The 72,089-nt window shown below is 38.4% G+C and overlaps 1 protein-coding gene across 1 annotated transcript; it reads left to right on the forward strand.

Annotated features, from left to right (window-relative positions):
- The first annotated feature begins 6,487 nt into the window (after positions 1-6,487).
- LOC139709549 (glycerophosphodiester phosphodiesterase domain-containing protein 5-like) lies at positions 6,488-42,186 on the forward strand. Its single transcript, XM_071621506.1, has 12 exons — positions 6,488-6,492; positions 7,743-7,836; positions 8,972-9,130; positions 28,719-28,812; positions 31,000-31,145; positions 33,518-33,600; positions 35,108-35,258; positions 36,134-36,355; positions 36,983-37,143; positions 38,368-38,515; positions 39,660-39,742; positions 41,919-42,186. The coding sequence occupies exons 1-12, from the start codon at positions 6,488-6,490 to the stop codon at positions 42,184-42,186; spliced, it is 1,614 nt and encodes a 537-aa protein (XP_071477607.1).
- Positions 42,187-72,089: the final 29,903 nt, after the last annotated feature.

The following is a 72,089-nucleotide window of genomic DNA, read 5'->3' on the forward strand; positions in this document are numbered from 1 at the left end:
TTTGGGGTTATGAACCTCTCTCTGTAAGTAGCATACTTGCCAACATTTTGAAGTACTAAAGTGGCAGATTTGCAAGGGAATGAAGCGACCGAGCCCGAGCGTTTGGGGGGGGGGGGGGGGGGGGGGGGGGGAGGGAGGGTGTGGGAAGGTGAGGGAGGGTGTTCCCCCCCCCCCCCCCATGGTGTGGAGTTTTTTGGTTTATCGACTTCAAAATATGTGATTTGGAGAGTCAATGCACAAGGAAGGGGAATTGTAACTTTCATTTTATCTTATGGCAGGTTTGCCACAAAATCGGTATAATAGAATAACAAAACCGATAGCCAGCTAAAATCTCTGAAAAGCGGTAGTCTACCACCCATGTTGGAAGAGTTGTCAAGTAGGAAGTAGCAACCTCATCAATTTTGCTATTCCAAAAGGCATTTTCGACATGTTAACCCTTTCTTTGTGAGGGACTTTGGACAGTATGTACAACACTGTTGGGTTTTCTGTGCCAATCAGCACTTGTAGCACGCACAGGGTTAAACTGAGCTGGGACACCTTTGCCGATTGTGATGATAGTGCGAACACCGCACTGCTCACGCTCCGGAGGATGAAACCGCGAGGGGAGGCCGATTGCAGCAGCTCTTGTAGAATACACCGATCATCTAATTAACCGGTGCATCGGTAATCAAGTTAGCCAATTAGGAGCAGGTGTCTACGCTGTTCTTACTTCAATCCTGGGCTTTTCGGGGCTTGTGTTATGTTTAGAAGGGTTAAAGGGGGCCCAAAATGGCATGTGTGGTCTAATGTGTGTATAACATTTTGTGCAGACTGAAGACCTAAATAACATATTTTTGTAGTTTAATCAAAATCATCTTGTAAATCAACATAATGTCTCCCTTTGAGATAGTATGTTGATGAAAAACAAAAATACCAACTACCCAAAATCCCATATCACAGTGATTTTTTAAAGGTCCTGTTAACCTTTGGGAGCAGTGATTTTAAGAAATCTTCAAGATATCACATATGATGCATATGTGTAGGTCTGTTGTATCACAAAACATTTTACCATATAATTTTTTTTTTTGGCAATAAAGCCTAAAATAAAGGAGATATCAGTATTTTTCTCATTAAACCGTAACTGTTGACTGTTTAGTCTGGAAACATAATTATTATAACTATTGTTCACATTTTGTATACTAAACAGTACTTAACATTGATTATATGGATTCAAATTTTTACAGTTGTTGTTTCTATCCCTAGCTCACATAGTAAAACTATTTCAAAGCACTAATAATGGGTTTTTGTTTCTTCTGCAAATGGTAAATTAATGCCTTTTTTATATATTTATCCTCCTATCCTGCACTTATTGAAAGTAAATGTTTATATGGAGAAACAACAGGTAAGATATTCCTGGTTATGGTGGTATTGCAGCAGTGGCAGTAAATTGGAAATGTGTGTGTGTGTAGTTAAAACAGCATTCCTATGATGTTTGTTTACACTACAGAATATCATCATGTTTTCATGAAATTTGATAACATTGTTTGCTTGCAGGTATCACAATTTCTATGACACATTTAATCAATATTATTGAAGTACATGTACACAACTTTCGTGCTCTTCTTTTCCCTTCAAAACAGTTATGCCCCCGGTCATGTGGGTTAGGGATAATTTCTCATATTTATATTCAACCTTGAAATGGGTTGGAACCGTTCTTCTTGTCTATTCATTTTTCTTTTTTTACAGCGTGAAACAAAAATAGTATTGATTCAATCACATGATACTTACAATATAGAGCAGGTGTTTTAGTGTTTTGGGTCGAGAATCATTATAACCATCTTTATTAGATGTGAATCTCACTCACAAGAAACAGACATGATCATCGTGAATGTGTTAATATTAGAACTCTCTACATAGTAGTTTTATTAAGTAGATTGATTTCTAGATACTGTAAAACATGATATATTCGCGGCATGAATCTTTCGCGAATCGGAGCCGACAGCCTTTTTTGCGGCATGAAAGTTTTACGAACAGCCACTGGCATTCAGTGCCTATATAGTGTAGACAAGAACTTTCGCGTGCATTTGAATTTCGCGAATCTTGGCGCTCGCGAAATTTGCGAAATTAAAATGCACGCAAACATTCCTCGTTTTACAGTATTAAAGCTGTCCATGTAGCTTCTTTCTCTCTCCCCTCTAAGAATTACTTCCAGTGCAAATATTATCTCTGTGAACATACATGTATGATAGATCTTCCAACCCCACACCCAGTATATTGTGTTCGGCCAATCAAATGAGGTTTGCCGATCCTACTGCGATATTTTGAGGAGAAAAATCAAAATGAGGGAAGTGTCATCATAATTTCTTACCAATCCTGTGGGAATGCAATCTCCATAGCGAGAGAGATATGGGGGGTGGGGGGGGCAGGGAGGAGGGGAACTGAGATTCCACGCTGAGGATACCTGGAAAGGAGAGAATATGACGTGCGGACAATGACTGTAAACATGCATTGCTCTAGCTGCCGGAGAGACGGTGGAATCCAATTAGCCTCAGATCTCGGCAGATTTGGAAATCGCCCTCCGTTAGGACATCTCAATTTTCCATAATTGTCGACATGTCTTGAGAAATGATCGCCTCTTGGAATGAGGGCCTGCAGAGAATTCAGGAGTGTAGGGCTACTGTGGGGTGTGGGGATGCTAGTCTCATTACTCCAGGCTGTGATCTTTCTATTATTGAATATCAACTTTACACCTTCTGACATTGCTTTGTGTTGTATTTTTTGTTCCTCTCATGTTTGGTTTGGTTCTGATAGTCAATTGGCTGTTGAAATTCTTTAAAGTCAAAATGCCCATGTGCTTTTAACAGTTTTATTCTTTGTCTCACACATGTATGCTGACCCAAGATTTGATTGTAGTCACAACTGTTAATACAAAATGTAGTGCAATTTTGCCAGAGACCGATCAGCACTGAGCCCAAGTGAGTAGCAACGAGGAGATGGTGTACATTATAGCATGGGTTCCTTTACGTAGCCAGTTTTCAAAGGGTCACTGTCAAGTGGAAAGACATAGCACAGCAGCTGCAGTAGCGGTACTCAAACTTACAAGCTCGTGCATTGACAATGTTTGATACCTGACAGCTCATAATGCAAGTGGCATACTTAAGATAGCTCTGTGTGAGATGTGACATGGGAAACTCAATGCAAGCTCCCTCCTAAAAGCTGTCCACGCTTTTGCAGGAGACGCGTGGTTCTTGAACCAGATTTGCAAATGTAGCACAAGAAAGGAAAGCATGGTGCTTGAGAGATTTCCCTCACAAAACTTGGAATGAAGACATGCAGTGAATCACTCCTTGATCATATTCATTACATGTACCTAGACAAAACATTTCTGTCTTATGCCCTTTTCACACTAACATACAGTGTGTAGTCACTCAGAGGATCACCCTCAAGATTCACCAGAATCAAACTGGAAAACACCCCGAAAGAATTTCTGTCATACCAGCGAATGATCTCCAAGTGGAATTTATCCCTTCTGCTCTTCTGCAGTGGAGGCCCACGTTATGACACACGTGTGAAATGTTTGGCAAGATGTTGTTGACGTATACTGGCCTGTCGCTCTTCACACGAGAGTTTAACTGCGGTGCCTTTTACACTACAGCTTCACCCGGAAGTTTCTGGGAACATCCAGGAGCCTAATCTTACCAGGGACAGTTTGAGGGCAAAAATTCAGAAAAGTCACTCAGCATTTTACTCTAGATTCTTATCCAGTATTCTTTTTCATACTTCAAGATATCCCAGGTTCGCATGTGAGCACCTAGGTGAAATTTGTTCAGTGTGAAAGGGGAATTAATGCAGATCAGCGGACAGATATTTTTCGGGACAGGGAATGCCACCTGCCCACCATTTCTATTTTTCCTCCAGCTTCAAATCTCTCTCTCCCCCTGGCTGTCAACCATAACATTGCAAACTGGTATTATGCAATAACGAGTGACAGATGACTTCCCCCAGGGGATGCGTGAATCATAGCTTAATGGGTCTGGCAAGACTTGCTGCCTTCTGTCGTGTTATTTCTCCTTCCATTTTTGTCTTGCCTTTGCGGAGAGAGCCTGTCGTGTCATCACGTCTTAGATTTATTGAATTCATCATCGTGGTGAAGTCTTGCATAATTGAAGTGTGCTCGAGGTAGCCGTCGACAGCGATGAGGGCTGAAATTGCAAGAAGTTGCACACAAGTAGACAAAATGAGCTTGTTCTGAAAACTTTGTCATCGTCTGAAAATATTATCATTGTCTGAAAATATTGTCATCGTCTGAAAATATTGCCATTGTCTGAACACATTTTCATCAAGAAAGCTCCAGCAGCCTTCTTACAATGTTTATTCTGCCACTTTACAATGGGGGGACCTTGGACATTCCCAGGCATGGGTATGTTCTATTGAGAAACAGGGTGTTGTTTTTTCAAAGCATTAAAAGTTCATATAAATGTCCCTTTTACAACCCTAAGAATTAGATTCCTTTCATGAGCCGATACATATTGTAGAGGTTGCTTATTCAGACTTTTCTGCAGAATGATAAACCTGGAAACTTCTTTATGAGGGAGGGGGATAAATACTAAAGATTTCCAGTGAATTCATTCTGATAATATTTCTCCATGTTTCTTAATACTATCTACTCAATTTCTGTCAAAATTACTTTGATGGTGGTGGCCGTGGGGGAAAGTTGTACATGTTTACTCATCAGTTCATTATGTAGCTGTTTGTAGGACATTTCAAATGTACATGTTTATGCTAAAAGCCTCGTTGCAAATTATAGATGATTTACATTTTAGAGTACAGATCTTTAAAGTTCATGCATTCAATCTTTTCATCCCTCGCAAAAACAAGCAAACAAGAGAAAGAGAAAACAACATCAAAATTATTCATGATATTCTGACGTAGTGCTGAGTAAGATATAGAGGAGAAGTGACCACTGATTTCTGCAGGATGGCAGCTCTGCAACATCACCTGCCTGAGTGTTGCTAGGGATCATCCTCCCAAAAGAAGGCATCCATTTATTCATCTGGTCCCATCCATCACTGGCACTTTTGTTTCTTTTGTTTCTGTCTTTTTCTTTGAATACACACTTCCATGGGCTCTTTTCTTCCCCAAGCTTTTGTAAACAGGTTCATGATTCATGTGCTCCATTGAGAAAGAAGATTTTGTATTTCTTTTTTGTGGGGGGGGGGGGGGAGGGAGAGAATAGAGATGAGGAAGGGCTTTTTGATGAGATCCTTCATTTTTGTTTGTTTTCTGCATTTTCAAAAACATAGGGCCCCTCTAGGCCGCCTGCACACTTATGATTATTTAACATGCTCAGCTGGTGCCTTGTGAATCATCCTGACAGAGCGTTCAATCACGTGCGTGTTTGGCAAGCCGTAGGGAGGAGCAATATTCCAAATCACGTATCGCTGTTTTTTTGTCTGTGCTATCATTTTTCAGAGAAAGAAAGACTTAGTGTTTTCGAATTATTTTGCAGAAGAAATGTCTATTGTCCTCAAAGTAAAAAGCTACATACAATGCCGTGCTTGAGTTGACTAAAAGATTATGTCACACAACCAAAATATAAAGGGACCTGTTGTGCCAAGGAGGTACTATACTGTAGGCGAGTATCTCCTTGACTGTACGTTGCCTATCCTGGCAAGAAAATGGAGAACTGACTGTTGAAACTAGAGGTCCTAATGCTTTCTTCATAATAGGGGCCTACATTGTAAGTTGATGTTTTGCTGTAGCAGTCCCATAAGATACATTGTATCTTGCTGAGAATGCCGAAGTATTGAACGTGATCGATATGTAGAGTATTTCCTGTCCCTGGTCCATTAAAGGGAACGCACGCCCAAAGAGCAATGTGGATTGAGTGAAAGCAGTAACATTAGTAGAACACATCAGTGAAAGTTTGAGGAGAATCGGGCAATCCATGGATAGTTATGAATTTTTAAAGTTTTGGTGTTGGAACTGCTGGGTAAGGAGACTACTAGTGGTTATGACGTATGAGTGGACTACAATATAAAGAAAATATAAAGGGAATTCAATAAAAATTCATTTTTCATTCATGAACATTAAACATTCCATCAACTTGATACTGACATATGTTAGGGGTGGCACTTATTCCCCCTGCTTTCTGAAAGCGGTTAGTCAAGTACTTTTGCATTTTGCTGGAAAAGTGAATTTTTGTGGAATTCCTTTTATATTTTCTTTATATTGTTGTCCACTCATAGGTCATAACCTCCAGTAGTCTCCTCATCCAGCGGTTCCAACACCAAAACTTTTGCATCGATTGTCCGATTTTCCTCAAACTTTTACTGATGTGTTCTACTAATGTTAATGCTTTTACTTAATCCACATTGCTCTTTGGGTTTGCGTTCCCTTTAATAAGTGGTAAAACATGGTTCATTAACCCATTTAAGACGAGTCCTGAGTATACTCAGGCATTATGTCTGTGAGTTTTGCGTGTTATTGCAAAATCAGCCTGTCCTCAATGGGGTAAGATGTTGAGCTCGTGTCATTTGCAAGTTTAATAGCCGGACATGTAGGTTTCTAGTACAGAAGTCTTCAAATAAATTGATAGAAATCATACTTCCTGTGGAAAGCTATCTGTTGAGGCAAATGGCACATTATTGCTTTCACATCAAGTATGTGTGTGTTGTGTACATGTGTTTTGTTTCCACAGTGATTTATGTTTGTGCAGTTAGTACCTACTGCCTTTGTAGTACATGTAGTTATCAGTTGTGCCTTGATTAATTTGACATCACAAGCATTAATTTACTGGAGACTCAGAAACACACAACATATTGTGTGTTGCCATACTGTTTTGACAGAGAGAAGTGTGAACAAATGAATGATCTGGTGTCAAAAATCAATCCCTACATAAAGACACAATGCCCACTACACTATGGCAGACACAAAGGTGTTCACAATTTGTTCTGGTTTGATCGGCTGGTTTGATGGATAAATTTCTCCTTTCCATTTTATATCTGTTTGTCATGAGACAATGTCTATCAAATGATGTAGTCTGGTGAATTTTGTAGAGTTTTAGCCATTAAGTGGTCTTCTTGTGTTCCTGCACTCTGAGTGTCAGATATATAGATACATCTTTGTATTTTTCATACAATTCAGAAACTGCAGAGGTTGGTGTGTTTTTTTTTTTTTTGTTTGTTGTTGTTTTTTTAATGGGGTGAGCGGTATTAAAACTGTGTTTGAAACAATGACATGAATATCAGTTTGATGCTGATTATAAATATGAATTCAGGCAATGAATGCATAAGGCCCCAAGTGGCACTATTCATAAAGGAATCTGTTCTGTTATTTGTTACCCTCGTGACCTATGACCCATGATGCTTTGCAGATGCTGACAATTCCTCTGATGATATTTCTTTGTTTATTATTTGTTGTTGTTTTTTCTAAGTGATGATTAAACTGGTACTGCAAAAGTGGATGTTTTAGCACGACTAATTTTTCACGCTTGGCAGGGTAAAAAGAGTTTTGTGTGTTTTTAACTCCGTGGAATCAAGACATCAACTACTGGAACATATGGCAAGTCAGAATATTTGTGTGCTTTTATTATCACGCTAGCTTTTGGTTGCGCGAAATGCACGAACATTTCAACATCGCAAAAATGTCCACTTTTACAGTACTCCAAGGAAAGCTCACTGATGTTCAAACTCCTTTACCATACAAGTTTAATACAATTTTGTTCTTTTGTCTTCCCATTTCCCATTTTCTCCAAACTACAGGCATTTTTGGGAGGATTTTAGCTTCTGGTTTGACTGGTTCACTCTGCTATTTGCATGGTGCATCGTAGCACTTCTCTACACAGCACTGTTACTGGTATGTTTTATCATATAAGATAACACGAATATAGTTGACAAATGAAAGACCAAGTCCAATATTTATGTGATTTTTATCAATTCAACTCAATTCGCTTCAATTATAGGTCACTTCTACCCAATAGAATAGTAAAACATTATACAAAGTATACATTTCCAAAATTATATTCTTTTTAATGATTTGTAAGAAATTCGTTTAATACATGGTGACTCATTATTAACTGTATAAAACAAAATACGTTATATATGTACAAATATATATAAAATGGAATTACAAGAGAAACAATGGTCTGGAATCGTGAGAGACTGTAAGTGTCCATTATATACTTTTAAAACTTATTTGTGATTGACAGGCTTGTTATCAGATAACTTCATAAGTAGAGTTTCAGACATTCTCATGGTCTTTGATATCCATTATTTTTATGATGTGCTTTGAATGCCATCATACTAATCATGTAACAGGGGCATTCATGATTGCAGGAAGAATGATGTGTTTGAACAGAATGTTTTGTTTTGTCATGGCCACATTCAAATAATTAAGATTTTTTTTCTTATGTTTTGGTTCCATTAAGTTTGCACAAATCTTCACTCTATTTCTTTTGTTCCATTTTTAAAGACTCGGAGTTACTGATTTCTGTACACAGCAATTTTTATAATATAAATGCAAAAGTGTTTTCTTATTATATTTCATCAGTGCCTTTTATCCTAAGTTCATGGGACCACTGAATAGAATTTCTGTATTTTAACAAATGTAGTTTCATTCTTTTGAGAATCTTGAAAGGAATTGTAATGAGTCATTATGGACATTTGAGAGTTTTCTTTATGCACAGTCAGTCAATTATTGCATAATATTGAATGGCAGTTAAACATTATAGACATTTGAAAGCTTTCTTAATGCACAATCAGTCAATTATTGCATAATATTGAATGGCAATTAAACATCATTATAGATATTTGAAAGCTTTCTTTATGCACAATCAGTCAATTATTGCATAATATTGAATGACAGTTAAGCATATCAGCTGTAATATTGTACCATTCATTATTTCCTTTTTAAATCCCCTACCCCATCCCCACTCCCCCTGCCCCCACCCCAAACACCAACATTGTTCTCTCTTTTCTTTTCTGATGTCCAGCTCATGGCCATTGGTCACTGTTTCACTGGTCAGCAGCTGTACTTGCACTGGTTCCACAAGGCCCTGCAGGTGCTCATCCTGGCGGGATGCGTCGTCACGGCAGCCCTGATGGGCAAGATGTGGAGCTCGGAGTTCCACCTCCTCGCAATCTCCCTCCAGGTAAAGACTCCAGTGGTAGTATTAAACCACTGAGGATGTCCTGATTTTGCTACAACATGCATTTCCCATATACACCTGCCCGAGTATTCTTGGGAATCGTCCTCAATGGGTTAAGGCAAGGCTCAACATTGACATCTTTCTCTCTGGTGGCCCCGTTCAACCACTTAATTTCAATGAATTTGAAATGTTTGGAGGACCCCAAAAGGGTGTAGTGGTGCTAAATAAAGAGGAAACATAGCAATCTAGTTTGAATCTTAGTTGCCCAATCAGGCCACCAAATGATGCGCTTGTGAAAAGTTTGGTGGCGCGATACCACATTTTAGTGGCCCTGGTCTACCAAGGCACTGCTAATGTCAAGCCCTGGTATAGGCATGGTGTTCTTACAGAAGATATAGTCTAGACCACAAATGGTCTTGGTTCAAAATGGCGCTTTACTTTTTCGTGGGATACTTTTCTTGTAAAGAACTTAGTTACAGGCTATTCCATGCACCTGTACATACTTAATACATTCCTATACTTCTAACACACTTTGCAATCTGCATACTTCTAACACACTTTGCAATCTGCATGTATTTGAAAATGGTACCCACGTCTTGTGAGTGTAAAAGGGCCTGTTTTTAATGGAGGAGACGACGCGGTGACTCATGTGACTCAAAAGACTTTATTTTCTAACTTGTTGCCCTTGTCAACATCTGCAGGAAAATCATTTAATCTTTTATTTTTCCTTCAAAACATGCATAATATGCATTGCTCTCTCAGGAAGACCACTTTATCTTCCTGTGGAAATGCCTCTAACAGAGTAGGGTGTTCTTTTGTGGCCACAGTACCGACATATCATGTGAACATGAGGGAAGTGGACACAATGGTGGAATTTCCTGTCAGTGTATGTAGCCCAGCCACAAGATAGGATTACTCAGAAAATGTGGTTTAAGCCTATGAGATAACAGCTGACAAGCAGGGCAAGACATTCTGTTTAGTGAGAGATTTTTTTGTGTGTGTTTGTTTTGTTTTGGTGTTTGTTTGTCTTTTTTATAATGAGGGCCATTAAAACTGACTGTGAAAATCACCTCACTAGAAAAATCACAAATTCAAGGTGAAGATCACTAAGTCAAGAGTGCCAAAGCCACCCAAAACTTTGTCAGAAATATCATGCACTGGAGTGCAATTTTCATTACTTTGTACAGGTCTGATGTCATGCTATAAAGATTTATTGAATCCGTGATGCAGAAAACTAAAGTTTTAAATAGGCATGTCAAGGCTATACAACATTACATGAATTTTAGAGCGTAGCTAGCTTATGAGTGCTCTCCAATGTTTTGACATGAAATCAATTCTTGGTTTGCGTTTATTTGTTGTTTTCATAGCTCCATCAGCGTATGTGGTCAACTCCAAGCGAAACAATGTATTAGAGGGGGCCCAAACAATCATAAACTGACGTGGGCAGGGAATATTAGCTCGTGTGCTTTTGATTAGAAAATACAGCTGTATGCCTCTTCTGCTAGTCGTACAATAAGATTGTTCACAATTATCACATATTCATACAATGTACTTATCCCCTCCCCCCACTCCTACCATATGACAATGAAATATAAATGACAGCTAATCAGATCATTATTTGACTTCCATTGTACTTGAGACTTTGAGCAGCCTCCAATATCGGTTTCGGTGCACTCCATCACTCTACACTACACTACATACTCTAGGCCCAATTACACACAAGAGTTGTCGGGTTTTGGGGTTTTTTTAAATCATGATGTGAACAGTCAATTTTATTCACCGCCATTCACACTTGGCCAAAAAAACTCACTCAGCTGTAAGCGAATGCTCTACATTGTATGACCAGAACGTAACCTAGGCACTTTCAACCCTACCTTGGTGGGGCGAGTGGCATCACAGGATTGAAACTCTTGGTTTTTGTTGTTGTTGTTATTGTTGGGTTTTTTCCCCATGGGACAGTCACAAACACTGCATGAGGCAAATCATTGAAAGGCTGTAAAAAAAATAGAGATTAAGATGAACTGATTTATGCAGATCACTATAGTGATATTTTTGTGTGTCCATACGTGAAAGTTATCAGATTTCACATTGTGTTGCAAGAATCAGGTTTGAAAACCATTAATTTTGGATGTGTGTGAACGGGCCTTCGTTCTCCTTCTTTGCCATCCAAGAAAATCAGTCTTTAAAATTGTGAGAGGTCCTGAAGACTATGCTTGTTTAAGACCTCATCTCACATAGAATACAGTAGTGAAAAACTATGGAGGTGCTCGGCTAATTTCCAGTGAAAGGTTGATTTTCAGACTATTAACAGCAGCAATGCAGTTTGAATGAAGAGACTTAAAGGATGATACAGTGTGGTATGAATATGAAGTCGTTGTAAATTGATCGAGAATTAAGTACTTCAGTACAAGTGATTTCAACTTCAACTGCATACCCATACATCTACAATGTAGATAAATGAGTGAATGAATAGAGGCATTTTGTATCAGTTTCTCTTTGTACTGTCATTTCCAAAATGTTCTCACAATCTTTAAATTACTGCATGCTTCCATATATATATGTGAACCAGAGTTTATGCTTATCTTGGAAGTCTTAAAATAGTGATGATATTATCCACCAGGAGTTATCCCCAACAAGAAAGTTTTTGGCTTCCTCTCCCTTCATTACGAATCAGCCGAGAAAGGGCCGTTGTCCCAACCATGGGCTTACGTTTTTCCATAAAGTAGGTCCAAGAGTATACATGCCATTGATTTTCATTTCACGGCAGACTGAAAATAGCACCGTCTTCAATTGCATGCTGCCCATATCCTAAGGAATAAGAATGCCCACTTTTAGAGCCTACCTACTGAGACAAACTAATAATTTGGTTCTCATAGCCCCGCAAGGACTGTTCGTGCTCCATTCAGCCGAACCAATTTCAATTATTATCTCTCCCCTCCCCCCCCCCCCCCCTCGTTTGATCGAAAGCACACTGCCCTTTATTGGAGAAGAGAATGCTGCAAAGACAAAGTCTATCAAAGTGAAGGGTTGGAATCCTGATGTGACATACTTTCAGCTGAACAAGAGCGACCACAAATCATCACAATGATATCGTCATGAATCAGACACAATGCTGTTTGCCCACATTTCTTCCCTGAACCAACTAGCTCACATGATCCCATTTCACATCTGTTTGTCACATTGTCAAATTGTGCTGGATCCTAGATATGACTACATTGTATAAAATGGTAGTTTTCAGATTTATCGGTGAGGTATGAATCAAAGTTCAGCATTCTGGAATAGATATGAGCTCACTTCCCTGTCTCAGTGGCATGATAAAGTGTGTTTCAGTGTGCTTTTACGTACTCCTGGCAGCAAATTTAAATCTGTGACTATTCACAACTGAGTAGATAGGACAACAGGAAGAAGTCAGGTTTAATTCTAATCAGGGAATAATTTTCCTGGTATGGTACCGCAATTTGCTATATATGCATTTTTTATATGACTACAATACAAAATGTTTTGTGTGTAGCAGGTTTTTTTTTTTTTACCTAGGACTGTACAGAACTTTGTTCAATGTATTTTCCCATTGATCAAACTGCTAATCAAATTTGATAAGTAAAATCATTCCCTGCCAGTGCTAGAAAATAACTTGAATACAAGACTGGCTAGGGTGTGGTATGTCTTTCAGTGGTAATGCTCTCAGTGTACTGCCTACCTTTGAAGCACTTTATTTCCCAATTGTAAAAAGTAGATACTTTCTATTAAGGGTGTGTAGGATAATTAACACAACATTGCAGCATAAGATGAAAACTATCTCATCGAAAAGCATTAATTGCCATTTACACATCGTTAACCCGTTGAGGACGGTTTGATTTTGCTACAACACGTATTTCCCATAGACACCTGCTCGAGTATACTCGGGACTCGTCCTCAACGGGTTAATACAATTGATTGGCATGTTCAACATGAAGTATGTCATCAGACGTTGGAAGGATGTAGAGATAAATTCATTGCCCAGTTTCATTTCTCAGCACCTTAAGGTACATACTTAAAACTGTGTCAAGTCAGTAATAACATCAGTTGCCTTTTACATATAGACAAAACTTCACTGGAGTATTTGTTTTGCAGAGAGAATTCGAACTCCAAGCCAAAGGCCTTTTGTTTCATTTTCTTCCTTTTTTTTTTTGCCATGGTGTGATTTGAAACTACCTTTCTCCTGCACCGCAAACTCCCCACAGGATTTTAAACATCCATGCGAGTAACAAATCTGTTTACGATTGAGCAGACAGCCCAACATCACAGTCTGACTTAAATAGTTTTTAGGACGGCCCGATTTCAAGATGCGCGAGCAGATTGGATTTGCCCGAGATCGGGGACTTTTCCCAAAGAGCGCCGATCAATCTTGAGCCGAAATCCCTCTCACTTTATCACTTCCTCGCAGACTCACGTACATTACCCTCTTAGCAGAAGAGAGTCCAGCATAAAAGCATCACACAGATCTTTCACCATTTGTGTGAAAAATTTGTTTCCTGACTCTTGGTTTCCAAGCAAAAGAGATTGATAATTACTTAATTATTGTAATGTACATGATATATATTTTGCCTTGTGTTTCATCTTGAGAGATGAATCATTTTTTGAGGATGAGTGATGATGTGTCCCATATTCTAGAGTTCATGCTAGATTTTAGTGGCTCCAAGTCAGAATATTATGATGTTTTAGGATTTTAAAAAAAATAAGATCTGCTGTATCAGGGAAATCCCACAAATGAAGAGAAATTAATATTTTCTGCACTACCTTCTGCTTTATAGACTGAATAATCAAGAGTTTGAATCAAAACTGTAATGCAGTAGCAAAGCTGACTGCTGGAAAGAGACTAGCAGACCCCCCCCCCCCCCCCCCCCCATCGACTGTTCCGCTAGGGATTGTGGGTACTGAGTGAACAAACACACAGGTGCAAACATTGGACAGATGCCTGTATGTCGAGGTATCATGTACTCTGGTGTTTTCTGCCAACAAATGGTTGCTGGAATTGCTACATACACGTATTGTAGTATCACATGGCATTGCAATTTGTGGTATAATGTGTGACCAGGATCACATGGTTTGTGTGGCATGTGATTGTCACTCACTTTCTTCTATAGAATGTAAACTTTGGCTGCGGAGTTTTCCAAGAACCCTATTGTAATGCAGATTCTGTGCAAGCAATGAAGTGAAACATCATTCTTTGTCACTATTGACTGCACTATTATAGTAGATTCAAATCAACCAATCAGAATTGTCATCAAACCCCCCCCCTCGCATTTTTCTAATTCTTTTTTTTTTTCAAATATATCACAATCCTATTTTTCAGTGGTAATTTGTTGACTGCAACCTCCATCCACCTTTAATTCATCATTGCTGAGCTATGATACCTCCACTGTAGATCGAGGCGAAGGATATACAGTGGACTCCCGTTATAACGAAGTCCTCGGGACCGGCAGTTTTCTTTCGTTATATTGAAATTTCGTTATAACCGAACGAATAAACAATAAAAATATATTAAGTGGACAACGTTACAGCCCGAATTTTTACTTCGTTATAACCGGAATTTCGTTATAACCGTGTCCGTTATAACGGGAGTGCACTGTAACTTGATCATTTTATTTCATTTAGAATAAAGGAAATTTGATAAAGATTCATGGGTATGTAGACCTGTGTGGTACTCTTATGATACCATCACTTTGTCTCATCTTTGTGATATTAATTGATTATAATCGTGTGATTGTCATCTTTATCACTGTTTTAAAACATGCAATACTTTTAATACATGAATACAACTTCCTTATTCTGTTTCTGGTTGAAATGAAAACTCACAATTAGATTTGTTTGTATAATTTGGTTTTTACATCATTCAAGTCAAAACAAAGATTCCCCCCCCCCCCATTTGAGGGTAGTGGGCTTGTTGTGCATGACCCCCCCCCCCCCCCCCCCCTTTGACTTGATTCCAACTAATGTTTCACTACAAGGCAGGCATACAATATGTTTTTGCTCCCAGTGCTAATACAAAATTATATGCAAATATTTTCTCCGCTTTGATATTCTGTCAGGCTGGAAGCCTCATCTAGCCACTGTAGAACATTGAAGATTACAGGTTTTTCACTTGCTGTGTGAAAGTCATTGTTTCACATTGAGCACCACATATTAGAATGCTGTGGCACGTCTTTCTCGAGAATTGCCGCTTTTGTGGGGGGGGGGGGGGGGGGGGGGGGGGGGATGGGGCAAAAATGAGTGCTCCCCTCCCTGCCCCCCTCCCCCTCCCCCCACACCCGCAATGATTCATATGTAAAGACTAGTCCCACTGAGTCACTCGCACAGAGACAAATACTTTGTGGGCAGAACATTGCAAGGATCTGGGGGGTCCCAGAAGTACTTAGGTTGCTTACTAGAGATTACTGTAAAAGTGGATATTTTCATGGAGTGGAAATTTTCGGGCATTTCGCACAGCTAGAAGCTAACGCCAAAAAATAGAAGCACATTAATACTTTTACATGCCATATGTACCAGTAAACATGCGATGTTCATCTTACCCAGCCTGGCATGAAAAAAAAAAAATTACTAACATGAAAATATCCTCTTTTGGTGCAATTCATCAAGTCCTGTTGAGGGAATTTTGCCCTTGAAATTATTTAGTTGGCGGTGTGGAATTTACTGCACATTTAATATTATTTCAAAAAGATTTAAAAAACTGGTTAAATTCATTAAATTTGCACAAGATCAGAATGATATTTTCTTTTTAATTGTATTTTTAATTTAGAGAAGAATGGGAAGTGCATGATTTTCTTTTTAATTACACAGTGTATACATGCTGTCCATGTAGGCTACGTTGCTGATTTTAAGTGTCAGCTATCAATTCAACCATGAAAGACTTTTCCATACTCTTTGATGGTACAGGTCTGTATATGGACAGATTAGGGCTCAAATTAAATAAAATATATTTTGGACTTCTCCTGTAGAAATAGTAACAATGAAGAGTAAAAGTCAAAATTCAAAAAGAGATACAAAGTACCAAACCTCCTAAATGTGCTTTCTTGGACCTGATGAATAGAATGATAACTATACAGTAGATGAGGAATAATTAACAGTGTGTATATTTTGTCTCACACTTCCTGTATGTGCTATGTTTAATATACAGGTGCAAACTCAATTGCATGTGCACCTTTTTTCATGATTTTTTTGTCCGCATTGCTGTAAATAAATGTGTGGACAGTCACCAAAATTAAAAACATCATGTGCATGAGGGTATCGTTAATATTCAATCCCTCGAGCATGAAAATGTCTGCTTTTTGCAGTGCAAGATTTAACATGTCAAATTTTTCAGGCTAAGATTGGAATAGACATTTGCATGATACATCAAGCCCTAATGTGCTTTGACTGTTGATTTGCACATCCGCTGGTTTGCCCATTGGCATAGATTTCTTGAAATAGCTGTTAAAGAATAGGGATTAAGTAATCCCCTTAATCCCTATTGAATCATCATAGCCTTCGCGGAAGGACTGTTTTATTGTTACACATGAGGCCCCATCTCTAGAAGTTTTATTCATCACATACAATAAGCGCACAACTGGAAACTCCACGGCAAGTCCCCAAACATGCATTATGTGACTGGCTTAGAGTCATATTGTGTTTGACATGTGGAGTCACATTTGATTTCAGTGTTATTAGCAACAGGGGGCCCCAGTTTAAATTGACTATAAATGTGTGTTACAGTCATATTCTTGGAGAGAATTACATTGTAATAGAGCCATTGCTTGCAGGAATTAGGTCTACCACCCAGAAAATTAATTTGTGTAGATAGGAGCAGAAGAGTCTGTACATCATATAGAGGAACAGGACAGTGAAAGGTTTTTTTTTTTTTCAAATTCTGATGAAAACTGATTAAAGTTTTGACTTCTTTTTATTAAAAGCAAGTTGTGATCAATCAAAAACAACTTGGCAGTTCTATGATGTCTTACACACACAAGCTCAACCCCTCCCCCACATTTGCTCTGTACTGTAAAATGAAAATGTTTCATTGTCCCGTCTACAGCTGTAGTTAATTTTAATAGATTCATACATGTGTCCTTAGTATAATCACTCTAACTTTTTTCCTGTACTACATGTACCTCTGAATGCAAAGAATATTTTCTGTTATCAATGTGGAAGAAAAAATGAAAGAGATTTTTATGGAACTTTTATGCACAAGTCAAATGGAAAGTGAGCTCATCATCACACTCTGCTATACAAAGTTGCCAATTTGATGTGCATGATTGATCACAACTTCAAAAAATCATAACTTCAATTCACACAAAATTATTTCAGGGTAGACTTTCACTTTAACTCAATGGGATCACTATACAATACTGTATATCAGAGACTGAATGTGTACCAACTGCTTATGAAGTTTTACATGTAGCTTGGCAAATTCAACAGCTAGATGCTTGGGCACTGGAAAGCATTTGATAGACCGATTCGGGTTCGTTGAGGGCAGCAGACAATTTGTGGCACTGGGCGCAGCCATTAGCTCAAATTGCGGTGTCTCAGCTTACCCCCCCCCCCCTCCTCTCTCCCACCCCACGGGCAACATGTTTATCGCACACTTGTAAGAAAGGTTCGCGCACTAAGCAAGCATTCGCGCACTCAGTACGAGACGCCCATTGGCTAAAGCAACCATGCATCAGTTTTTCATTCCATGCGCGTGCTAATGTAGGGAGAGGGGTGGGGGAGTGGGAGGGGGGGTCGGCTGAGACACCGCAGTAATGGCGCTGCCCATGCCAAAAATACACATAACGCGTCACAGAATCGGTCTATACTCATAAACATATACTGGAAGAATTCTAAAGAAGGTTCTTGAAGGTTCTAGAGGAATAGAAGAGAATATTATCACTTTGTCGCGGCAAGCCAGGAGACCATTCTTCTCGACATTCACATTTTCATGCCAAGTGTGGTCATTTGGATGCAATTTCAGAGGAAATTCATGAGGTCTTGCAGTAATTGCTACCACCTTTAGAAGCAGCAGATTTGTGTAAAAATATCATGATATATCAGTCACAATCCTTTACAATAGATGGTTGCCGTGCAGCATTGTGGAGAACAATAGTAAACTGTATTGTTCCGGAAAGCGTTCATATCTGATGATGATTGTAGGGAATAGACAGGCTCTTCTCAAAATTCATTCCCTAGAAATTACAGCCTTCTTTTGATAGCCATATTCCAGCCCACACATGCGCCATCACTTGGGGTGTGTGTAACTCTGCCAACACGTTGGATCCAATCCAACGTTGATTGGGGCGATGAAACTGATTTGGACTCAAAGGGATATCACGTACGATTTGAGAAAACTTGAAACAGCTGTTGCTTTGGAGCAAGATTTTTTTTTCTGTATTTTAGAGTAATAAACGTGCTTCATCGTAGACTGGTGCTGACTGTGAGGCCCCTACCATCTTCCTGAAATAGAATCATCAAGGAGAGTGTGACGGGAACTTGATGATAACTACGTACTGCGCTTTCACATGTACCAAGAGTGCTTCATTGGAATGCTTAATAACAAACAGGATTGCAATTACGATTCAAATCATCTTTCATACACCTCTGGACTGTCATTTGAAACACGATTGGAATTACGATTCAAATCATTCTCCGTGATACCAGTTTGCATTCACACAGCAAGAATGCTTAACCCGTTGAAGACGAGTCTCAAGAATACTCGGGCAGTTGTTTATGGGAAATGCGTGTTAAAGCAATTCTAGTGATGCATGATTACAATAATGTTTCAAACCAAGCAATCGTGGTAGTTGTGAAAGCTAGGTTAGTGTGTTATCTTTTTTCATGTGTGGATGGTGTTTTGATGAAAAGCTTCAATAATCAATAGACAATTTGCGTCCAGTCAACTTCAATTCCCTCGCTCTGCCTTAATTTAAAATGGATCAACTTACTCAGATTGAACTACTGCAGAACCAGAAATTTTTGTGTGCATGAAACTTTCACCAAATTTTGTGAGGAGCCAAGATTAGATAGCAAAACTATAATGCCCTGGAAAGTTTTGGTCTACCCAATGCATTGAATAGTTGCTAGTACAATGCTGTACACACTGTACAAGTCAGTTGACTTGTACCTCTGATGTAATAGTTAAAGGGCCCCATTTTTCTCTCTCTTCTTTCTTTCTATAAAACAACAACAACATAATAGTTAAACCTAGCATGGGATCAGATGTGATTGCAACCCCCGCACTTCCAAATTTAGTGCAAATAGTGTTGTGTGTTTTGTATGGACCAGCAGTGTGTGTTTAACAAATTCCTGTATTATTACTTTAATAGTAGTAGGCCCTACAAGTATACTCATAATTATTTTGTGGTCGGCAATTCACAATAGTTTGATGGCACGAGAAAGGTTGTCGGCTGCGAATCGCGAAAGTTTCATGCTGACCACAAACATGTCTGGTTTTATAATAGCTAGTTCTGAGAATATTCAGGTATTTGATGTGATACTTGTATTCACCACATGTGAGATGTGTTTTATTCATGGTAGTAATGAGTAAGTAACATTTATATGACTTAAAACAGTTGTCAGCCATGAAAGCAATGCCTGATGTATATAAAAATGAACTCTTTTTCATAGGAAGATTAGTCTTTACTGACTGCAATAGTCAAGAACTCGTCGTCATGAATATGTGATCAGATGATCGATGTTATTCAATAAATAATTTAATTCATTTGAAAAAAAAATGATGTTGGCTTTCATTCAGAAGTGAAGCTGACTTTTTCTCTCTTTTTTTATTTATTTATTTTTTGGGTGTGGGTTGGCGGCTGTATTGTGTCTTCATCAAAACAGGATGAGAAAGTGTCAATACCCTCCTTTATCATTGGTATGTCAATGTTTGTTACTTTAAAGGTTATTGATGAATGTTAATAGCAGACCCTGAGGCTTGTGGATGTACATGAGCATGGACACAATATAATCACTTGCAAAAAGTCGCCAGGAACTACACCAAATCTGTGATTGATAAAACAATGAATTATCACCCCGAGGGAAAAACGTTCGCACATGCCGGGGTTACGTCAATTTTCGGTCCCAGACGATGCAATTTTTTGTTTAGGCGATGAAATAGTCATCCATTATTCAAGACCCTGAGGAGGAGGAGGTGTTGTTTGTTGTTCTGAGAGCATTTTGCGACCTTTTTCTCTCTTTTTTTAAAGGGATAATGTAGTTTTGGTTGAGACGATGAATCAGATATTTACTTTTTTTTTTGCGAGATAATTAGAAACCACTTTTGAAGTATCAAAGAGCATACTATTCTAAAAGGTAGTCAAAGCTTCTTTGATGAAAATTGGTTTTGAAATGACTGAGATATACAAGACAAAATGTAAAAAGAAGTGGTCCTAATAATAGATGTGTCCCACCTTTTGTTAGAACCTTTTTTTTTTCTAGACATCCCAGCCATTTCAAAACCAATTTTCAACAAATAAACTTTGAATTCCTATTAGAATTATATGTTCTTTCATACTTACATTTCATATTTCATAAGTGGTTTCTCATTATCTCACAAATAAGTCTGAACCCTGAAACCCCATCTCGACCAAAACTATACCATCCCTTTAAATACCACCGCGATGATGAGAAGTTTCAGGAGGATGCGATGCAGAAAGGAGGAATTGCGTCACTAGCCGTGAGGGGGTGTGCGCGCCTTTCTTCCCCGGGAGACTCCAAGAATAGCAGCGCATGCTGTCCTCGGTTTGAACTGTTGTCAAAACAGGATTTGAACAGCAACAACAAAGAAATATTGCTTGCTTATAATTGCAGTATGTGCACTGAATTTTGTGAAAATGTCAAAAGAGCACCAATTGCAAAAGAGCTGATGCAGCGCTGATAAATGTGGCCTGACAATAATGAGAGACAGGCAAAGAAGTGGACGACAAAGTTGTGACTAGTATCAAATAAATAGATCTGGCAAAAAACAAAAACAAAAACGAAATATCCTTTAAAAAACCCAAACTTGTATGTTTGAACTTTCTCCTCTCTGAATAAATGTCAAAAGTCTGGGAATATTTCTTGCTTTTGATTTTGAAAATGTTCAGTTTTGTGAAGCATTTTCCTTTGATGGCGTTCAAATTGAACCAATGTGCTCACAATGATTAATCTCAAATACACGCTTGATTGTGTCTGTAGTTCCCTGTCATTTTTTCTTGTTTTTTTTTTCAAGTACAGATTATTATGGTAGTCCCATTCATTTCCTGTTTCTCTTGTAGGATATGGATATAAAGTGAAACAAACTACAATGTATGGTATTGAAAGCAAGAGAATATTAATCAGAGGGGTGAAGGTTGAGGTTTTAATTTTCCCCAGTTTGTCTCCCTCTACAAATGAATTTTTTTTCCCAACATGTTTGTTAGATTACAGATCAGCAGTTGCGATCATACAAATTTCATTTGTAGAACTTAGAAGGAGACAAACTGAAGAAAATTCACACCTCAAACTATGATATTGTTGGAAAGCGTAGAGGCAGGAGAGTATGACTACCCCGACATAAAAGCAACATATTTAGACTTTTGTGGAACAGGTTTTTACAGTCAAACCTGTCTATAGCAGCCATCCAAGGGAGACGAAAAAAGTGGCCATTATAGACAGGTGGCCACTATAGACAGGTTATCCAATTTTGTGTGCATTGCCTACATGTACATGTATGTGTGTACGTATGCACATGTGTGTTTCATTCATTGAACGATGCCAGTTGCACAGTAGCATGCGTACAGTCGTGAAGAAAGCTTATCTCTATGACTGAATGAGTGATGAATCCAGCGGTGGAGATCACTGAATGTTGCACATGATCTACTGGCACGGCTACAAAGCAGAAAAACATGCTGAAACGGCTGAGGCTCCATCGGGTCTGTGACTGCTATAGACAGGTTAAAATCTACCGCGGGAAACAAAATTTGTGGCCGTTGGCCACGTTAGAGAGGTGGCCGCTATACACAGGGTCTTTAACAGGGCTTTTCTCTCGGGGAGATTTTTCAGTGGCCTTTATAGACAGGTGGTTGCTATAGACAGGTGGCCGCTATAGACAGGTGGCCGCTATAGACAGGTGGTCGCTATAGACAGGTGGCTGCTAAGGCAGGTTTGACTGTATGCAAAATCCATCAACACTCTTACCACTGTTTACTGACTACTTTTAAACCAAAAATATATTGACAATTAGTCTGAACTTGTAAACCATGTGAAGAGTTACAAGATTCATGCATTTGTCTGTGCTAGGTCAGCATGAGAGGCTTAAGCAGAAATTTATGTTGTGTGCAATGCTTTTAATAGTGGCATAATAAATGTTTCTATGGTTGAATAGGAAGAGACTTTGTATGTTTAAAATATCTCAACTTGATTGAGGTATGGAACATATTTCAGTTTTCATTTATTGATCTCACAAAGAGATATTCCTTCAAGGAATAGAATCCCGTTAGCTAAAGCAGACTGGGCGGTGTCTCAAGGACCTAGAAAAATGTGGCAGGAACTCTGTAAAAATACTGGCATTTCTTATTTTGAAATCTTCAAGTGATCAAGTGCATTGATCAAGAAATTGACTGAAGATCTTTAATTCTAAACATGCGCCATTATCAGAGAAGGAAAACGGAAAGAAAGAAAATTAGGATGTTTTGTATCTGAAAGAGAACTGTAACCTTTAAAACTCCCGGTGGCAATCCTGCCGTGTTCATTGATTATTTATCATGGCAGTCCCTGCGCCCGAAATATTACCTTGCTTGTTTGTTTTTACAATATTTTTTCGTTGTTCATTTGAAAAAAAGGAAGATAAAGAAGTGGTGGAGTCATCGTGTTTGAAAACGAGGAAGTGTTAGTTTCTAGAACACAGGACATAGATGCCTCTTTACGGTGGATCGGAAATCCTGCGCGAGGACAAGGAGAAATCAGTATGTTGCGGTCGAAAGGGATCGCTCGGAAGGTGGTGTAGCAACCCCATTATCCTGCTGAGGCCTGGTCCCTGTGTATTAAAGGGAGGGAAAGTTAAAGGGAGAATCTTTTGAGAGTTTTAGTTGTTTCTTCTTTTTTTTTACCTGTAAGGGTGCTGGAAGATTGGGAAGATGATTAGGAGACAGACTAAAAATACTAGTAACTGAAATATTAAAACATGTCATTGTGTAAATTTTATGCAGTATTGGTTTATTGCCGCATTTTCACCCTTTTTAGACATAACAAGTGACAAGAAAATCTGCATAGTAGATTTTCTTTTTCTGTTTGAACAGTTTTAGTTAGGGGCATTAAAACAGCACTGCTTATCTTCGATGTTCAATAAGTCTTGCTATATATACAAATATTTTAAGAAAAGCTTATTCTGTGTAAACACAAACAGTTTATTTGTAGTCTATGATAGTCTACTTCATCTGGTTTTGATAAATCTGCAAAGTCCTTGTTTCAGTAGCTATGTTCGTTTTGCAGATTTTACAGTTCTTAAGAATGTAACAATAATCTCTTTTTTTAATGTACCAAACACAGCAGGTAAATTGGTGATAAGTTGGATGAGATGCATAACTAGGGAGTTATTCCCTTGAGTTGTTTGTGCCACAAACTTTCTTCTTCTTTTATGGACGTTTTAAAAATCTCTTCCATCCTTATCTGAAAGGATTCATGTTGGTAGAAAGTAGAAGGCCACATGGGATATAGTCACATGATATATTTTTTTCTCTTCATGTTTTGCACCTACTAAGGTCAGAAAGTTCAGAAGTATGGAAAGAAAGTCAGAAGGTGTTATACTTGTTTGTGTCGATGACGGGGTGACGCTGTTTGCACACTCCTGTCATTCATATTACTATGTTGCTGCCACTTAAAGGACAAGTCCACCTTCATATACATAAGGATTGAGAGAATGCAGCAATATTAGTAGAACACATCAGTGAAAGTTTGAGGAAAATTGGACAATCCGTTCAAAAGTTACGAATATTTTAAGTATCTGCACAGTCACTGCTGGAAGAGAAGACTACTACAGTTTATGATGTCACATGCGCACAACTATATAAGGAAAATAAAAAGAGAATTTCACAAAACTTTACTATTTGAATAAAGTGCACAGTTCTTCGACTTGCTACTGACGTATGTTAAGGGTAATATTATTCCCCTTGCCTTCTGAAAGAGAGAAGTCGAGTGCTCTTTTGTTATGCGAGAAAAATGGAAATATGTTGAATTTTCTTTATTCTTTCTTTATACCGTTGTACTCATGTGACATCACAAGCTATAGTAGTCTTTTCATCCAGCCGTGACTGAGCAGAAACTTTAAAAATTCATAACTTTTTAACGGATTGTCCGATTTTCCTCAAACTCTCACTGATGTGTTCTACTAATATTGCTGCATTCACTCAACCCACATGTCTATGAAGGTGAACTTGTCCTTTAAGACACAGTGGTTGTGTTGTCGATGCCGTCTGCACACTCCTGCCACTCTTCTTGGTGTGTTGCTGCTGCTTCAGACAGTGGTTGTGTTGTTGCAGCTGCAATGTTCATATTTTTTCTGGTCTACTAAGTACTATATTGATGTGCGGGAGAGTCGCAGAATCATAGCCAAGATTTCTGTAAGTGAGGGATACCGTCCATGCCAAAATGAACTTTGACACTATTTTTTCATCTCCACAGATCTCATGATAAGAAATATTACATGTATATGGTCCCCGTAGTCATTGGGCTATTTGTCAATAAAAATATGTTTTATGGATCCTCACCCCCCCCCCCCCAAGCTGACAGTGAAACTCAATTTCATTGAGAAGTTGACTTCAAAAGAAGGAGGACAAGTTTACGTTTTGGGACAAAGTGACATCATGGCTTTTGTCCAATTTTAGCTAAATTTTGACTTTCCCTTTATTGGATTCTGCTCCATTTATCCAAGCCAACTGGAAAATGGATTGGAGATTGCTTGAAGCCTTGTAAACCCTAGATGCTGGTACACTTTGCTATGCATGCGCCTAGTTTCCTGAATGATTCCTGTAGCAATCAGACAGTCACGTGCCATGGCGCTTCGATCCTGGACCCTGGTCAGATTTGGGGGGATTATTGTCCCGGATTTTCGTTTTCAGTAAAAGTTTGGTGATGCAGAAGCAAGTCTGCAGGCGTCATACTATGTCGCCGAAGGGAGGGTCTGATATTTGTTGGGCAAAGTTCATCAAAATGCAGGGTGCTCCGTAAGAAATATTGATTGTATCTATACCATTTTTCAATGAAAGCACTTCATTGTATGGAGTTAGTGCTTTAAGAGAAAAATGAAGTGAATTATGTCTTAATGTTACCGAATTGATGTACTGTAAGTTGATATCCAAGTTGGAATGCACAACTTGTGTTCAAAAATATTATTTTCCAAGCTCAAGGCAGTTGAAGATGAGTAAACCATACCAAAAAGTTTAAGGACTTTCATTTGGTTTTTCTCACTGCAGAATGTAATAATGACAATTAGTGCTAACATTAGATAATACAAGGCAGTAGTGGATAGAAAATTCAGTAATCCACCCTTTTGATGTAGTGAGTACTATGATTATGGTAGTTGCCTAGGATATCCAATGTCATATGAGCAATAGAGCGATGAACATTGGAATACAATTTGACAAATGAAATAGTAGTCATGACCTTTAGATTCCTTTTGTCTCACATGTCATCATATGCATGCCACAGAATGGCAATATTGGTCAGCACAACTTGGATGCCTTACCATAATCTGATACCCCTTGTTTACGTTGTGTACATCAAGACAGAGTCATTTCATTTCTCTTTGTTGTTGTTGTTGTTGTTGTTGTTGTTGTTGTTGTTGTTGTTGTTGTTGTTGTTGTTGTTGTTGTTGTTGTTGTTGTTGTTGTTGTTGTTGTTGTTGGAAGGAGTCAGTTGTCACCATGGTAGATGATGCCAATATGTGTGGTGACATCAAAATGCTTTTCAGTAGAAATAATATGGAGATGGTTATAAGGAAAAGATGGAAACCAATTACTAGTACATTTCTTCAATATGTATGTTGACATTAAAATGCTTTTCAGTAGAAATGTGATGGAAGTGGTTATAAGGAAAAGATGGAAACCAATTACATTTCTTCAATATGTATGTTGACATTAAAATGGTTTTCAGTAGAAATAGGATGGAAATGGTTATAAGGAAAAGATGAAAACCAATGTACATTTCTTCAATATGTGCGGTGACAATGAAATGTTTTCAGTAGAAATAGGATGGAAATGGTTATAAGGAAAAGATGGAAACCAATGACGTTTTTTCTTCTTCTTAAGAAAAAAAAAAAATCTCAGGAAAATATATTGCAAGCATTATCATGATCATACGACCCAGACAGCTCACCCTCTCTGCCCACAAGTACGCCTTGTTTAGATGACTCACAACCCATTAAAGGGATGTACAAGTAACTACCTCGCACGATGTTGGTGTGATTTCTATCAAATATGGACTGATCTGTATCATTTTGTTTCACTATCAACAAACAATACAGTTGTCATCTTTTCTCCTTAGGGTATAAGGTTTTTCTGTGATGTCCATTCAAGTTTAAAGCAATAATCCTGTTGTTGATTAAATGTTGCAATATACCTATGTTCAGTGCAGTAATGCCTGTTTCCATGTAAGACCATAAAGGGGTTATCCATTACCATGGGATTTATAGCAAAAGATTTATCAAAACTGGTTGCCATGGAGACAGTGATTTGAATTCAATGCATTTTCAAATTGACATATAACAACAGGATGTAATTGATTTCAGTTGCCAGGGAACATGCCAGCGTGCTAGCCTGCAAATGCATTGCCACATTTTCCAAAAGATCAATGCAATCTCGCCCCGTGCCTCGCAATTGGATGACAGCCATCATGCCGAGATTGAACAATATAGGACGCTGAGTGCCAATCAGCTGACATTTAAATGTGACAAGTTCAAGCTGAAGTGGGCAAGGGAAGGCTGAAATGCGTGTCGTGCGTAGCTGGAGCTGGAGCAGTTGCAGGCACGTTTCATGTAAAATGCATTTCGGGAGATAGAGAAGAGCACATGCTGAACGTGACACACCATCCAAGGGTGTCGTCTTCCTCTCTGCCACCTCCACACTCCCTAAAGATGGTGTTCACTATCATGATTTAAAGGGGAAAACATAATCATCATGTACTTGCAGAAATTGTCAATTTTTGCTCTAATGGGTACACATACAATGTATATGACGTGTATTAAAGTGAAGTGTGTGACATACACTGTAAGACTGGGTTATCTTGATTTCAGTTGGGCAACACGAAAATGTGAAATATTAGCCAAAAAGCTACGCTGACATTCTTGCAAACTGAGAACTTAAAACGATAGTGTGGTTTCTACGTGGAGTTTGATAATTGATGATCGACGATACAAATCAGGCCATAGCAGTATCCATTGATCTTCCTTGCGAGAGTGAATTGCACACAGCTTTCTTATTGGGAGTTAATGATCGCTAGGGCATGATGATCCATCTGTAACATTCTACTTGATACCCTCTACTGAATGGGGAGGGCTCTTCAGATATAAAAGTTGTATGCATATGATTGAAATTATTTTAGTCTTTAGATCTCAAAATACTCCAAACAGCTCATCATCCTGGCAAATTGCATAACTCGGCCAGAAATATTTCTTGGTAGACCCTTATGATGTATTGCAAGTAAACTCAGAATGGTGGAAGATGAAATATGACACCTTCTGAAAATTATGTTTTACCTCTAACCCATTGAGGACGGTTTGATTTTGCTACAACACGCATTTCCCATAGATGCTTGCCAGAGTATAGTTGGGACTCGTCCTCAAAGGGTTAAAGTTTACCCAGCAGAAGATGTGAAGGGTATGAGTGTGGCTTTGATCGTTTGAGAACTGTCATTGAAGACACCAGTCACAAAAGGCTTTTTTTTTTTCTTTTCTTTTCTTTTCAGCTGCCACCGGCAGAGTGCCAGAAGCATTATATGTTTTCAGGTTCTCTGTCTGTCTGTCTGTCTGTCTTTCTGTCTGTCTGTCTGCCCCAGATCTTGTGATTGTGGCATGTTTTAGGGGGGAAAAAAACCCCTTTGTGCGGATTTTCTTGATGCTTGCCATTCATGTACCATCAGTACGTATGCTACATGAGGTATGGATGCACTATGATCAGATTTACAGTAAATTCCTGCTAGGGCGAAGTTCACTGAACTTTGGCCTAATGATGTCAATTTGTAACAATGACTTCGGGTGGGAACATCCGAAAGTGATATGATTTGGGAAGAAGGATGAAAATTGACAATTATGATGAAATGGTAAAGGTTGAAAGGTCAAGATCAATGGTCACCCACTTGTATCCAAGAATGTCATTGCACAACGAGAATTCAGCAAGGAAGATCAGTGGTAATTTGGCGTGAAGAGATGGATGTCCATGAATCAGGAAAATATTTATTGTGTGGACAGTGGGTCAAAGGTCAAGACCAGTGAACTTCACAAAAGTGCACTGATGGCCCATTTTGTGGTGTGCAGTGGTCACATAAAGAGGCAAAAGCATCCCAGTTGACTGAGTGCTATTACCAGTGTAGTTGAAATTGCCTGTATTGAGCTTGATTATATGTCGGCTCTTCTTCTTGCTTTATTTTCCTCCAGGTTACATCCCCAATACTCCAGATTGTGCTGGTTGTTGTCCTGACAACCCTCACGTGGCCTTTTGCGGGAGTGTGGTACAGAACAGATCACTCAGGTAACTTGTATACTTGTTCGTAGTGAACTTGTAATGTATAATGTATGTAATGTATAATTCAGAGTTGATTATTTAGGGATGTGAAACATGCAAGCATACGTGTATCTCAGAGTCCAGTGTGATTCAAGAATATTTGTGCTTGGCAACGAGAAGGCTGTAAAGGCAGTATCAATAGCGTTTGATGGAATATTTTTTCTCAAACTATTTGAAATCTATTACCATATAATGTTAACCCAAACATTTGTGGTGAAAAAGTAAGACACAGTTTGCATAGACATTATGACAATGATATGAATGATGTTGATTATTAGTTTAAAAAAAAAATGATAATGATAATGATACTGAACAAAGAAATATACATGCACTGTACCTAGGTGCTCAACGTACAGCAAAACATAGTGTGTAGTCTGATTAAACAAGTATTACAGCGAAGAATATTAGAATGGTCCATTACTATGTAAACATACATGTAGATAGAAAATGAAAATGTATAGTTGTATGTAGTCAAATAATATTTACTTCCTTGTGTCAACCCTGATCACAGTAATGGTCTTGTTTGTATTCTGTGGCTGTATCAATCTGTTTTTGCCACTTCCTGAACTCTTTTTTCCCATGAGACATCTCATCATGTAGGCTTCATAGACTTTAATTCCAGGAAATGAGGTCAATTGAGCAGAAAACTCAGAAGTCTGCCATTTCTTCCGTCGTGATAGGGAACCCTATGAAGGAGATGCTATCGTTACACACCATCGATTTCCCATCAGCCTAATGAAGTGTTCGCTAGATTTGCCATCAGACAGCTATCATGAGCAGTCAATGTACTGTATCATGACGTTGTTCACCCATGTTGATTCTCTACTCACCAAACATCCTATTAAGTTTTCCCACAGTACCTCTGACCACAGTGGTTTAGGCTGATTACTATATCGTTGTGGCGTTGCATTATCATAATGACATGCCTCGTTAGAAGCAATGCTTGTGCCGAGACTCACATTCTTTCTTCTCGTAAATCTTGTTAGTGTCTGGTAGGGAAAGCTGTGTGACAGATCAGGAAGAATAATGACAGTAATAATGAAAAACTACCAATCTATTAAAAAAAAACTGTTGTACTATAGGTGGCATAGAATGTTATCAAGGGCTGTATTCCTCTAAACAATGGTATACATGATTATAATGCCCCTTTCTAATTTGGAATACTATTGTTTAAAAACAGATATATCAGGACAGAGTTAGTTACTGTCATGATTTTTATCTATTCAAGAATGAAGAACAATATTTGAAATGAAACGTAAAATAATGTCTTGGTGAATGCTGTTCAGTTTTATTGCCATGAAAATGGGCTAAAATGGCATTTTAAAGGGACGCAGTCCTCACGAAATAAAAAAAAAATATGTTGTTGTTGGTACCTCAAATGAACTACTTTCATCAAAAACAAACTTTCAAATCACCAAATAAGCTCGTACATTTCGGTTAAAAAAGTGTGACTCTGCAAATGAGTAAGTCTTGGCAGAGAGTCATACGTCATCGATGCACAACTCTTTCCAGCGGTGTTCTGCTCGTCATGCGTACGCTCCCTAGTTATTTATAAATACATTTTTACTATTTATTTTTATATTAATTGTATATATAAATAAGCTTGAAATATTTTGTTTGAAATAATAAAACCACATATTGTCACATTTTACGACAAAATCAGATATAATCATTTTGAACACTTAAATTGGTTTTCTGAGGCACGGCTGTCAACTTGAGAGTAGGGCATCAATGACGTTGCACCTTTTGGCAGGCTCTTACACGATCGCTTGCAGGAATTATTTTTTAAAAATCACGTATGGAGACAATTTTTGATGTCCAAGCGTATAAATTGGTGAAAGGTTATATTTTTTACTCTTCTTAATTATCAGTACAGTGAAAATCTCAGGACTGCTTCCCTTTAAGAGAGGTTTGAACCCAGACTGCTTAATAGATTAATGCTGTCTCTCCTATACCATGAGATGACCATGCCTACATATACGCTCTTAATAAACTACCCACTACCCTTATTTACACAGAATTTAAGTCCTATTGTAATGACCATTGAAAACAAAGATTTAAATCTGCTGAACTTGAATTTGTTTAGCATTTCAAAACATCTCTCTGAACTTCCCATCTCTTCCATGGTCTTATCTCTCCGTTTCTCAACGCCAGTCGTGAGGACGCTGATGTTCCTGTCCTACGTCGCCATCATGGTCTTCTTCTACATCATCCCCCTCTTCATGGACGTCCCGTGTGTTGCCCAGAGGAGCGACCTTCCTCCCAAGCCCCTGTTAATGGGGCTTGGAGGAGCGGAGCAGGTACGACTGTGGCATTGGTCTCCTCTCATCTCCTCGTTCTGTCTCTCAATTTTTCCTTCATCTCTTTTTCTCATTGCAGCTCTCCCTGTCTCTGTCTCCTAGTCACATCTCTCTCTCTCTCTTTCTCTCGCAGTCATCTTTGTTTGTTGAGAGGTTTTTTTTTGTTTTTTTTTTACTCTTTTGATTACTGTGAAACCAGACGTTTTTGTGTGGAGGAATCTTTCATAAATTTCACAAGGAGCCAAGATTTGCGAAAGTAAAATGCACGTGAAAGGTTTTGAATGCACGGTGCATTGAATTCCAATGCAAGTTTCATGCTGCGAAAAAGGCTGTTGGCTCAAAGTCACGAAAGTTTTGTGCCGGGTATGTTTCTGGTTTTTACCGTACTACTGTCACATGTACATGTATATCTGTCATTTCATGCCATCCTAATCCTTATGTGTCTACTCCCTTCCATGTCATGTGTTATGCCAATGTTGTTGTCGGAGCTAGTAGAATAAATCAAGGAATTCTACTTCAAGCAAGTTCCCCCTGGATTGGACCATATTCGGATCTCGCAAAATGTGTTGCCAGTGTGAGAATATTTGTTACAAATGTAGCAATGAAGAGACTTTTGAAAAAAAAAACACTCTATAACAGAAATGGAAACAGTCATACGTGAACCACAAAGGGCTGAAATGAATTTTTTCAAACATATGAAACATTGTCATTGACTAGTAAAAATTCTAATACAAGGATACAGCACCAAACAAAAAAAATGTGGATTTGGGAAACTTGATGAGTTTAGGCCACATTTGACCAAAAAGTCAATCTCTTTTATTTCGCTCCTGGCTCTGCTTTCAGCCATCTCCCCAAAACCTGCCGATAGTTTTTGATGTGGCAATATTTTCATTCTGTCCCATTACTTCTCAGAGATTTATTGTACCCAGATTCATCTTGGTTTTGTGGTCTAAGAGAAAGACAATGGAGATTTTTTTATTAGTTTGTTCTTTTAAGTACATGTAGTTGTTCATGGTAATCTGTAACAAAACAAACCAACGTAAAAAGGGAAACAAAAGAGAAAAAAACACAATGACCTATTAATTTTGTTTTTAATTCTTGCTCATGTGCTTTTCAATATAAGCACTTAATAGAAAGAACAGAAAGTAGTTCGGAGCTACATCAACAGACATGTTTTAGGGGTGACTGCAGGGTTAAAAGATTGCCGTAGGAGTCGGTGCCAAGGCAGCTATTTGTGTCAGCCACACATGAAAATTAAAGCTACAGGGTGCTGATATTCCGCTGCCTGTCGGGCTGGCTGAATTTCCTGAGTGTTTGATGCCGCTGATTACGCTCATTATGCACTTGGATTCAATCCATCGCCCAATTTGATGCCCAACCAGGGGCTACTTTGTAAGCTAAATTTCCGTCTATTTCAGCAATTTTGAACTTGTTTTCATCTCAAGCAAGGACAGAGTCCCCATCGCAAACAGTGCTGTAACACATGAATTCAAGGGGGAAAAAAAAACAAGATTAGAATGCAACCGCACAGCAAGTGTTGATAAGTTCATTTCCGTGTCCGTCAGTAATGTGAGAATTGGAAATGTGATCCAGGGCAAAGGAAAAAAAAAAAGTTATCACTGAAAAATTACAAACAGAAAGGTCAGTGTGCTTTTGAGTTTAAACCCTTCTTGTTCAACTCCCAAAATGAACATTTCTGGTATTTGATGTTGTGTTTCTTGTGTGTGATTTTTATTATGCTCTGTGAATATTTCATTAGGTAGAAAAAGAAAACATTCATTTTCATTGAGACCTCATTTTGGACATGTACCACTTTTGTTGTTGTCGTTGTGTAATTATCAAAAGCCCATGAATTTGTAACTGATCCTTAGTAACACATTTCAATGACATGGGACATTTTTTTTTTTCTGTCACAAGTTGTACATTTTGTTTTGTTTTGTTTTTTTAATTTCTGGACAGTGCAAATTCTCATGTTTGAAATGATAGATAAATTGTCAAAATGAGATGTTCCCAACCCACTAAATGAAAAATTGGAAAACCAAACTGTATGTTGCTTTAAACAAAACAGAGGCTTTGAAGTTAAGGGTCAATTTAGTCCTTGTTATCTGCCCTGGCTCACAGAGAAATTAAGTTGTAACAGCAAAAAGATGGGTCAAACAAAGATTGTAAAAACACTACAATAAACTGTTACCCTGCTGAATTTGGCTGGAAATCAAAACTTCCCCTTGTTGCCACAAAATGTATAATTACAGCACTGCTTCAGAATCGACCCCCGCAACTTTTAGCAGGTTTTCTTATGCATAATCACATGTTCAACAACATCAGCATCAGTTTGCTTATCGTTTTGTGTTTACTCGTTCTACTTAATCCAGATTGCACCTGAGAACACCAGGATATCCTTTGAGACAGCAGCCAATCACAGCGTGTACGGATTTGAAAGCAGCGTCAGATTGAGGTAACTTCTTCAGGATATTCCACGCCATTTGACTGATGCTGGCTGTGTTTGGGATTCCGTGATTTGTCCTTGTTCCCATCCACCCCCTCCCCCCCACCTTTATTCTTTTTACTGATATCATACACATTGTACTCCTCTTTTACATTTTCAATATGGATGTATAACTTTGCAACATTCCATTTTGCAGCAAGGGACCTTTCCATCAAAATGTCTAATCAGGTTCTAGCCACTCCTTTCTTCTAAGAAATATTATTAGAAAAATAAATAACGTGGAGAAGAGAAGTGGAGGACTAACAAGAAATTTTCCATCTGTTTTGCACCCAGGGTCACTTAATTTGGTGCTTAACATGAGACTTTGTAGTGATGCCAAAGATTATACACAGATGCAACATCTCATAATGCCAGAAATGATGTGTGTGTGTGTGGGGGGGGGGGGGGGGGGGACGATGGAGAGAAGATATTTAGGGTTTGATGTGCATTACAGTATTACAGTATGTCAGCTGTACAGTATGAGTGACTGCTGACCTCAAGTCTCAAACCCATCCCCCCTGGAGCACCTCATCACTTCCTACGGCTGAAGAACAAAGTGTGACTCACTTTTCATTCAGTTGCAAATTGTCTGAAGGACGGATGGCTATCCTCATGTCCAGGATTTGAGGACAGAACTATTTCATCTGTTAACAAGATGCAGTACAGATTGAGTGCAGTCAGACTAAACAAATGAAGTTTACTTGTCCTAGTCCCGTATAATCCAAAATATGTGACTCCGAAATATGTGAGAAATCAACAAGAGCAGAACAAGCCAGTTGTTCTGGAAGTGAGGTATTGTTTATAGCAAAGAATTTCATCATTTCATGATGAGCCACCATATTTCCCTTAAATAGCAAGGAGAGGTTTCTTGCAATGTCGACCTCAACCTCAATGAAGTATACACTAAATCTGACAGATCTTTTGCGTGGGTTTAGATGAATTGATGACACATTCACAGAGATTAGATTGAAAAAGGAGTGATACAGAACAAGCAAAGACATACATATATTTTCATGCACAGTACCGTATCACACCTATTAACAACATGTATACTGTATGTACACCCCTAAGAATGGTTGCGGGCAGTTCAGGGGCTGAAAGTTTAAGAATTCACTGAACTCATTTCTGTAAGAGAACCCACCCCCTTTGCTGAATGTCTTGCAAGTGGCAGAAGCTACTTTTCAAAGGTGCAAAAGCAGTCTACATGCTAATGGAAACTGTTTACCCCAGAGAAGAGTTAATTAAATATCACACACCATGTTGACTCATGTTTGTACCATGCAATGGTGAATAATGTCATAAAAGCAAAGCAAAACAAAACAAAACAAAACAAAACAAAACAACAGAAAAAGGGTATGTGTACAACTTCATTTGTGTTTTTAATATGTTCATAGCCATGGCAAGGAACTTTGGGCTACATCATTATCGTCTTCTCAGCATCTCTGCACCTATCTCTCACTCTCTCTCTCCCTCCTAGCTGGGATGGTACCCCATTCTTGATGCATGATGACCGGCTGGACCGAACCACCAACGTGGCCGAGCTGTACCCGAACAGGACTGACCGGCGGCCGGAGCTCTTCACCTGGATGGAGCTGAAGGAGCTAGACGCAGGCTCCTGGTTCCTGAAGGTATTTGAAGCCCCTCTCACCCCTGTAGACCAGGAGAACCACCCCCTCCCCCACCCCTTCCCTGCTGGTGTTCTTGGTTGTGATCCATCTTAATCTCTCACCCATGTTGGACCTTGTGTGGTTTTTTTTGGTCCTGGAAGAGCATAATGATTGGGAAAATAACTATCTAAACCATCTCTTGGTGCTTAAATTCATATCAATTTCCAAATGTTTGGGATTCAAAGGATTTATGGTGTGGTTACCATGACAACAACATCTATTGGTGCATTTCATGGGGTTTGGTCCATCTGCTGAATATCAGACTATCCTGTCTTGCCTAAAAAAAAAAGAATGAAATATGAATTGCCTGCCAGTGGACGATGGGCTGGTTCATGAAAATTGCACCATCATATCAGATATTTACCACTAGAAAGAGTATCTATAAATCTCAAGGTTTACAGTGCATTTAATTGTTTGTCATGCTAATAATAATAGTAATGGTAATTAACAATGCATTGATAGCTCCTAACATGTGGTGTATATGTCCCTATGTGCTCAAGAAAAGGAATGACTATGATAGAATGTATTTGCAATGGGACTTAATAGTTTCGTGTTTGTTAATACCATAAAAAGATGCTTTTTCAAAGCAGACTTCAATTCATTGATGTTAGTGATTTGTCTTCAATTCTAGGGTATATAATTCTGTAGAATGCTATTAAAAGGACCTACTGTTGATTGTGACCCTTGCTAACATGGAGTGCTGCATTGATTATACTATATGATTCACTCTGCGCAGCAAAAGCGAACGTAGCAAGTAGAAACATTTTTGTTTGTACAGGCGAGTATTTGAATAGAGTCTGCTAATAGAGCTACCTTTCCCGCTTTGCTACTTGCAGAAAGACCCCTTTCACACCGTTGCTTCGCTGTCGAAAGAAACGAGAGAGAGGATCGCGGAGCAGAAGGTCATGAGACTGTCGGACTTGATGATACTCGGGATCAAGTACAACAGGAGTGTGACCTTTGACCTCTACGAAACCCCTGAAAACCATCCTTTCCGCCACAACGTGACTGAAGTGGTCGTGAACACCATCCTCAGCTCTGGAATACATCAGAATCAGGTGAGGAGGACCGGTATGGTTGGTTACCAGGGCAACAACATCCATGGATGCAAATCTCTCCTAAGTGTGTTTTTCATCTGCACAATTAACCCGTTGAGGACTGTTTGATTTTACTATGACACATATTTCCCATAGATGCTTGCCCGAGTATACTCAGGACTCGTCCTCAACGGGTTAAACACCCTGTCACAAAACCAAATGAATATCAAATATTGATCAGAGGAGAGGTTTGATGAAAAGCAAACCATTATATTGGTTACTCACTACCAGAATACCTAGATTTTTTTTTCTCAGGACCAAAATTGTACAACTTTGAAGAAGAGGAGTATGTGTTTTACCCTCCCAGTAACTTGAGGTACATTGTTGTTATTAATCCTTTGGACATTTGAGAATCAGCCCTGTTAGCACAGAAATAGGAACGCGCATTCATCAACAGTCAAGTTCACTGCTGTTTTCATGTTCAAATGGGCATAATATGAAACATAGTCAAGTGCAGTGCAAAACTGTGGATATTCTTTCATCTCTTATACTGATCAGCATCTAGATCTTTGCCGGCATAGTCTTCCGTTTTTGTGCAGACAGTGTATTTTGATTCCTTTTTTCGCGTGTCAATGTTGATATTTCAAGATCTGGTGGCTGTCAGATAAAAAGAGGGAATATGTTCGCCAAGTCGCGCCCGGTTTTGTTCAAGCGGTGAAAGGCAGAGGTCATGTGCCCAAAGAACTCCATGAGAAGGGCATTGTCAAAGTCAGTGCGGAGTATTTTGAGGTGGACGACAAACAGATACTGTAAGTTCCCTCACGGTTTCCCCTCATTTGTATGTAGTCATGTGACAGTTGTATAAGAGTTTTATTGCAAAATGAACTAAGGGCCATTTTTGAATACTTCAAAGTAAGTCCATCATCAGATAGAGCAAAATTAAACCTTTCTGGTAATACCTCTATTGTAACACAACAAGGAATATTCTAGAAGTTATTAAAAATATCCTGTATTTTTTAATTATTTTCTTTATTTCTTAGCAGCTGTAATCACAAATATCTCAACTTTAAGAATGGATTTAGCTCATTTTGCAATAAAACTCTTCATATATTCATACTTTTTAGCCATAAGTAATTGGATAAGGAAAGGGTTATCAATTTGCTCTTCTTTCCATCCCCCTCCCTTGAAATATGTAGTTTAATTTAGTATGAGAAATTCATTGCATGAGAAACTGGCTGGGTGCAGTTCTGAAAAGCCGATCATTCAAACTTCCTCATATTCCTGACTCTATTATTGCAACTAATTGACAAATTGCCATTCATGGACATGAATAATCACTTATTATTTAGTGTTTTTAGTAGAAGCCATGATAAAAATCATGGGCATACATACAATGGTACTTCAGTTGAACTTGAACAATGACCTGCTGCTCGCTAGTCAGGCATCATATGCACTCAAAAACTATCGAGCTTCCGCCCAATAGCCATTGATGATTCTGATGCCTCATAGCAGTGGGTACTGTGTATTTATTCAAAATAAAGATTTGCGTCAAGTTTTTATTGCAACTGAATGACAAATTACCCTTGCCTTGACATATGAATCAGTAATTTGAATTCCTGAGTTTTTTTATCAAAGTTTTTTTTTTCCCCTGGTTTGCAGAAGCAGGCATTCCTAAGAATATAATTTTCTATGCTCTGAAATGCCCTTCATAATTAAGGTCAATGTCATCATCTACTGGCCCTATATGACATCATTAAAATAAGTGCATGCCTCTTAATTTGCAATAGTTTGAAATATTCAAGAAATTCATGTATGTTCTTTGTTTTTGTTTTATTTTTGAGTTAAGAACTCTGTAAAATTGCTTTTGTTCATGTTTGCCAAAGTACAGGACCATTTTGAATTAAACAAGTCTCTAGTTATCTACATTTACCAGCCCATGTCTCTCATTCTCTCTCTCTCTCTCTCTCTTTGTCCCTCAAGTTTTCTTTTAATAATTTCTGACTTTCTCTACCTCCCACATGTCATTATTTCAGTGACTACAGCCAGGCAAACATCACAACCAATGTCTACACCATCAATGAAGTGTGGCTGTTCTCTCTCTACTGGTGTGTGGGGGCGTCCTCCGTCACCACCAGTGCTTGCCACATTCTTCAGACTGTGGACACGCCCATCTGGCACATGGTGAGACTGATACACATACGATGTAGAATTAAACAAGAACTTACCGTTTGAAGTTTAATTGTTCATTAAACTCTTTCTGTATCACTGACTTAAATGTGCACAACTCTCACACGCAAATCTATGTGCAGGTAATGTAATCTGGCGTGCTGAGGGTTAATAACAATTACTGTACAGTATATGTGGTTATTTTCGCGAGGGTTTAATTTTTGCGAATTTCGCGAATCACAGTTGGATCGCGAATTTAACAACACGCGAAAATGTCGCCATACATTAGATTAACAATACATGCCAGATAGCGTTGGTGTCAATTCGCAAAATCAACATCTTGCGAAAATGTCTGGCACCTTCTAATTCGCAAAAATACCTGTACGCGTAGAAGGGAGAGAGGTCTTGAGGGGGGGACTCTGGAATATATTGCCCAAGTCAAAGATGAGTGCTGTTTGTTCCCAACAAGGCCAACACAATTCTTGTGTCAACTGATAATGGCCAGTCAGCATTTTTTTTTAAGTATCATTATTTTTCCTGCTTGTACTAAGTATGCAAAAATATAAAAAAGAAATCTGAAATGATCCTGTGTGCCTGTTCCATTAATTAGCTTTGATGATTTTAGGTCCAATTTTTTTTCACACCATGACAAGATTTATGAGCAATATGGGTTAAAATGTTGTTAGCCTAAGACATACATATATACATACATACATACATACATACATACATACATAGTTACATAATAGCGAATCTTTGTTCCTCTCTCTGTCAGTCTGAGTGTCTTCAGATATTTTATTTTTGGTTTATTGATGTCAGAACATATGACTGAATGTCAGAATAGGGCTGGAAGAAGAGCTTTCTTATACAATACCTTGTAACTTCTACTTGTCACATGTATTTATTATACCGCAAAAAAACCATAAGGCATTGATGTATTTGGTTTATATATCAAATTGCTTGCAGATGATTTTTGAGGTTTATTCATTGTAGAAATGGTCTAACAGTGTTGAATATGAACATCTTTTTCTGTCGACATGAAGTTTACAATGCATTCAACCCAGACAATAAGCCTAAAAAGAAAAAAAAAAAAAGAAGAGAAAAATTGCTGTGCATTTCATTCTACTCACTACAGTCTTCATTTCTGCTTATATTTCAGACAAAGACAACATACCTGATTGCCTGGGTTCTAGTCGACGCTGTTTCGCTCGTTTGTGTGGGCCTGATCTTCCTGCTGCAGAGGTGAGATGGTTGCATTAGATGCTAATCAAAAGCAGTATACGCAATATATTTCACGAGGTTTTTATTTTCGCGTTTTTCATGAGACGGGTGCTATTTGCAAATTTGACAACATGTGAAAATATCAGTGGTGATCTCAACATGAATGTGATGTTATTTGTACAGGTAGACATTTCTTCATTCATTACTGCGTTCCCCAAATTGCGAGTTTAACCACTAGTGAAATTGTCAGGAAGTCCCGATTCATGAAAAATAAGACTTTGCTAGATATATGGCGTATATGTTAGTATCGTTTGAAAGAAAATGTCGCATTTAGCCCTGAATTGCAATCAGACCTTTTCAAGAAACACCAGGAAACAGGGCTGCAAGGACAGATGATGGTAAGACAAAGTGTTGAAGGTATGGCTAACTTCTATCGTGATATTATGTTGCTTTTTTTTTGAAAAACAGAAAAATCAGAAAAGTAGATCACCTATTTTTAAAAAAAATCATGAATTATAAAAATTTAGAGAGTAAGGCGATTTGGCACCTCTGTGTGATCTAGGTGTTGGGCAGCTTTCCATTCTGTTTGTACACTACAAATTTTGCCAATTGTCTTTTTCTCCTACGAAAAATTTTCTGAAACTTGTTCTTGGTATGAAATTAGTGTAATACACTTATGTGTCCTCATCAGCAGATATCTTCTGTCTGTGCCCATATATTTTAGACAAATGAAAATTATTGAAATTTTGTGTGCAAAACAAATGAGTGCCACTTCACACCTAAATCACGCAGAGATGTCAATTTGTCTTCCTCTCGAAACTTTTACAATTCGTAACTTTTTTGTGTCCATTTTTTCCCCCGAATTGTTTACTAATGTACTCTGTTGTTGTTTTTTCTGCTTTTACACAAAGTAACATAATGTCAGGATGGAATTTCCCTTCAATGGAATCAAACTTAGCAGACTTGACTAGCAGACCTAACATGTCAGTAGCAAGTTGAATGAATGTGTACTTTTCATCAAAAAATGAAATTTGTGGAGTTGTCAGATTTTCGTCAAGCTTCACCAATTGTGTACTACTAATATTTCTGCATTCACTGAATTCAGAAGTGTAAATGAGGTTAATTCCCCGTAAACATAAACTATCAGCATTCCGCACTGGTACAAAGGGTCATCCATAGATTACGTAACAGAAAAAGGGGAAGGGATGAAGGGATGGCCAACCACTTCCTGTGATATTGACCTTACCATACATGATGACCTAGTACTGATTTCAGAGATTAAACCTGTCAATCAGACACCCTGAATCACTTCCGGAATATGACGAGATTATAAATCTAACCCACTTGCTGTACAGGTTAAATGATCAGTCGGGCTTAATTCATAAACATTTTCTTGGAGCAAGTTGTGCTTCTGTCCATAGGCAACTGTACAAGTCCTTAAACTTTCAAAAAAAATAGTTGCAGGACAGTCTATGAACTTTTGCAATTCTCATTGCACAAGAAAAGACATAAATTTGTCAAAGAGAAGATTATCACCTATGTTACAAATTCTAGAGAGTTACTTACCTGGTGCTACATTACCATCAGGGCCTGTCTTCCTAATACATTGGTTGTGCCTCTTCTCAATTGTGACAAGCTTGAAAGATTTCTGTCTGTTGCTATGGTTACTAGTTCTTCTAAGTCATCGTTAAATCAGCTCTGTTATGCTATGGCGGCTGGTTTATGTAAAATCAAAACAGTAGATGGACACGGTGGGACAAATGATCACTGATGAGATGCTCTGATGCAAAACTAAACCAAGCACTATACTAATAATGATAGCCATACATAGTGATATTTCATTGAATTTGCAATGTTTTGCATGAGAGCTTTTTCTTTCATATTGTTACTCACAAATGAGAAACGGAGTGCCAAATACATGTATGCTCTCTACAAGGTCAACTTGTAGTTGTCAAAGTTTGATTAGAGTTAGAACCGATATCCACTGGTTATTTTTCTCCAAGTGAAAATATACTTAAAATTGCAACCTTTTGGCTCTCATGAGCAGGTCTGCTTTATACACCTTTAAATGAAGACTTTGAATTGAATGTGGTGATATGGTAAAGTCCAGAATGCACCTACCAAAAATTAGCCAGGGATGGATTGTTGACATAAAAGTTCTAGCTCTTTCAAAGCTCCACTTTGTTTTGGTTTCCAGGGTGAGGAATCCAAATCATTCAATAAACCCCGAGGCCATCTCCCTGAACTCGCCCCGCCAGAAGGCCCTGCACCACCACCATCACCACCACCACCACCACCGCAAGAGTGATCGGGAGGTGCTTTACCAGTCCAATGAGGACACGCCCGCCGTGACGCCCACGGGCGACCACGGCACCCTGGGCAACATGGCCATCATGATGGAGGACCCTGTGGCCAACGTTGGCCCCATCATCGATCACCGTGAGATCCACATGCAGCTAGAGTGAGAACCGTAACTATTGATGGCCCCTGTTTACAGAAACAAATGTGTTGCAAGGACAGCATGACTCTTTAAAAGGCATCCCGGGTTGGATCCTTTGACCTCTGACCCATGCGTTCTATGCCGTGCGGAGGCAGACATTGTTATCTAATCTGCTTTGAAGACTTTTACAAGGGTGGAGGTGGGATCCTGGTGGACAGACCGTGTGGTTGTAACTGGAGGGATATATCAAGGAGCGGTCAAATCGGGACGGAACTGGTTCGGTCTGGATGTTACATGGATCTGGGACTCTTTCCAATTTGTGTGTTTCATCCTCTGGGGTAGTAAAGGTTTATATCAATGGAACTATCACCTTTCCTAAAAATTCACCCCAAGGACTATTTGTGGAAAACTAATGAAGGGATATATTTATCCTCTGGGGTAGTAAAGGTTTGTATCAATAAAACTATTACCTTTTCCTAGAATTCTCCCCTGGGACTATTCGTGGAAAACTAAATGGAGGGATATATTCCTCAAACTTTCGAATGCTGTCAGTAGTGTGCATGACAGCTAATCTTTAAATGAAATAAAAGGAAATATTGATCGTGGAGTTAAGGTGACAAGGAAATGTATCTTAAAGTAAGATGTGTTGTGGTGTTGTACATGAAAAATGTCAAAAGTCAGTCAGAGGCAGAAATGAGGGCAAGTAGACCTTCAAGAGCTTGAGCCTGGCTTGAATATAACCCTCTGCGGGACATCCCCCCAAAACCTTAACCTAGTAGTATGATGTCAGCCACCCCACTCGGGCAGAACAATGTGCCTCAGTCCAATAGGATGGCCATGATGACGGAAAAAGGATGAAAGGGGATGAGGTGAATCTCCATTTCAGTGGGATTTCGAGTCCTGACATGATACGTGCTATTCGGCACAAAAAGCACAGTAAGGATTAACATGTGCTCGTGATGCGTGAGTTGTTTTCCTCGTTTTAAGATGTTGACGGCTGTCAGGCCTGACAAGGTTCAACTTTTGACTAGTTGTGAGTGGCACTGCTCCCACAGACCTTTGTGGATAGTAGGAGTTCACGAATTGATGTCTGTCCAAAGCAAATGTGCTAAATCATGAGATAGAGTAAACCCTGAAATTATGGTGGCTGTTAATTCCAAATGATTCGAGGGGGGATTCGTTCCAGAACATAGTTCTTTCTGAGAATGTGTAGGCAAAATGAATTGTTTGAAGTCATTTTCAGTAATATAATGGTTATGCATACTGCATTTCATTACTCAGCTGTGAAGAAAAAAGAACAAATAAGTGAGTTTAAACAAAGAGGGCCATTAGGAAGTGTGATGTGTCAACAAAATCTTGTAACCTGCAGTGTCATACATATATGTCTGATCAGTGGCAAAAAGTTGGTGCGTGGCAATGTTTCACTTTGTAGGGAGCATGTTTGGTGCAGTGTACATGATGCTACATGTATAATGCATGCCGTAGTCAAAACTGCTGTATGCAACAAAGTCCTTGCACACAAGCATTAGGACTTGACCATTATGATCTTGACAAGTAAAAAAATTCACAGGAGGTGATGTGTTGTCACATGGTCCAAAAACATTGGCCCGTATGTACTTCATGGATACAAGTCACAGATTTACAATGTCATTCCTCACCTGGATGAGATTTATACTTATCGAGCCCATAAGATTTTTCATGCATGGGTTGGGAGGTTGAAGTACTTACTGACTGATTATAGTTACACAAGCGCATCGACAATATTGCTGCGGGTCAGATTTGATGTGATTGGAATAGCTTTTGTTTTATGTGACCGCATATAGGAAGCGTTGGATGCTTTTATAAAGCAAACAATTGTGGGACAAACAGCTTTGATTGCCCTCCACAGGAATAGGCAATGAGGGTGAGAAGTGCCTTTCCCAGGGGCTCAACCCCTGCAGCCAGGGGACCCTTACACTAACATGGAAACTATTATCAAGCCAAACAAGGAACCTGAAGTTAAGACAGATTCAGATCAGGGTCCCATTTCATAAAACTTGTTATCAGTGACAACTGCCACATTTCTGTGACAAGTTTGCTCTCAGCCAGTCAGATGCAAGGATTTCAGTAGCTTGTAACAACTATTGCAACTTGTCACTGATAACAAGTTTTATTAAATGAGGCCCTGATCTAGCTGGGAAAGATACATAGGCATTCAAGATGTATTCTAGCATGTGGCAAGGTGGGCACAAGATACATAATGTTCCCAAATTGCTTCGTGAAACACGTCCTAATTTCTTTGGACTGATTGATCAAAAATTTTCCCGAGGGTCAGTGGACTTGAACTTTGGATTGATTTTAGAGCTTAGTGAAACAGGTCCCTCGGCTCCGTTTCGTGAAAAGTTGCTATGATAGCAAACTCTTCCTACAGTGGCAGGTGTCATGGAAATGGAAAAAATTCTGCCTTCTTATTTGATGTTGCTACATGACATTGCAATTCTATCAACAATTTTTATTGCTAATCATAGCATCTTTATTGAAATGAGAGCCTCAACTCTTTCCTCTTCCTCAGAAGGGATTGGACTTTGAAGCTGAAATTGACTTCTTCAGGTTTGGTTACTTTCTTGCGTGATTGAAAGCACAATTAAATATGGAGCAGTTGGGACCTGATATATCTTCACGCTGAAAGTGCTCATAACTATAAGTATCTGTATCCAACTGATGAAACTGAGCAGTATGCGACAAATGTTGTGAGAGGAATCCACTGTCACGAAAGAGCTCAGTTCAATCATCGGTCATCCATGTGACAGTGATACATTGTAGCCAGCAAAGAAATTTTGAGGCACGTAGGACAGTAACAGAGTTTGAGATGTAAAATGCACACGGTCACAATTTTTGTGGAAATATGGATGCCAAACAGAAGCAAATCACCTTTTCATGATTTTTGTGATGCAAATGCCTTTTATGCCTTCATCTGCATGATTTTGAAGTTCATGGCTATTCATGGCCGATGGAAGAGTTCTCTCTGTCCAGTCATTTGTAGAAATAAGTGTCATGTCCACTGTAAGTGGTCAGCAGAATATGATGTTGGTCAGTCTTTTTGTCTTTCTATTCATGCATCTATTACCATAACAGAGACTTACAGATTCTTCAACCCAAATCAGGCCAGCACATGTGCCCTCACAAATACCCAAGGAGGCCAGCCACTTTCCACATACCTGTAAGTGCACTCAGACGGACAGCTCTCAAAACAACTGCCTTTGATAGGCAGACAAAAACGAGGAACATCAGCAAGTTATGTGTCATTTTGAAGACGAGAAAATTGTCTCTGTTTCCATGTGTATAAGTCACTGACATTCAATTTATTCAGCAATTGTAGCATTCATCAAAGTTTTAACATAACGACTGCATTGCTGTTTTTCCAGCTATGGAATTTTGAGGATGTTAGCCTCTGCAGGGGCTTGTGGCAACTATGGAGTATCCTGTATCTGGCCCGATCTGGGTTGAAGAGTGAGTTTAGTTTGAAAGTTCATCACTCATATCATGCTCATCCACATGTATACCTTAAGTTTTGTTGTGATAGACTATAAAAACAAAGAAAGACATAACTAGGTAATGACGAGAACACCACTCACATGTAGTTTCTATGGGTCAGCCTCTTTCGATTATTTCAGTCAATTGATGAAATCAGTACTTATTGTATGATATATAGTGTAGATATATATCTTTCTGTTTGTTTGATTACTTCCTTATTGAATGTAATGGATTCACAAGTTGTATTTATGCCAACACTTGGGCACCAATTGGACAAATCACCCAGCAGGTGCCACCCGACATAGTGGTCTATCTTATTACGCCTACATGTATGGCTCACATAGTTTTAAGTCACAAAGAATGAAAATGAACATATATCAAGAGCTTAGATCAAGACACAAGATATCTATATTATTGTTTATCCTTGTAAACTTCTTTACATGACCACTTACTCCTCAAGCTGAGAAGCACTCCACAGATAAGCATACATGGGACTACAGTCGGAGTCATTGCACATTGCAGTTGTAGGGCTGCCCACACAGACATACACACACACACACACTCTCTCTCTCTCTGAACTATCAAGCGACAGAATCTTATGTTGACTTGCTACAACACTTTTCAAATGATGCCTAACACATTGCATAGTCCACATACAAATTGTAATGTCAGAGAGTTTGTTTGTTCCAGAATTCAGATTATCGTTGTGGGAGGGTGAGCTGAGTAATTGCGTAACCATGGGAACCACTTTGGCCTTTTTCAGCTTGTATGGTGTGCATAGACCAAGTCATGAATGTAACTAAATGGTCACATTACTTTTCATTGAGATATTCAACTTAAAAGTTGAGCAAGGCAATACTAGTGTATTCAAACTGAGGACATAGATATGATTATATTGTTTTGTTTGTTTCGTTTTTGTCTTTACCATGTCAAAGTTCATCATGAATTGGTGTATATGTGTATTGTCAGTGTACACGTTGTACATTGTCATTTGGCAAATACAGAGAAAAATATGGCATTGTTATGAAAAATTATATATGTGTACAGAAGGCTTCGTTGATAAATCAGCTTGAAAGTATTTATTTGTTATGTGGTGATGTCGTTCGATTTCCCTTTCTGTTCTTCACCAATGACACAAAGCTACTGTCATGTTTTTTGGTGTTTTTTTTCCAGACTTGGTTTATTGTTGCATGAAATTGAAAACAATATTTATGTTATAGCAGTCTTGCTTCGTGCAGTAAAATGCTATTTGAAAATTTGGTCACGCACGTCACAAGAGCAGCTACCATATGAAACCTGTGCTGCAGTGGCCTATGTATTGTATAGTGATGTAAGAAAGGAAAGAAATGAATAAAAAAAACAAAAACCAAAACACAGAAACTACAAGGCAATCAAGTTGTGCCTGTGGACACAAGATTTGTTCACAGCGATCAACCAGAGAGTGGGGATTCTCTGAGACATTCCTAGAGTCTCTTCACAGAGGTCAAAGGTGACAGCTCACTTCCTGCCCATAATGATGTAGGCCCTATAGGGAAGAGGTGATATTTCGACATACCTGTGGTATTCACAAAGCAGGGTGACCATTAACTGCTGCACCAGAAACATCCTCCCTTCCTTCATTTTTTTACCAGCCGCAGATTCGATGTAATGCAGTTATCATTTAATCTTGTTTGCCTCTTAACAGTATGTTGGGAAATGCAGTGGAAAAACCTCAGTGATGTCAGCTGGCTTATAATATTCATTGTACTATGGGAGAATCTTTAAAATAGAAATAAAAAGAAACCCAAAGTTTTGAACTTTCCATATTGCCTCAAAACACAGAAAGAAAAGTTTAACACACTGCTGAAAACTGGTAATTTGTTGTAGAAGAAGACAGATACATGATTAACAACAGTGTGTAGATAATGCAAATGGAGTGTCACAAAGCCTTGCTCTGTTTTGCAGTTGTCTGTGTCTAAAACTGAAACTTCAGACAACAGGATGGGCTAATGCCTGTGACCTCGACATGACCTCGCAATGTTGATCGCAGAGCGCATGCATGACAGAGCACACCTATACCTTGCCATGCAACAATTATGGTGAGGTGTTACCATGGCAACAAAGGGAGCCTGACTACAGCACGACCTCACTCCTGTCAAAACAAAACCCAGTTCAAATTCTCATGTGCGTGGAAGAGTGATGAAATCTTAACATAGCTCAACATGCTTCTTTTCTTTCTTTCTTTTTTTATGCCTCCGCAACGAAGTGGCCGGAGGCATTATGTTTTCGGGTCGTCCGTCCGTCCGTCCGTCCGTCCGTCCGTCCGTCCCGTTTTGTTTTTGTCGATATCTCAAGAACCGTGTGGTGGTTTTACATCAAACTTGGTATGAGGGTATATCCTTGGGGGATAATACTTTGTGTGGATTTTAGGGTCACAGGGTCAAAGGTCAAAGGTCACAGGTTATTTTGTGAAAAAAAAATTGAAATTTCATGTTTTTCTCCATATCTCGCAAATGGTTCAAGGTATCTTCATGGAACGTAGTATATATGCTTGTACTGATGGGCAGTGATTATCTAGGGAAGTTGGGGTCGTGGGTCAAAGGTCAGGGGGTCAAAGGTCAAGGTCAACTCCTCAAAATATCACTACTTTCCTTAGAATGCAATATGCCTGAAGGTTTTTTTTTTAAAAACTTGATGTATGGCATGTATTACCCAATATATATTTTTGGGGAAGTTTCTTGCCAAAAGGTCAAAGGTCAAAGGTCAAAGGTCAAGTGAAAGTGCTAAATTGCACTTTTTCCTCCATATCTCGAAAGTAACTCCAGGTATCATCATGAAACTTAAATATTTATGCATGTTCAACCTAACAGTGATTCTCTTTGGAACTGTGAGGTCAAAGGTCAAAGGCCAGGTTTAGATAATGCTATTTTCCCATTTGATACTGAAATTATACTTTTCCTCAATACCTTGAAAATTACTCAATGCATAAACTTATAAAAGGGTCAAAAGTCAAGTAAAAATCATCAGTTCCCCAAATACCTGCACTCTGACATTTTAATCATTCATCCAATTGAACCTAGTTCTAGGAAAGTGAACATTCAGCACATTTGTGTCAAACCTGTCCTTTTAATATTTTGCCAGTTGTGTGAAACTGTCATCACACATTGTCAAGACATTGTACTATAGACCTATTAGGAGAACCATGCATTATGGCGGAGGCATATCAGTAGCCGTAGCGATATGTCTAGTTTAGGTATATATACTGAATAAGTGTTTAATAGGCAGGGAAGTGGCCCGCATTCTTATTCGTGTTGCTGGTAACAACTAACGAGATTTTACCTGTGTATCTAGTGTGAAGACCAAAACTTTGCATAGAGGATTAGAGGGAAAATACTTCCTTCTACTCTACTTGTTTTCAAAGTTATGGCCTTTTCTACAGCTACTGTAAGATGAAAAGCATTTATGTTTGAAGGTTCCTTCACACAATAATGTGACTTGAATGTTATGCACAGCTGACGTTCAAAGCTAGATCCTTTTTATTTTTTAGGTAATATTAACAGTATTGTCAGCAATTACAATTTTCACCAGATTTATAACAAAGTGTGATATTACAGTCCAGTGAAAAGTGGATAACAGAGTAAATGTACCATGTAACAAAGGTTTTCAAATTCAAGAGCTTAAATTTTGAATTGCATTCGACCTTACTGATAGTCACAAAAACGAAATATTTCCAGTGGGGAAATAGGTTTCAGATCTCTACTGTATGGTTATAGTTATTTTGCTTCTGAAGTGCTGTCTGGTGTACACCTATGGCCAGCCCCCAAACCCCCTGTGATCACTCTCTTTATCAAGTACCAGTACTTAAACAACTTGTACAGGTTTATAAATCATTTAATGGTACACAGACCCAGGATTCAAGAGGGCATTGTTGGATGGCATGATGATCGACGTAACCTTCGTTAACCCGTTGAGGACGGACTGATTTTGCTACAACACGCATTTCCCATAGACACCCACCCGAGTATACCCGGGACTCGTACCCAACGGGTTAAGAAGATCAATGATGTAAATCCATTTAACACCAGTTTAAAGTAGAGCATATATTTACACCATCTTCCTTGGTTATCTAGCACGCAAATTACGTCTTTGAAGAATCCGTACGTATTAGGCTGAACCAACCTGGAACAAAGGCAGAATGAAGAGACAAACAGAGATTGACTATTTCAACCTTTTTAAGTCCATTGTGTGATTTAATTTTATTCACTCCCATGCAACAGCGCCCTCTTGAGTCATGGGTCCATGTACCTTTAAGTAACTCTTTTGAGACATGTGCAGCAGAATCTATGTACTGTAAAAGTGGAAATTTTCTGCAGTGTGGAAATTTTTGCGCATTTTGCGCGACCAGAAACTAGTGCAAAAATAGAAGCATGCAAATTAATTTGCTTATTATATTTACTGCTATGGAATATCCTAATTCAGCAGAATTAAAAACACAAAATACATCTTACTCAGCAGAGCGCAAAAAAAAATGCTCAAGTGAAAATATTCTTTCCGGTATACTGAAAGATGTGAAGTGTAGTTAGATGCTGCCAAATACAGTGCACTCCCGTTATAACGAACACTGTTATAATGAAGTTCTGGTTACAGCGAAGTAAAAATTAGGGCTGGAAGATTATTCACTCTATGCATTTTTTTTTTCATTTGTTCGGTTATGACTTCCGATATAACAAAAGAAAACGTCCGGTCCCGAGGACCTCGTTAAAACGGGAGTCCACTGTGTAATGAAGTGTAATGAAAAACCCATCTTCCTTTTAAATCAAGAATGCTGTCATCACAGGTGGTAGAAACTGTCATTTCTGCAGTTTGCATGGTTCTTGGTCATACCAGCTGTATTGCCTGTTTTTGTAAACTCAACATGACCATTGAAGAGAGTTTGTTGCCATGGAAGTGTCAGCTGTGGTCAGCTTGTTTCACTCCACTGCAGATGCCTTTAGCCCTGCTGCTACACCACGTGCAGTGTTTGAAAAAGATATAACATTAAACAAGAAGAACAGAAACTTGTGAAGACCGCCCTCAGTTGGTAGAAATGAGTGGTGTCATATGTGTGGTCTGGATATTTTTTTTTTTTTTTTTTTTTTTTTTTGCCACAGTGTGGCTGCAACTGTAAAAGCTTGAGTCCAAGACTGCTGTGTTTGGTGTTTGAACATCTAAGTTATTATGGTCTATTTTTGCTTTTTTTTTTGTTATTCAAAAAAGACTTGAAGTGGAAGGACTAATTTTATTTTATTTTTCAATATATTATATGTGCTACCTCAATGTGCTTCAAAAGCTTGTTCTGACATTGCTTCGTGGCAGTGTTTCTGGAGTTGAAAAAAGTGTATGACTTCGGTTTTATGTCTTTTCATGTCATTGTATCATGTACTGTCTAAGACTGGTTGTTCTAACATTGTGCTTTGGATGTTACAAGTTTTTTGCTGCAGTTTCCAAGCTGCAAGATTGAAAATGTACTCTGATGAGCTTATTTCAGACAAGCACAGTAACTGTGCATTATATTATGTTCTCTTGGTTTTGCTTTGTGCTGGTTATAGTTCGTTTTGCCTCTAAAATCTTCCTGTTCATTCTAACCAGCACTCCAAGTTTGATGAAATACAAAAGCAAAGTTCTTGGAATGTCTTGTTAGTACTCATTTTTGTCTTATGTTCTTATTCTGTTGGTGTGTTGTGATTGGTGTATGAGATATTCATAGCTTTATGAAAATGGAAACATAAATCAAAGGAATATTTTTTTTAAAGTGCATACCATTCATATCCAGATTGTATCGTCTCTGGGATTACTGTTCTGTAAACCCCCTTATATAGACGCATGTGCACAAAATGTTAAGAATGTATGACACAGTGTATCAGAAAGCATGTACCAAACTTCCTATAAAAGGCGTACATTTTTGGTAACATTTCCAAACTTATTTGTTATTTCTTGTTAGTTTAACAAAATCTTCATTGTTTCCAAGCAATCAGTTCTGCAGTTAACTTGTAACAGGGTGAATGATGCACACAATTTCCTTAATAACGTTATGTTGGCTTGAAAAAAAAAGAGAAAACCAAGACGACTCGTACCAGGAAGGAACTGCAACATACAGACAGCGAAAACAACAAAGAAGCCGAGAGAGAAAAGAGAAAAAACAACAACAACAACAAAGCAAAAAAAAAACAACAACAAAAACCAACAACAAAAAAAAACAGCGGTGTCCTTTCAAAAACTTTCCCTGATACACGAGTACATGGTATTGATTTTGTCTCATGCAGGCATACAGCATACCGTGCCAAGGCTCCGCAGATTTTGGACATGACCCAGACAACACATTCTGCCAAAAAGGATGTGCAGGTCAACGTTAAAGGAAGTGTTTCCTAAAACATTAAGTAGAATCAGGTAGTGGAGAAAGAAAAGGGAAACATTCAGAGAAAGTTTTTAGGAAAAACTGGACAATTTGTCAAAAAATTGTGAATTTTCGTAGAATTTTGATGTCAGTGTCACTCGCGATGCCACGGTATTAGAACCGTGTAAAGAGAATATCAATGGACATTCACACACCGTCATTTTCTGTGGCATTAATGAGCACGTGCACTAGCTTCTTCAGAAAGCATGGGGTGTAATATTTGCTTTAGCATATCTCTCTAAGAGGTTGGTGAATGTATTCTTAAAAAATAAAATTGAAGACTTTCGAACTGTCTTTTCTATCTATTTGTTTTTTTTAATTGTTTATTATTTATTTTTGCCGCTGTGACGGAATCATGACGAATTTCCATCATCTTGAGACGACAGCATATGAAATTAAAGGAAAACGAAGCCCAAATATATATGTGGATGGAATGAAAGCAGCAATGTCAGTAAAACACATCAGTGAAAGTTTTAGGAAATCGGACAATCGATTTAAAAGTTAGGAATTTTTAGAATTTCGGAGCCGTCATCGCTGGATAAGGAGACTACTTACACTTCATGACGTCATTTTGGACAATAATATAAGGAAAAAGTGAGAATACCATAAAATTTCATTTTTCATAAAAAGGACACCTCTCATCGACTTGTTTCATAATAATTATGTCAAGGGCAATATTATTCCAACCTGATTTGCGAAAGAGATAATCAAGTGCTCTTTCATTATGCTAGAAAAAATGAAAATATGTTGATTTTCTTTATATTTTCTTTACGTTGTTTACAAGGACGTCGTGAAGTGTAGTTTTAGCCTCATTCGGCGGTGACAGCGCCGAAACTTTAACAACTCAGAACTTTTGAATCGATTTTTCAATTTTCCTCATACCTTCAACGATGTGCTCTCCTGATATTGCTGCTTTCGCCCAATCCACATTCATACATCTGGGCTTTGGTTTTCTTTCAACAAGGTTTATTACAATAACAACAACAACTTTTGAAATAATTCTTCCTCAAACATTAACTGAATGTCCATTATCTTGGTGCATTAATTGAATCTACTATAATAATCGTTCTGGGGGAAACTTCCCAAGCAACCGACCAACAGCAAAGATTGAACGAGCAAATGGCTAAATGATAAATTAGTTACGGCAACCAACAAATCCAATCAAATCCTTGACCTCGGCAAATACTGGTGTGTTGTGGTCTGTTGTTGTCTTGACTGTTGAAAGAACGGTGTAAATAGTTGGAATTCACGTTGTCTGTGGAGTCTGATAACTGAGTAACGATATCACCAAATGTTCCGGAAACTAACAGCTACGAAAACAAATCAGGGCGACCAAGATTGCAATGCCGCCCCATCCATAAAGAGCTAATCTTAAAGGAGAATGAAACCCAGATACAGTATGTGAACTGGGGCAGGGTAGCAATATTGCTAGCATATACCAGCGGAAGTTTGAGGAAAATCCGACAACCTGTCGAAAAGTTTATATGTATATATATATATATATATCTGTATATATATGTAATTATATCCATTGGAAAATTGTGGATTTAGCGCCTTTTGGAAGCAAGCTCTTCATATATATATATATATATATATATATATACATGTATAATAGAAAAGATGACGAAGTAGGGTGGTAAAGCATTTCAGTCCAACAGTGCTGTTTATTCAGACCAAATTTTTGACGAATACATTTGTCTTCCTCAGGGTCGACAATGACAATGACCCTGAGGAAGACGAATGTATTCGTCGAAAATTTGGTCTGAATAAATAGCACTGTTTGACTGAAATGCTTTACCACCCTACTTCGTCATCTTTTCTCTAGTGGTACCAACACCCGGACTACAAGTATCATTACATATACACTCAGCAAAAAAAGAAAGTACACACTTTTTCAAGTTTATCTTTCTCATAGACTATCTGACTAAAAATGGTGTTTTACATACCATGTTAAAGGTAATTTAATTAGCTATCAACCTAGTAGGTCAATGAAAATGTTAACTTTACGCATGAGTGAACACATTCGTTTTTCTCTTCCAAGGCACAAAAGTAAAAATTGCAAAATGGACAAGTTGTTATTCAAGCGTATTTGCTCTTCCATATGAAAATGAGAACAAAAAAAAAAGACAAATTCAACACAATAGAAATGCAAATTGATTTGAAAACATCAACCTATGATCTCAATAATGTCTCTGCAACCCTCCAAAGATAAAGAAAGGCAAAAAATAATGGAGGAAAATGAAGAATCTTCTGTCAAATCCACAGTCAAAAGACATGAGAAAAATTATGGTAACAAAGAAAGTTAAATTTGAAACGGTATTCCAATTTAAGAAAATTTGAAATAATACTTGGTTCTTGAATTTGTCTCGTGCATTCTTGAATTCCTTAATTAAAAGGTAAAATGAAGAAATTCTGTCGATTTTATCACCTTTACGGCTTACTCCCTATGTCATTTAAAGTTTGGGAATTGATGGAAAATGCTTATGTTCCACCTTTAGTTTCCGCACTATGTTTTTGTTCTGAATATAAAGGAAAACAAGGGAACGGAAACTTATTTCTGCTGCTTCATTCATGTCTCTACTTGCGTTAAAGTGGTCTTTTGTTATCATTGCTATCTTGGAGGGCATTTGCAAATGAATTTCAATATGTCCAATTCTGCAATTTTTACTTTTCTGCCTTGGAGGACAAAAACGAAAGTGTTCACTCATGCGTAAAATTTCCCTTTGTATAAACCTACCAGGTTGATAGCCAATTAAATAATCTTTGATATGGTATATGACACATTAATTTTTATCAAAATCTTCTATGAAAAATATTAACTGGAAAAAGTGTTTACTTTCTTTTTTTGCTGAGTGTATATATATATATATATATATATATATATATATATACATATATATATATATAATATAATCAAGTCTTGGTGTTGCCACCGCTGAATGAGAAGACTACCACAGTTCATGACCTCACGTACCAAAAACGATGTAAAGACAATACATATTCACCACATTTCTCCCTTTTCTGGCATATCAAAAGAGCACTTGACTAAACGTCTTAGTATATCTCATCCAGAAAGCAGGAGGAATAATAATTATTACCCTGAACATAATGTCAGTACAAGTAGAGGGAATGTGTGCTTTTCATAGGAAATTCTCGTCATATTTTCGTTGTACATAAGTGACGTCATCGGCATGGACTGTAATGATAATGATAATGATGATGATAATAATAATAATAATGACAATAATGCAGACATTTAACTATAGCAACATACCCAATCAAAGGTGCTCAAGGCGCTCACAATTAATGTTTATAACCAAACACACAATCTGACCGTATATTACATATCTGAGTTCCTACTGCTGCAACATGTTCCTCCTTAAAGGAAAGTAGACCAAATGTGCAATTTTAGTTTTCTCTTGAAGTCGTTGACAGAGTCACAATCCTTCACCGAGTCCGGGACTGTAGTAGTTTTCTCATCCAACAATAGCTGCACGGAAACTTTAACACTTCGTAACTCTTCAGTAGATTGTCCGGTTTTCCTCAAACTTCTGATGTGTTCTACTAACAATCTGACTAATATTGCTACACTCGACTCAATCTGCATGAATATTTGGGTTTCATTTTCCTTCAATCATGAAATTAAATCGTTCAAACAGAATGATAGAAATTTCGTAAAGATTTGATATAGAATATGAACCTTTTAATTTGATTTATGATCATTTTTATTTCATATAAGTTCACATAATATTAGTCAAGAAACCATATTAATAATCGAAACCACATGTTCAAATTAGATGGCGTAATAAGTGCGTCATCTTCTGACAACTTCACCTCAAGATATCGTTTTAAAGGGCGGGTCTTTTAATTTTATAATGCATGATCATATGAAAATACTGTGTCAATACTATTAGAAATCGCATATACTTTTCTTCAACGAGATCTGTGAACTTCAAAAAACTCAGTTGAAATCGCCTAAATCGCTCATTTTTCGGGTAGCCGGCAACGCCACCAGAAAAAGCAAGGACCGGTGACACTGTGACGTACCGACGGGAACTCATAGTGCGACTGTCTCGCCTAAACCGTACTTCACAGTGCAGGGTATCTTGTATATTTGTAGGAAAGTTGGAGAAAGTATTTCAAGAAAATGCCGAGGAAGTGTGTCGTCACCGCAGCAAAGACACAAAAGATGGGTGTAAGTCTGCACAACTTCCCTGAAGATGACGCCACTCGAAAAAAAAATTGGGTTCGCTGAGAATCATTTGCTGACGCGAGCCCAGTGGGATAGATGGTCCCTTCTAGTTGTAGTACAATGTACATGTACTACGTACAAGGCTGTACAGCCTCGTATGCAGTGATCGCTTTTAGTGGAGCTAAGTAGTAGAGGAAGGGCTGTATACTCGGCTAGGATTTGCGCCCAAAAAGAGGATCCTGCAGCCCATAGCTATCCCTGTTATCAAGCTGGAAAATGGAAGCCAAACTCATCGTCAGGGAGCTGAAAAACAAAGCGGATCAGCAGTTCTGAAGCTGGAGAGAAAGCGGGTATGTTTTGCCAAGTAGCTGCAATGTATAAGGAGCGGATCTAGCTAGTATGGCGTCGAAGCGATTATATAGAGTTCTAGCCTGGCCGGCCTACATGAAAGCGGTAAGTCTGAGCTACTCTTTGTCCCTGTGTATAACAAGATTTATTGCAAATTGCCCTCGTTTAATGCAAAATTGTAGGCGTAGAAATAGGCTACGCCCTTGAGGATTTTGTTTGTTTGTTTTAGTTTTCTATTTCGAAATCTAACGTTAGAACGGGGAACGCTTTAACTTTTGTTACAATACAGATGACGTGATTCTAGGGCCTACTTCTAAGTTCTAACATGTGTTAGACTACGTATGGTTGGACCTACTACTCATCGACCGCCTTTATTTGTAACCATTATTTCACCAAAAATATTCAACAGATTTACCTCAATTTCGTCTCACTTTAGGAGAAAACACCATTTCCCAAGAATCTGTTAGAGTAAAGAGGTAAGTCTTCATTGAAAGCTGGTATTTTGAAATTCTGGGGCCTAACGTTAATTGGCTGGACCTTTCGTTTGATATGAATTTTTATGAAAGGGTTGCGTCAATAAGTTTCTAACAGTTAGGTGCTTTCGGTATTGCAGATTGTACTTTCTAAATCAATGTGACTTTGTTCATTGTAGTGTTTTCCTGGGGTTATTCAGTAACTATAAAACAGTGAAAGTCTGAGATCACTCTACCTGAATTGAAATCAACATCATCAGTCACAAAGTGTAACGTCAGGCCTAACCGTGTTAGGTTCTAGACCATTGTCCTTATTTTTGGTACCTTCCAGTAAGTTTCATTTCCCTGATTATTCTATCAACAGGAGAGCAACACTGATGATTAGGGTCTGGACCGTCATCATCATCATTATCACCAATCGTCATCCGAGATACAGTTGAGTTATTTGGAGCAAGCAGATCGGGAGACACCACACAGGTGTGAAATTTCACAAGTCTAGAAACACTTTATGTTACAAAGCTTTCATCATTGATTTACGTACTAACAATAGGTCCTAAACCATAAGATATCTCCCCAAATTTAATTTGCAAATAATCTTATACAATGTGTTTGTACATGTTTTGGAGTAAAATATATAGTAGACAGTAACACTTTTATGTTATCAAGGAAGGATTTATTTTTGTGTGGGTGCACATGATAGGCCTACAGCAAAAGAAGGACACAATGGGGGGGGGGGGGAGAGACAGAATCTTCCAAATCATGCATTTTTTAAAAACTTCTCATAAATCTTAAGGGATAAGCTATGTTAATTAGTGCTACAAAATATAATGAGCAGGTAGATTTGTGATTTTGATTTCAGTTTGCTCATGGCAAATCCAGCTCATGGCTACCTTTTTTTTTTTTTTGGGGGGGGGGGCTTGGTACAATAGGGCCTTTTTTTGGTCTAATTTCCCCATCCCATTGGAACCTCAGAACCTCCACTAAATTTAGAGAGAGAGAGAGAGAGAGAGAGAGAGTTAACAGAAAAAAAAAACAGGTAGACAGCTCACGTTAAATCTTTTTTTTTCTTCTTACAAAATTTAGGTACCGCATTCACTTGATTAGACTAGGAATGATACATTAAAACACAATGATTTTATTCCTCTGTGTAGAAAGAAGCAAAGCTTATAATCACAAGAAAACTCTGATTTCACTGAATCTTTAATTTTACGAAGTTATGAAGTATCTTTCATGTGAATGACGATGGGTTAGTAAATATATTTTGAGTGAAAATTCAGTTTTATTCCCTGTAAATTCATAACTCAACAGGTGGTGAAAATTGAATGTAAAGCCCATTAGGATGTCTTGGAAAGCGATGGCACCAAAGTGGATGAAGATGATGTCCTGACGACTGTATAAATCCAGAGTAAGACATTACCTCTGCCGGCAGAGAACGAGGCATGGTGCAGTCAGCAGAGTAAATCAACTGGTGATACATCACTGTCTACTACCCATGTGGAAAATGGAAATTTAGTACTCGAATTTGCAGAGCCAAATCAATGAATATTATGTACTTAAAGGGCAAATGATTTTCTGTAAAATGCAGATTTTAGATGCGTTAAGTTCTTCTGTTTTTTTCTTTTTCTGGGGGGGGGGGGGGAGGGGGAGAACCTACTCCCGACTCCCGAATCCAATCCATTACAACAACAACAAAAAAATGGAAAATTATTGATTTATTGCAAATATTGTTGAAAGTGTAAATTACAGATGTGAATATCTACACCCAAGAGACAAAGGATACGGTAATGGTCGTAACTCTGCTTGATAATGATGATAAATAAGAAAGAAGCAACCAAAAAAAAATAATAATAATAAAGCCGTGGATTGCCCGATCACAAATCAGCATGCATGTTGCCTGCGTCATAATCTACAAAATCGTATAGTTAATTTCCTTCAATGATTTTATTGTTTTAATTATGCTAATTTATACAAGAAATCAGAGTTTTTGCTCTGAATCACTACATAAAGCTCAAAAATGGTATTTTTATGCCTCCGCCAACGAAGTGGCCAGAGGCATTGTTTATCTGGATTTTGTTTTTGTTTGGAAATAGGATATTGTTGTGTTGTGTGTTTATGCAATAAAGACTCCAAAGTTTCATGCAAATGTTGTACTTCAGTGTATTTTTGTGTCAATTACTGTAAAACAATACACTTTAATTCAAATGGTATTTCACTGTAAATTGGGTAAATTTACAGTAATTTACTGTGGAAAGTGTACAGTATATGGGGTAAATTACTGTAAATTGGGTAAATTTACAGTAATTTACTGTGGAAAGTGTACAGTATATGGGGTAAATTGGGCAGGTTTACAGCAATTTACTGTAGGAAGTGTACAGTATCACTGTAATGTAACCCAAAAATTACAATACATTACTGTAATTTAACCAAAATTTACAGTAACTACCATTACAAAAGTTTTAAATTTTACAGCAAGTTTATTGTACAGTATGTCCCTGTAGATATTAGAAATTTACAGTAATTTACCGTAGGACAAAGTTACAGCAGCTTACTGTAAGATGAAAATTACAGTAAATTACTGTGCAGCAGAGTTGCCAGCAATTTACTGTAAAAACTACAGTAAATTTTTTTACAGTGTATCTTGTATATTTGTAGGAAAGTTGGAGAAAGTATTTCAAGAAAATGCCGAGGAAGTGTGTCGTCACCGCAGCAAAGACACAAAAGATGGGTGTAAGTCTGCACAACTTCCCTAAAGATGACGCCACTCGAAAAAAAAAAAAACTTGGGTTCGCTGAGAATCATTTGCTGACGCGAGCCCAGTGGGATAGATGGTCCCTTCTAGTTGTAGTACAATGTACATGTACTACGTACAAGGCTGTACAGCCTCGTATGCAGTGATCGCTTTTAGTGGAGCTAAGTAGTAGAGGAAGGGCTGTATACTCGGCTAGGATTTGCGCCCAAAAAGAGGATCCTGCAGCCCATAGCTATCCCTGTTATCAAGCTGGGAAATGGAAGCCAAACTCATCGTCAGGGAGCTGAAAAACAAAGCGGATCAGCAGTTCTGAAGCTGGAGAGAAAGCGGGTATGTTTTGCCAAGTATAGCTGCAATGTATAAGGAGCGGATCTAGCTAGTATGGCGTCGAAGCGATTATATAGAGTTCTAGCCTGGCCGGCCTGCATGAAAGCGGTAAGTCTGAGCTACTCTTTGTCCCTGTGTATAACAAGATTTATTGCAAATTGCCCTCGTTTAATGCAAAATTGTAGGCGTAGAAATAGGCTACGCCCTTGAGGATTTTGTTTGTTTGTTTTAGTTTTCTATTTCGAAATCTAACGTTAGAACGGGGAACGCTTTAACTTTTGTTACAATACAGATGACGTGATTCTAGGGCCTACTTCTAAGTTCTAACATGTGTTAGACTACGTATGGTTGGACCTACTACTCATCGACCGCCTTTATTTGTAACCATTATTTCACCAAAAATATTCAACAGATTTACCTCAATTTCGTCTCACTTTAGGAGAAAACACCATTTCCCAAGAATCTGTTAGAGTAAAGAGGTAAGTCTTCATTGAAAGCTGGTATTTTGAAATTCTGGGGCCTAACGTTAATTGGCTGGACCTTTCGTTTGATATGAATTTTTATGAAAGGGATGCGTCAATAAGTTTCTAACAGTTAGGTGCCTTCGGTATTGCAGATTGTACTTTCTAAATCAATGTGACTTTGCTCATTGTAGTGTTTTCCTGGGGTTATTCAGTAACTATAAAACAGTGAAAGTCTGAGATCACTCTACCTGAATTGAAATCAACATCATCAGTCACAAAGTGTAACGTCAGGCCTAACCGTGTTAGGTTCTAGACCATTGTCCTTATTTTTGGTACCTTCCAGTAAGTTTCATTTCCCTGATTATTCTATCAACAGGAGAGCAACACTGATGATTAGGGTCTGGACCGTCATCATCATCATTATCACCAATCGTCATCCGAGATACAGTTGAGTTATTTGGAGCAAGCAGATCGGGAGACACCACACAGGTGTGAAATTTCACAAGTCTAGAAACACTTTATGTTACAAAGCTTTCATCATTGATTTACGTACTAACAATAGGTCCTAAACCATAAGATATCTCCCCAAATTTAATTTGCAAATAATCTTATACAATGTGTTTGTACATGTTTTGGAGTAAAATATATAGTAGACAGTAACACTTTTATGTTATCAAGGAAGGATTTATTTTTGTGTGGGTGCACATGATAGGCCTACAGCAAAAGAAGGACACAATGGGGGGGGGGGGGGGGAGACAGAATCTTCCAAATCATGCATTTTTTAAAAACTTCTCATAAATCTTAAGGGATAAGCTATGTTAATTAGTGCTACAAAATATAATGAGCAGGTAGATTTGTGATTTTGATTTCAGTTTGCTCATGGCAAATCCAGCTCATGGCTACCTTTTTTTTGGGGGGGGGGGCTTGGTACAATAGGGCCTTTTTTGGTCTAATTTCCCCATCCCATTGGAACCTCAGAACCTCCACTAAATTTAGAGAGAGAGAGAGAGAGTTAACAGAAAAAAAAAAAACAGGTAGACAGCTCACGTTAAATCTTTTTTTTTCTTCTTACAAAATTTAGGTACCGCATTCACTTGATTAGACTAGGAATGATACATTAAAACACAATGATTTTATTCCTCTGTGTAGAAAGAAGCAAAGCTTATAATCACAAGAAAACTTTGATTTCACTGAATCTTTAATTTTACGAAGTTATGAAGTATCTTTCATGTGAATGACGATGGGTTAGTAAATATATTTTGAGTGAAAATTCAGTTTTATTCCCTGTAAATTCATAACTCAACAGGTGGTGAAAATTGAATGTAAAGCCCATTAGGATGTCTTGGAAAGCGATGGCACCAAAGTGGATGAAGATGATGTCCTGACGACTGTATAAATCCAGAGTAAGACATTACCTCTGCCGGCAGAGAACGAGGCATGGTGCAGTCAGCAGAGTAAATCAACTGGTGATACATCACTGCCATTTTTACCCCTGCCATTTTTACCTCTGCCATTTTTACCTCTGCCATTTTTACCTCTGCCATTTTTACCCCTGCCATTTTTACCTCTACCATTTTTACCTCTGCCATTTTTACACCGAACCTATCTATAGGCCTACATGCCATATGAAGGATATGAACCTTGGGTAATAATTGAGTATCTGAATATAAGAACGACCCAAGTCCATGGAAGACCATTTCGAGTAAACTTAAAAAAACTTCATATCTTTTTTATTTGTCCAATAATATCCTATCTAAGTGTGATGGGAAGGCAACATTGTATATACAAATTAGAACATATATTATTATGACAATTAACATTTACATTAATTGTGGAGAGACAATTTTGTGTGATGGACTTGGGTCGTTCTTTGAATCATATACATGATATTCTGCTATAGAGATGAGAGAAGGACAGAAGGATGAGAGAGGGCGCTATAATATGAATGTAAGAATGACCCAAGTCCTTCATTCTTACATTCATATGACATTAACTCATTCATTTCAGGCACTTCCGGGGGTAATTAGGATTTATCATTTATACACAAGATGAGTCCATGCATAAGCTACAATTTACCCTGTCAAACTGAATTTGGCCAAAAATTGGACTTGGGTCGTTCTTATTCAATTCAATTCAATTCATGCTTTATTTCATTTTTCGAAAAGAACATAAACATTTCACTTTCTTTGGTAACAGAAAATAAGGTTGCATAGTCAAAACACAGTAAATTGAGAAAAACATAATAGAGGAACCTTGGGATAAGAAATACGTTGTAATGAGAATTGATTGAAGTGATAAAGACGATGTAATACGTAAAACATCGAAAAATGAAGGGACCCACTAAAAAGACAATGCTTGTAGAATGTGGGCCCCTCAAGTACAGAATGTCAATAGAAATTTACTGATGCAAAAAGGGGAAGAAAGACTGGGAATAAGGTCAAAAAGAAAAACAAAAGTCTGGAAGCCCACTGAGAAGATAGAGTATGAAACAGACACACATACTTAGGCGAATAAACATAAAATGAGACTGGGACTACGAAACTAATAAAGGGGGACTCGTACATAGACAAGACAGAACGAGACAAGACTAACATAACAGGAAGATTATACAACGGACAGAAAGGCAAAACAGATCCAGTGATCCTCGACAGAATTCATTGAAAAAAATGATGGGATGCGTGAAAAGGATACGGAAATATAGAAAAGTATAGAGAAATAGATGCAGAAATAATATAAATAAAATCAAATCTACTCTGTAGGTGTCTCAGGACAAGAGGGACGGGAAAATACGTGACAGTATATTATTCGTAATCCAAGTTCTTCGAAAAGGAATTGAAATAAGCCAACAGGCTTATTCAATTCTGTGGGATCATAAGATTGCAATAAAAAAAAAAACAACTTTAATCTTCTTTTAAATGAATATATGGAGGGAGCATTTTTTTATATCATTATTCAGGAAATTCCAGTAAGTTGGGCCAGTGTAAATAAGTGTGTTCTTAGCAAACATCGTTCGTATAAGAGGTAAATGAAATTCATAGGAGCGTCGAGTGGGATACTCATGGAATGATTGATTTCTTTGAAACATAGAAGCAAAAATGGACGGGAATGAGTTGTTGCTGTACATGTATATAAATTGCCCCAAATTATATAAAAACAAATCTTTAATTTTTAATATCTTATTGGAAGAAAATAACAAATTTGAGTGGGAGGGTATGGAAGGATAACAGATGACACGGAGAGCTTTCTTTTGTAGAAGGGACACTCTATCCAGTAGATTCTGATGAGTATTACCCCATACTAAAACACCATAATTAAGAAAAGACAATATTAATGAAGAATATAACATAAGTAATGCTTTTTGTGGAATATACAAGTTCATTCTGTTTATAACGCCTATATTACGCGAGATTGTGTTGGATATATAATCAATATATAACTTCCAGGAAAGTTTGTCGTCAACAATAATTCCAAGGAATTTAAAATGTGAAACTCTTTCTAACTGAATATCATTCAAAACTATAGCTGTACTCAGAGTATCAACAGTATTACTGAAAATCATATATTTCGTTTTTGGGGCATTCAAGGATAATTTATTGGCTCTTACCCAATTACTCACTTTTTGTAATTCAGAATTAACTTTTTGAACAAGAAAATTAGCATCATTGTGGGCAAAAAATACATTGGTATTGTCAGCAAAATGGATGAAAGAAAGTACTTCAGATGCCTGACAAAAATCATTAATATAAACAATAAATAACAGTGGCCCTAATAAACTTCCCTGCGGAACATCACAATTTACTTCTCTTATTACTGAATAATTGTCTTTGATTGTAACAAACTGTCTTCTATTTTCCAAATAACTCTTGAACCACTCCAAGGCCTTCCCACGTATTCAGTAATGTGATAACTTGTGGAGTAGAATATCGTGATCAACAGTGTCGAAGGCCTTGGAGAAGTCCAAGAAAGTACTAATTAAATGAGAATGATTATCAATTGCGTGAGCTACTTTATCAATGAAATATAAAAGAGCATGAGTTGTACTATGCTTCTCTTGAAAACCGAATTGCGAATTAGTAAAAATGTTATGCAACTTCAAAAAACTAATGGTTCTCTTATAAATGAGTTTCTCTAAAACTTTGGACAAGGATGATAGTAATGAAATTGGACGATAATTACTGACATCGGATTTATCACCCTTCTTAAATAATGGAATTACTTTGGCCAGTTTCATCTTATCAGGTAACACACCGTTACAAATTGACAAATTGAAAATGTGAACAAGTGGATCAGCAACTGAAGATATAACACCTTTAAGAATAAAATTATCTACATCATCATACCCAGAACTCCTCTTGTTCGTAAAAGAAGATACAATATCAATAATCTCATGTCTATTAGTTGGAGTAAAATAAACAGAATTGGAATTACGCTGGCCTAAATATTCAGTTAAAGTGATGCTCTGACGCAGGAATATTTTGGGCGTAATTTTCACCTATCTTTGAAAAATAAGAATTGAAAGCATTTGCAATGTGAACAGGGTCACTGATGATTTCATCATTCAACTTAATATTGTCAATAACAGATTTTTTACTCGAAACATTCATAGCTTGCTTTAACACATTCCAAGTATTTTTCATATCAACCTTGTATCTTTGCAATTGCTTAAAATAATATCTTTTCTTTTCAGAACGTAAAATCATAGTTAGAGTATTTTTACATGAAGCGTATTTACGTTTTGATCGCTCATTTTTTTCCAATTTGTATCTATAATACAATCGATTTTTCCTGTTAATCGACCGAAGAATTGATTTTGTAATCCACGGCAATCTAGGTGTCTTCTTGTAATCTGGTTTATTTTTTTGTTTCGGAATTACATTATCCAAATGATAATTAAATATTTCCATAAAATAATTAAAAGACAAATTAATATCATCACTTTCAAATACTCTTGACCAATCAACAGTTTCGAGAACCGCATCAAGACTAGCTAACTTTTCAGACGAAACTCTACGACTTAATAAAGGAGATGAAAAAGATTTAACATTATCAACTGAGGTTTTAAGCGCAAAATGAGTCATAATTGGATAATGGTTTGTCATATCTGAAAGAATCATATAGGAATCAATAAGGGGTAGGGTATTACAAAACATATTGTCGATCAGAGTAGCAGAGTGATCAGTGACACGCGTAGGTTTCGAAATAAGCGGAAGAAAAGAAGACAAACATTTTTGAAGAAACTCGTGTGCGGCAGTATCATTTTCCGACTTGAGTAAGTCAATATTGAAGTCGCCGAGGAAGAAACAATCCTTATTTTTGAAAACTGGGGATTTTACCAAATCTGAAAGGTAAGTTAAAAAATCCTTAATGTTGGAGTTTGGAGGTCTGTACATAATGCCTACCACAATATTCCTAATTCCTGGGATGTAAATTTCTAAAAATAATGATTCAACAATATCATCCATTCTGGAAATATCATCATGAACAATACATTCAAAAGCACTCGATATGTACAGTGCAACACCTCCACCACTCTTGTCGGGCCTGTTATTAGCAAACATATTGTAGCCGTCAATTGCGAAAAAAATGTTCAGAGTTGGAATTGAACCAGGTTTCACTTAAACCAATAACAGAAAATGGCTGATCTGCATCAGTCTCTAAAAATAATTTGAACTCATCAAAATGCTTATTCAAACTCCTGATATTTAAATGCAACAAAGAAAATGTATCTTCAGAAAAACTATCGTGCATATCTTTACATTGATTCACAGTAATATATTTACACAACATATTATTTTCAGTTAACTCTACACCAAAATCATGGGGCAATTCATTTACAGATGAATTTAAGTTTTCAGCGACAGCATTGTCATAAAAAATTGTTTGTGAATTAGATACTCCACGAACTGGATCTGATTCTAACCTCATGTGCCTAAATAACTCAAAAAAGTAGTTATTTGAAAGAGATCTAAACGGTGCATTCGGGAAATTAGCCGTTGTGAATGTGGAACATATCTATGAAAGTTTGTATTACCAAACGAGCCTCAATGACAGGAACGAGTGCATACTGCGAGAAAATAACCAACCAACAGAGTGAGGTAAGACACTGGAGAAGCCGAAGAACATGGATTCTGTCAAAATCATAATGAGGAGAGGATCGCTGCGAAGAAGTCGAACAGGAAAGAAAAGAGAGCAGTACAAAGTAGACGAGAAAGTTCAGTAACAACGAAGAGAAACATGAAACACACATAACATGTAAACGAGGACAAATCGGTCGTCTCCAAGGGCTTCCGAGACAATAACAATGAAATATGTACAACACAGAAATCTGAACGGACATTAGGAACGACATGCTAATAGTTCTTGACTGGCTCCCGCAATGTATAGCTAGTGCGCTTTGAGCGCGCGAAAAGGTCCAGTTGTGATGTAGTGAATGGATAAAAGAGAAAAAAGAATTACTATGCTGAAAATAAAAACAGGATAGGAAAAATACAGCCTGTTTGAGAGACAGACTCGAGTACAGCATCCTGATATTACAAATAAAATCAGTGTGACACACTATACGCTTATCAAACAAGGGCATTCGCCCATATAATTAGATGCATTTAGATATGACATTGCGGGGGCGCATGGAGTTTCTAATATACATAATAAACCAAATCACTAACAGTATCACAAGCCAAGGCCGTGCAAAAATAACCACTAAACGCATATGGAAAGCTGTGAGTGGTGCGAGTTTTTTAGCCAATCGGGTTGCAGGGACTCCCATTATGCATAATCAATATTCAAGGAACACATACGGAGGATTTATAAGCATTACAGGGGTCGGTGACTGAATGAACCAACTTCAAGTCACTGATGCCATTCAACGTGGGCTCACTAGAATAAATCAATAGGTGACCGGACAAAAACCAAACAAACAAAACATAGGCGTGATCGAGAAGGCTAAAAGTAGGCTAAAGCACTTAAGGTATTCAATAGTTTGTCCGACTGAAGAAAACATGAATGCACATATAGTGATAACACATAATCAACAACTGATGTGTAACAAGAATAATCAGCTGTGGTGCTAAGTACGTAATGAACTATGATAGAGGTTATGCATGACTCAGAGGAGAAGGAATCTGGAGCAGGGTTGACGACCGCAGAAGACTGTGCACTATATTCATACAGACAGACAAAGAGTCATTTAAAATCATTTAAAGGATCAAATTTCTAATTTTAAAGAATATGGTGGACTAAAAGAGGGCAGGAGCACCTGAGGTATCCAACAATCTGTTTGACTGAAGAAAACATGAATGCGCATAGTGATAACACAAATTATCGGAAACTGATGTGTAATGAGAATAGTCAGCTGTGGGTGTTAAGTGCGTAAATTGACTATAATAGAGGTTGTGCATAACCATAAGGAGACGGAATCTGGAACAGGGTTGACGACCACAAAAATTTGTGTACAATATTATGCAGGCAGGGAGTGATATAAAAGCGCTTAAAAATCGGTTTGCCTGAGTGTATAAACTCCGTAGAGATGGTTGAAAGAAAAATACACGGGAATCTGGAACAGAGGAATTTGATTTGTATAGTTTGATTGTTGTTATGCATGGAGAACATCGGTCACCTAACCGGTAGTTGTAACTGTATCAGGACAACTCCCCCGGAGGACTCCTCCCCCGGGGACTACTCCCACCTGACAACTCCCCCGGAGGACGTCTCCCCCGGAGGACTACTCCCCCCGGAGGATGTCTCCCCGGAGGACGTCTCCCCCGGGGACAACTCCCCCGGGGGACAACTCCCCCGGGGGACTACTCCCCCGGGGGACTACTCCCCCGGGGGACTACTCCCCGGGGGACTACTCCCCCGAGGACTACTCCCCCGGGGTATTACTCCCCCGGAGGACTACTCCCCCGGGGGACTACTCCCCCGGAGGACTACTCCCCCGGGAGACTACTCCCCCGAGGACTACTCCCCCGGAGGACTACTCCCCCGGAGGACTACTCCCCCGGAGGACCACTCCCCTCGGACGACCACTCCCCCGGACGACCACTCCCCCGGAGGCGTTTTTTTTAAAGACGGCACAGATTGGGGCATGGCGCGTGTTAAACCTATGGGAAAAACGTTGGGTTAGGGTTTTTGGTTATGGTTATGGTTAGGGTTAGGGTTAGGGTTGGGGTTAGGGTTAGGGTTAGGGTTAGGGTTAGGGTTGGGGTTAGGGTTAGGGTTAGGGTTAGGGTTTGATGGTTAGGGTTAGGATTAGGGTTAGGGTTAGGTTTAGGGATAGGGTCCCCGATAGATTTTTAGTTTCCCCAATCTGTGCCGTCTAAAAAAAACACGCCCCCCGGAGGACCACTCCCCCGGACGACAACTCCCAGGTTGACTAATCCCCTGGGCGACCATCCCCACCACTTTTTTTTTTTTTAATGAAAGAATGCGATTTAAATTCCTGTGGACGCTGATCTTTCAAGAGTGACAGAGTTAACTTTAAGTTTGTGTGAACGTAACCTAGTTTCTCTATTCTTTGTCATTCCTTCATTTTTATAATGATAATTGAGCTTCGGCTAGGTAAACGGAATTTTATTTCAGAAAAACGCAAAAGTAGATGTTCGACATCATTATTCTGTAAAACTGAGGGGTCACCTCGTCCCTTAATTGGCAAATTCCCATCTGCTGTCTATCTAATTAATGCGCTTTTGACAATCATATCTTATTTCTTATTTATTTACAGTCTGGAAAAATATTCATATAAATCCCATTAACAAAAACTGTCAACGTGAAAACATATACCACACAATATAGGAACGTCACTGTAATGTTTTATTTTTGAAATAAGTTTCTTCCTTCCTTTTACATCTAGAGGAAGGTTCCACAAACCATGCGTTCTATTGAAGACTTTTACAATGTAGGTTTGAATGTGATCGCATATGTTTTTTCTGTGTTTTTGAGACACCTTAGTAATGGGTAAACTTTTCTTCTATTTATTATGATATTACGTTATGAAAAACTGATGGCCGGTAAGGAACCAAAGTCAACAAAATACGAGTCATTGTGGGAGCGACGGAGCGAACGTGTTTGAAATTTTTTGCATTTTTGCAGTCCAAACTTGCTCGTTGTCGCTTTATTATATCCGAGTTTATCTGTTTATTGCTCGCTTATTATTCCTTTCAAATTGATGTAGAAAGAAAACAAGAGCTTCGGGGAAAGGGGGGGGGGGGTGTGAGCTAGACGCCCACCCGAGTATCACAGTCACCACATCTGACGCAATTTCCCTGTAAATTAAAGCTACTTCTCCATTTTTCTAGGAGCCCCCCCCCCCCACCCCCGGGCCACATACCCAATAAAACTGACTCTGGGTCCCTATCTCATTAGAATGATTCCAACCAACTTTGGGGGGGGGGGGGGGGGGGGAGAAATCTGCACACTGGTTCTGAAGAAGATAAAAATGGAATTCATCCCCCTCCCCCCCCCCCCCCCCCCCCACTTTGGTGGCCCGGCTCCCCAAGGGGATTCCAATAATAGGTATTGTCGCGAACAACATATCAAATTAATTGTCTATAAAGTATCTACATAAATCATATCTTGAGTGTAGTGCTTTTGGGTGTAGAGAAAAGATTTAAGGGGGGGCGGCTACCCCCGGCCCCTAGGGACCACATTAAACACCCAAACAACTTTGGGACTCTATATCCCCTGGAGATGGTTCCCAGTAAGTTTGGTTGAAAGCTGCCAACTGGTTCTGAAGAAGAAGAAAAAATGTGTTTTTCCCAATGCCCCCCCCCCCCAACCCGGAGCTCCAAGGGGGCTATCCAAGGTATTGCCATGGCTATTCTTCACCTATAAATACATCTATGTCCACATACAATATATCTTGACTGTAATGTTTTTGGGTCTGGAGAACAAATTTCTCCCTATTTTCCGGGGGGGGGGGGGGGGCTCATGCACAACATGAACAACCTTTGGACCCTACCTCCTAAGGATAATCCCCACCAAGTTTGATTGAAATCCGTCCACTGGTTCTGAAGAAGAAAAAAAAAATTGTTTATCCCCCTTGGCCCCCCACCCCATACCTTTCACCCCTATCAAATCGGGGTCCAAAGGGGCCACATTGGCTCTCTTGCTATAGGTATCTACACAAAACATATCCTCACTGTAGGCCTATCTCTTTTGGGTTCGGAAAAGATTTGTTAAAGTTCACTCCCCCCCCCCCCCATTTCCCTCTTAGGGGCCCTCCCCCTGGGCCCCGAGGGCTATATGCTCCACATGAACGACTTTGGGTCCCTACCCCCTATGCACAGCCCCTCCTACATGATGCCGACATTGCTAGGCACGCGTTTTAGCGGTAATAGCCGAAGACAGCCCTGACCAGTGGCGGCTCGGGGGGGGGGGGGGGGGGGCGAATCGGTCGGTTGTAATTTGCGTGGTGACTTTTTTTTTACGTCATCACTCAAATTTAGTCAAAAAAATTGTTGCATTGAGTGGATTGTTTTCCGCTGTACCTCTTCTGATGTCGATTCTGTTTTGATGGGAGCATTTTCCTTCACTTCCCTCTATGCAACTTCTTGGAAACTTTGTCTTTGAAACAACAACAGCATCTTTCCAGAGCGTGTTTTACATTCGCATCTTCACTTGTTCTCCCTCTTTGAGTGGAGAGAGCTGTTTTTTTTTTTTTCGATCAAAGTTATTTTACTGCACTTTTGCTTCTTGGTCAGCTTTGTTTGCACATTTTTGATTAATTTTGGTTTTAACAGTTGGTTAGTTGTTGGCAGAATGGTCCTTGTCCTCCTCTGCATCAACAATTGTGCAGGACTAGCATCTAGCCCATCGATCGGTGTGTTCCTATAGTCAAGAAATGCCAAATGTGGATCTGTTCCATCTCTCTTTGCCTTTTTCATTAGTCTCTTTGCGATTTGTACTGTCTTTTGAGCTTTCCCATTGCTCTGTAGAAAATGAGGTGAAGATGTGACATGCTTGAATTGGAGCTGACAAGCAAACTCTTTGAACTGGTCATTTGTAAACTATGTACCGTTATGTGATACCACAATCTCCGGTGTACCATTACGTGAAAAGTGATGTTTGCATACTTCAATTGCTCTTCCGCTAGACATTTTTTGTTTTGTTTTTGTTTTCCATGTTCAAACCTTATCAAATAAAATTGTGTTAAACAAAACTCAATTTTCAATGAATTGAAACTCGAATTATCCCATCTTTGTGGTTAAGAGATTTGTGTTGGCCGTGCGGGTGTGCTTTCCCAGCGCTGTTCCTTTTTACACGTTCAACAACATGTTCAAGTGTTTTCAGGAACGAAATATTCATATTTTTTCTGTCGATTATTTCTCCGACATTAAGAATTGTCATGATATTCAGATAAATTCCCAGTCGACATAACGTACGAAAATTGCAAAATAAAATTACTGACAGTGACACACAGGATAGTAACTATCATAAGAATCTAAGATAAAAAT

The sequence above is a fragment of the Diadema antillarum genome, unplaced genomic scaffold (genome assembly GCF_040938485.1).
Source record: "Diadema antillarum isolate AM-2024a unplaced genomic scaffold, OU_Dant_1.0 seq00001449_RagTag, whole genome shotgun sequence".
Lineage (NCBI taxonomy): Eukaryota > Metazoa > Echinodermata > Echinoidea > Diadematoida > Diadematidae > Diadema > Diadema antillarum.

Coding starts and splice junctions, on each gene's coding strand:
- LOC139709549 (XM_071621506.1), top strand. Junction 38,516..39,659: donor ACACGCCCATCTGGCACATG/GTGAGACTGATA, acceptor CTTATATTTCAG/ACAAAGACAACATACCTGAT. Junction 39,743..41,918: donor CTGATCTTCCTGCTGCAGAG/GTGAGATGGTTG, acceptor TTTGGTTTCCAG/GGTGAGGAATCCAAATCATT.